This window comes from Diceros bicornis, unplaced genomic scaffold (genome assembly GCF_020826845.1).
Source record: "Diceros bicornis minor isolate mBicDic1 unplaced genomic scaffold, mDicBic1.mat.cur scaffold_376_ctg1, whole genome shotgun sequence".
Lineage (NCBI taxonomy): Eukaryota > Metazoa > Chordata > Mammalia > Perissodactyla > Rhinocerotidae > Diceros > Diceros bicornis.
In genome coordinates this window covers 76,145-147,597 of record NW_026691246.1, presented here as the reverse complement: position 1 = coordinate 147,597, position 71,453 = coordinate 76,145, and the positions used below count along the sequence as shown (strand labels likewise).

The following is a 71,453-nucleotide window of genomic DNA, read 5'->3' as shown; positions in this document are numbered from 1 at the left end:
TCACACACCTTCTTTCTCTGCTTCCCAAGAGACCGAACCAAGGCCACATAGGGGCAGGAGGGGGGCTTGGCCTCGTGTCCCCCGATGATCTCCCCTGATGGACAAGTCTGATCTGCTTGTGTGCACTCAATAAGTCCACCAGGCATGTGTCGGCTGGATGGCTCAGGACCGCTGGGCGTCTGGGAGCCCAGGATGGTCTGGAGTTGGGAGGAGCTGGGGAGGAGACTCAACTCCCTCCTCTGGAAAAGGGAAGCAGAGCAGGCTTGGTCTGTGAATCTGTCCTCCACAGATGATTGGAAGGAGCCTATCTGTCTTAGAGACAGCGAAGTCCTAGAGGCTCCTGAGAATTCCTCCCCTAACTTTACTTTTTTTCCTGTGCATTTCTAAGTCCCCATCTAAGGATAGTGCTGCTTTCCGGTGGCCAGGACTTCAGTTAGGGATCTAGATGTTGTCATAGCCTGTTTTCTAGGGCCTGACATGTAGTGAGTGCCCAAGAAGTGTCTGTTGGCTGCATGAAGGAATGGCCCCCGATGGGCCTCTGGATGAGGGTTGGTAGGGCCAGTGTGGGTGGGATTCTGGAAAGCAGAGAAGTAGCTGTCTGCCAAACAGTGGCTCTATCCTTGAAAGAGGGGAGCTGCTAAAGGCCTGGGAAGAAAAGCAGAGTTGGAGAAGGGACAGGGGGACCTTGGGACTGAGCACGGCACCAGCAGTCCTCTGGGGACTGTGATCCCACCAGCTCTCGGGTCTGCTGAGCTCTGGGCTTCTCTCTGGAGCGGACCCTGAGGGGAGCATCTGTCTCATCCCAGACAGGGAAGCCAGACTCATTCAGCCTTCTGCAGGGGAATTTATTTATTTTCTCTTTTCCAGTTTTCCTCCTTCTGCCATTCACTTATAGTTAAATTTCACTTTCCAGATGGCAGACGTAGGGCCTGGGGAGAGAACAGCATCCACTGGCTCTTTTTGAGAACAGCCTTCTGCCCTGCCATTCCTGCTGGTAGCTTATCCAGCATCATACTCGGGGGTCTGAAGTGGGAACAGAGCTGGATCAGAACGTTGCTGCTGGATAGATAGGTCAGGGATGTGCAGAACGGGTGGGAGATCAGTGCACTCTGTGGGAATGGATGGGGCTTCTGAGCATGCAGATGATCACTCACCTGCCTCTGCCCTGGGGGGCGTTAAAAAGGCCAGCAGGAGCAGGAGAGGCTGCATCTTTCCAGGAAGGCTGCCCAGAGCTTCCTCCTCTGGAGGAGGAGGAGCTCCCAGAGGAGCTCCTCTGGAGCTGCTGGTGCTTCCTCCTTGCTCTCTTATAGCCCCCAGGAGAGGAAGGAGGTGCAGGTGGGCTCAGCGACCTCAAGTCCCCCTGGGGTTGTGTGGTGCTTCATCATAGATTGCTTTCTAGGAAAGCTTCCCCTCCCCCACTCCCTCTGCCATGTGACGTCCTCTGGGTGGTTGTGTGAGAACCGTGTGGTGACCACATCAGTGCCCACAGAGGATGACTCAGTGCAGACCACTTATTCTCGCCCAGAGCAGGAATCCAAGGGTAGAAGGTGGAGACTGTGGGCTGTGATATCGACCAGTAGAGGTGTTGGAGCCCCTGAAACCTGAGTCCCCAGTGATAGAAGCACCTATGCCTCATTTCCATATTGCTGAGTCCCTCAGGATAATTTCTTTAGCAGACGTGTGTTTGGGCCCTTCTCTGTGCTATGACCGATCATATTGGATGTTTGTCTCCTTCCTGTAGAGAGCTGACTGTCTGGTGGAGGAGACAGAAACATCAGTGACCAGAGCGCAGTATAGGAAGCTGTAGTAGAGGGAGGCACAAGATGGGAACAGAGCATGGCCAACATCTACCCAATCCATATAGCAACCCATTCATCATCAAGCTTCCTTCCTAGGGGATTTTTAACATCTTATTTTAAATTACAAACCCTCAGAGTGATGGAGTCCATCTCTCTTGTCAATATTTTTAACAAAAGTCTTGCACCTGACATTTATTGGCCTAAATTAATAAATCACTATGACCCTAGGAATTGAATCTGCTGATTGACTTAAGCCTAGGTCATTCCTACTTTGGGTGGGCTGGAGTTGGTCCCACCCAAACCCTGGGAACTAAGACTGGGACAGGGCTAGTTTCCCAAAGGAAGTTTAGATGACTCAATTCACAGGGTAACAAGTGAAGTGGGAAATGATGCTGGGCAACCAATGACCAGTAATTGTCCTTTCAGTGTTCTCTGTCCTCTGTCCAGAGATCTACATTTCTGATAGAGCTGGCCTGACACATAATAGACTCACATTTGCTAAACAAGCTCTGCTGATGATCTCACTACAATGGAAGTGAAGTCCCTTTGTTTCTAAAGAGCCCAAGCCCAATCCTGTTCAAAGAACAACTAAATATCTCTGAGTGGTTAGAGTCTGCTGACTTAAGTTTCCATCTTACATTTTCTGTACTTTACAATTTTTCTATGAGGAATATTCTGTATCAAAATACATAATTCCAGTGTAAATATCCTCCTTATCCAACCAAGTACATTTATCAAATCTCTACTTTTTTTTTTTTTTGTGAGGAAGATTGGCCCTGTGCTAACATCCATTGCCAAGCTTCCTCTTTTTGCTTGAGGAAGATGGTCCTCGGCCTAACATCTGTTCCCATCTTCCTCCACTTTGTATATGGGATGCCACCACAGCATGGCTTGATGAGCAGTGCGTAAGTCCGCCCCCAGGATTTGAACCTGTGAACCCGGGGCCACTGAAGTGGAGCGCATGAACTTAACCACTCTGCCACTGGGCTGGCCCCAAACCTCTGCTTTTTGAAACTTAGATTGCCCTGTAGTAGACATTTAAAAAATAAAATTACTTCTCTGATTACAGTGGTAATATATGTTCACTAAGAAAATTTGGAGAATAGAAAGGAACAACGCCACCCATTTGCCTCTATCCCTCAGACAGCCTGTTACTGTTACCGCACAAAGGGCATGATCTGCTGGCCATGAGACAAAAGCCAATCGTCAAGAGGAAATATGTTGGAAAAGAAAGGGCAATTTATCACAGCTTGCTAGCAAGGGGGAAGATGGCCGAGTAACGTCTCAAAGAGCCATCTTACAGAACAAAAACTATGGGCCAGTTACATAGAGGGCTGGTCTCTGAGTGGGGGAGGCATCTGGTCTCAGGGCGTGGGCATCCATCTGGTCTTAGTTCCTGGCAGTCTTTTGTTTTACTTGATATGCATCGGAAACTGGAGCAATGTCATCTGATCTTTCACTTGTCATTGATGATGGCTATCAGCATAGACTCTCTGCCTGGGCTTCATCACATTCCTAAGGAACTCAGAAGAACAAAATTATCAACTTATAGCATCAGGGAGGGGCCATAAAGTCCAGAGTTAGTCAGAGGTCATTGCAAGTCACAATATGGTTTCCCCTCTACAATATGGCTTCCCTTATGTTAACCTTGTGTTGAGCCGGTATCCTTACCATGAGCAGTGCTTTTTAAATACTCTGGATCATAGTACATATACAATGCAGTTTTCTTTTATCCTCACTTAACTCTACAACTTAAGCGTTTTCCTCACACTCTTAAAAATCTGTTAGTCAATATCACTATAGTCTCTCTTTCCTAGTTACTAAAAAATTCAACATGGAACTATTTGCTAACATTTTTGGAAAATTTTAAAAATAATATAAGCAAAGAAGAAACAACCAAAATTACCTGATTTCCCATCACTCATTGATAATCATCTTTAATGTCTTGAAGAATGATCTAACGTGTTTTTCTCTCATGTATATCTGCATTTTTAAAAATGAAAAGGGGATTATGCTAAACATGTCTATGACCCTTTATTAAAAATTGAGGTGAAATTCACATAACATGCAATTAACTATTTTAAGGTATAATTCAGTGACATTTAGTGCACTCAAAATGTTGTGCTGCTACCACTGCTCTCTAGTTTCGAACCTTTTGCATCACCCAGAAGAACATCTGTCAATACCCATTAAGCTGTGGGTCCACAACGTAGTGAGTACTGAATCACTTCCCATTCTCCCTCTCCCACCCCCGGCCCTGCCCCCTGGCAACCTATAATCTTCTTTCTATCCCTATGGGTTTGCATATTCTGGATACTTCATATAAAAGGATTCATACAGTATTTGACCTGTTGTGTCTGGATTCTTTCATTTAGCATAATGATTTTGAGGCGCATCCAGGCTGTGGCCGTGTATCAATAGTCATTCTTTTTTATAGCTAAATAACATTCCATTATATGTATATACTACAATTTATCCATTCATCTGTTGGTAGACATTTGGGTTTTTCCCACCTTTTTGCTATTATGACTAATGCTGCTATAAATATTTGTGTATAAATTTCTGTGTGGATGATATGTTTTCATTTCTCTTGGACACATACTTAGGAGTGGAATTGGTAGGTCATATGGTAATCCTATGTTTAAGTTTCTGAGGAACCACCAAACTGTTTAGCACAGTGTTTGCACCATTTTACATTCCCACCAGCATTGTACAAGGTTCCCTATTTCTCCATATCTTTGCCAACACTTGTTATTTTTCTTTTTTTTTTTTTTTTGATTATAGCCATCCCAGTTGTTATGAAGTGGTATGTGATTGTAGTTTTGATTTACATTTCCCTAATGAGTAATGATGTCTAGCATCTTTTCCTCTGTTTGCTGATCATTTGTATATCTTTGGAGAAAGGTCAATTCAAGTCCTTTGCCCATTTCTTAATTGTTTGTTTGATGTTGAGTTGTAAGAGTTCTTTATATGTAATCCAGATACTCAACCTTTATCAGATATATGATTTACAAATATTTTCTCCCATTCTGTAGATTGTCTTTTCACTTTCTTGACACCATTTTTAGTACACAAAACTTTTTAACTTTTATAAAATCCAATGTATCTATTTTATCTTTTGTTGCTTGTGCTCTTGGTCTCAAATCTAAGAATCCAGTGTCAAATCAGAGGTCATGAAGATGTACCCTATGTTTTCTTCTAAGAGTTTTATGGTTTAAGCTGTTATATTCAGGCTTTTGACCCACTTTAAATTAATTTTTGTATGCAGAGTAAGGTAGGGGTCCAACTACATTCTTTTCGTGTGGTTATCTGGTTGTATCAGCACCATTTATTGAAGATATTATTCTTCCCCACTGAGTGTTCTTGACACCCTTGCAAGAAATCAATTGGCCGTAGATGTTTGGGTTTATTTCTGGGTTCTCAATTCTATTCCATTGGTCTATATGCCTATCCTTATGCAGTACCTCACTGTTTTTGATTGTTGTAGCTTTCTAGTAAATTTTGAAACCAAGAAGTATGACTCCTCCAACTTTGTTTCTCTTTTTAAATGTTCTTTTGGCTACTTGGGGCCCCTTGAAATTCCAAATGAAGTTTAGAATTAGATTTTCCGTTTCAGCAAAAATGGCCTTTGGCTTTTTGATAGAGATTGCATTGACTCTGTAGATGGCTTTGAGGAGTATTGCCATCTTAACAATATATGTCTTGCAATCCATGAACATGGGATGCCTTTCCATTTAATTAGGTCTTCTTTAGTTTTTTTCAGCAATGTTTTATAGTTTTCAATGTATAATTTGTTCACCTCCTTGCTTAAATTTAGTCTTAGGTACCTTATTCATTTGGATGCTATTGTAAATGGAATTGTTTTCTTGATTTCCTTTTTGGATTGTTCATTGCTGGTGTATAGAAATACAACTGATCTCCTACCCTGCAATGTGTTGAATTCGTTTATTAACTCCTGTTTAGCTGCACCCCCCCATCTATGTTGTTATTGTCACATATTACACATTTATACATGTGTGCCCATTAACATAGTTTTACAATGATTGTTTTACGCATTTGTGTTTTAAATCATATGGAAACAAAAAGAAGAGTTATAAATCTAGAATACAATAATACTAGATTTTATATTTATCTGTAGTTATTTTTACCAGAGATCTTTAATTCTTCTTTTGGATTCAAGTTGCTGTCGAATGTCCTTGTATTTCAGCCTGAAGGACCTCCTTTAGCATTTTTGGTAGGGCAGGTCTTCTAATGATGAATTCGCTTAACTTTTGTTTATCTGGGGATATCTTTATGCCTCCATTTTTGAGGGTCAATTTGGCCAGATACAGAATTCTTGGTTGATATGGTTTTTATTTTTTTTACTTTTCCAGTGCTTTAAATATATCACCCTACTGCCTTCTTGCCTCTATGGTTTCTGATGAGAAATTAACTATTAATCTTATTGAGAATCAGATGTCCATGATAAGTCATTTCTTCTTGCTGCGTTCTAGATTTTTTCTTTGTCTTTTGATAGTTTGATTACAGTGTGTCACAGTGTGGATCTTTTTGAGTTTATTCTGCTTAGAATTCATTGCGCTTGTTGGATATGTATATTCCTATGTTTCATCAAATTTAGGAATTTATTGGCCATTATTTCTTCTACTATTTTTTTCTGATCCTGTCTGTCTTCTCCTTCTGAGACTCCTATAATGCATATATTAGTACTTTTTATAGTGTCCCATAGGACCCTTAGGCTCTGTTCATTTTTCTTCATTCTTTTTTCTTTCTACTCCTCAGACTGGGTTATTTCATTTGCCCTGCAAGCTCATTGATTCTATTCTGACTGGTCAATCTACTGTTGAACCCCTTTAGTCAATTTTTCATTTCAGCTATTGTACTTTTTGGCTCCAGAATTATAATTTCTACATTTTTATGGATATTCTCTACTTTTTCATACATTGTTCGTAACTTCCTTTAGTTTCTTTCATGGATTCCTTCAGCTCTTTGAGTATTTTTAAGACAGTCAATTTAAAATATTCTCAAATAAACAATGTCTGGGCTTTCTCAAAATATTTTCTGCAAATTTATTTTTTTCCCTTGTAAATGGATAATATGTTTTTGTTTCCTTTATTTGCAATTTTTCAAGGAAAACTGGAAATTTTGCGTATTGTAATGTGGTAGCTCTGGAAATCAGACTGTCCCCCTCCCCCAGGGACTGGTCATATTGCTTGTGGAATGATGCAGGCATCCATTTGCTTAGGGACTTTTCCAAACTATCTTTTCAAGGACTATATTTCTTGTTCGTATGGTCACTGGAGTCTCTGTTACCTTATCTCTATCTAGTTGTGCCTGGGAAGACTGATTCAACCTCTGTAAAGACAGGAACCAGGGAAATATTTCAGAATATAGTTCATGGCTTCATGTGGTGTCTGAAGTCTCAAGGAACAAGTCAGTTCTTTGATAAGACAAGGAATGACAGGGTCAACAGAGCACAGCACTATGGAACCTTTATTTTCTCTGTACCTGGGGGGTTGGTGGTCGTTCTGCTGACTTTAAGCTAGAGAGCTTCAGGGCTTTATGTTCACCCGAGCCCAGGCTGACTCTCCTCTGAACTGCTACAGCTCCCACAGTTTCACTACTCACTCCCTTGCTTTAGTATATTTCGAAACCACTAACTCCTCACAAAGGAAGGGGAGGTTAGAGGAGGACATGAAACCCTTGAGTCTCAGGCACTGCCCTTTCCACCTCATTCCTGTCCCACTCCCTATTTGGGTTGGTTCTTCCAGAGTTGGGCTGGGGCCCGGAACATAGCCACCTTGACATGATAGGCTGATTAGGCTGAGAATGGGGGGCGTGGGGATTTCGGGGAGAATTTTCTTTTAACCTCAATGGCTAGTCAAATGGCCAGGGCCTTATAGGAACGTCCTCCCAAATCCAGAAGTAGTAATACAAATTTAAGGGAGTAAAAAGCTTACTGAAGTGGCAGACACGTGGAGAAGAGTATAATACAGGTACCTTCCTAAGAAAGAAGCCTACCTTTTAGAAGCCTCAGTGGAGGGACTAAATTTCTTCCTAGATATGACCAAATAGAGACAAACTGAAAGATGGTGAAAAGCATTTGTGACTTGTAATTTTAAGAAGCTGTATCTAAGTGAAAATTTATAATAAAAATATACCTGGAAAAGATATATGATTCATCAGTTTGTTGAACAAATGAGAAAATAATGACCAACATCATAATGTAGGCTAATATTTATGGATCACTGACTGCAGATCCTCACCTCACTGTCTGAGTTACTACTGATATTTTTTCCATTTCACAAACGAGAAAGCTGAGACACTGAGAACATAAGGGAGTTGTTCTACATAACTCAGCTCATAAGAGTGGTGGGAAACCAGTGATTAGAATGCAGGGATCTTATTCCAAAGTCTGTGATTTTATCCACAGCTGTACAAACTTCATCACATCCTACTTTGTTCAAGGAATCTGGGAAAAAATTAAGGGGGTGCTGAAGAATAAAAGGTTCTGTCTATATCTCTAATATATGACTCTGGTTCTCTTAGAAGAACCTCACCCTTCCTCCTGGAGTCCTTTCTCTACTCAGCACTCCAGACATTGACCCACCCCAGAATTTTACTGAATTATCCCCAACCCAACATCCAGACCTTGGTCTTCTTTGGTGGCTGGGCAATGATTAAAGTAGGCAACAAGGGGATAATTAAAGGACATTCTAGGGGATACCGAAACCCTGGAAATCTCATAAATGTATATTTGTCCTATAGACATTTTTCTCTCCCTGTCCTGCCCTCTCTCTCCTATGCTTGCTACTACAGAAGCAAAAGGGAAGTACAGTCTTCCCCACTCCCACACATAATCTAGGTTCTCTTTCACTGACAGGTCTCTCCCTCAAAACTGTTTTTAATGCAATGTAAACACCCTGGAAATTCCGAATATCATCCCAGCTTCCTAATAGGAATGCAGAGACAACCCCTACCTGAGGCAGGAATCTCTTCTCAACAACATGGTTGAGTCTCATGGTCAAATGAAGTCAGCTAGGGCCAAGTTCTGGCTCTTTACACCTGTAGGTTCTGATTTTAGGCATAATTTAGCAGAATGATGAGACTCAGGGAAATTTGGTTTATAGCAGCAGACTCAAATGCCAAGTATGAGTGTGGGAATGTCATGTCATTGCGCCATTGTCATTGCTGCAAGGAATGACCCTACCTACTTCCAATAGGTACTAGATGTGACTCAGTGAGAGGCTAAGGCCCAGGGGGATTGCCCCTCACGGGCCAGGCATGACATTCTCCTACTTGTTGGCAATGAACATCAGGAGAAGGAAGAATAAAGCAAAGGGAGTGTGTGATGCCAATGACCTTTTCCGTCACAATATGATAGAATTTCCATTACAATATGGTAGCTACTGAGGAATTTTTCTGTTACCCACACCAATGACTATTATTCTCTCTGTACTCTTCTCTGGCTTCATTTGATAGAAAGGCTGGTATGTGATTGCAAAACTCTAAACATTTTTATTGTTCTCTTGTCTCAGGTTCCTAAGCCTGGAAAACTGCGGATGGATCTGTTACTAGAGCATGCTTAATTCACCAAGGCCTTGGCCTCCACCCTTGAGGCTTTTAGGAGTTAGCTTTCTGGCCCTCCTTTGCATCGTATGCTAAGACTTCGGCTGTGCAGCTATGAGCATCTTAATTACCTGCACACAAATACCTACTCACAAGTGGTAATGGATAACTCTTGAGGAGATAATGGGAACCAGAATCAGTGGAATGAACATTGGCTTGTGTCCTTTGGCTTGGCCCCTCTCTCCCAGAAATTGCATCTTTGCTGCAGTCTCACAGGGACAGGGTGGTTAGGCTTTTTTCTTGACCCCACAGAGGATATAACAGATAAGAGGAAAGAAGCCGTGTTGCAAGAGGGTGCCCACCCTGGGTTCTGCTGAGTGTCCCACAAGAGAGGGCCCCCACTAAATTAACTTCCAGCTGATTTGTATAGGAAAAAGATGGGCTGGAGAATGGGTGTGCATCATAGCTATCTTCAAATAGGCTGTCATGTGGTAGCTGCTTGTTAACACAAATACAGTGTGGGTGAAATCATGGGAGAGGGAAGGCATAGGGCGTTACTATTAATCCACGCCTTACTATTTTCCAACGTATACATAATTCATATGTGTGACCTCATTCAATTCTTCATCTTCTGTATGAGCATTATCAGTAATCACACTGTAAAATGAAACAGACCCAGAGAAATGAAGTGATGTGCCCAAGGTCATATGGTTACAGAATGTGTGTACTCACACATGAACACACACACACACAGGACAAATGCCTGCCAAGATGCAAACTTTCTTTTGTATCACTCTAAGACGTGGTGGAAGCCGTAGGGGGCAGATTTTAGCTCAGCAAAAGAGAGTGTTCTGACAACTAGAGTTCTCTTAGAATGGCTGCTCAGGTGGCCCAGGAGCTTTCTCTCCAGGGAACTGTTGCAGCAGAGGCTGGAAAACATCTTACTCAGGGGCACTGGGAGGTTATCTTGGGCGTGGGCATAAGGTCACTTTTCAGACCCCACAGCTCTGAGCCTTTGTTTCTCGGTTGGAAGAGACCTGACCTGGAGTTTAGGAGCCCTGGGCTCCTGCTTAAGTTTGTAGCTCAATTGTCAATATCTGGGTCTCATTATCCTCCTCCAACTAAAGAGTGTTGGGCCACAGCAGGGGTTTTGTAAACATTGTTAACCATAGAAACCTTTCCTCAAATGGATTATTTATGGGCCAAGGTAGCTTTTTGAAATCGTATATCCATACCTATACTTGTATCTATACATATGTATATAGACACGTCTGCGTATGTTATATACGATACACCCACAAATATATGTCTGTACTTGTGCATATATATTTGTGTGTGCTTGTGTGTATAGTTGTGTGTTTTTGTTTGTTTTGATCCTTTGGTTTTCTCTTTCTGAGTATAATCTTGGAACATCTTTGTGTTAGGATGATTTTCAGCACCCAAAAGAAGTTGAGTGAAGTCAACTGTTCTCCCCTTATTATGAAAGTGGCCATGATCATTAAGATATTTTGCTACGTATGAGGAAGATTGGCCCAGATGCTAGCTCAGGGCTAATCTTCCTCAAGCAAAAAGAAAAAAAAAGATACTGTGATACAGAGGTCTTTGTGGGCAACAAAATGTGAGAAGGCACACCTTCTAGTGTGATGGGAACCCAGAGAGAGATATTTTGCGCCCGTGTAAATGAGTCTGGTGTTGGTGTCTGTGTGTTTCGGTCAAGGCTATTCATCCACAACTCTGACTGGACTGAACTCCAAAGCTGCACCCTAGATGGGCATCAAGACTTGGGAGGAGACAGCTGCCAGGCATGCCTGGCTAGACTGACCAGGCCCAGGGGACCCAGTGTCAACAAAGAGCCTCCTGTCACACGTGTGGTTCTGACCTAAGAGCTGGTCGACTTTGAGGGTCACAGTGGGCTTGGATGCTAAACATGTAGCAGTAACCATGGTGACCTGTGGGTTGGAGGCTGTTATTCATTTTTCTAACCTCATGTGAGCCTCGCTGATCTGGTGTGATTTCAAGAAGATAAGGAACTGTGGTATTTCTTGCACATCAGAGTTTATACTGAACTTTATACCCATAGGGTACCTTAGATGTAAACCGTAAAGAAATGACTGCCTTAGTTGTGTTTTTCCTCCTGTACCTCTCCTTCATCCAGAGGTGGGGCTCCACTGACTACAGAACTGGAAACTTCATTTCCAATCCCATCCATTTGTCTTCTAGAGTCAAATGTGATGACGCACGTGAGAACTGGAAGTAGTCAGACAAATGAATGTTATTATCCTCAGACAAGACGATTTTCATTTGTGTGGATTTCCCACACAGATTCAGGCCAATCTGACCAACCTGGATGAGGAAGAGCCTTGGGAAAATTCTGATGAATGTCCTTGGGGCTGTAAGCTTCATAAGGGTGTGGCCAGTCTCTGCCATGTTCACTTCTGAGCCTCCAGTGCCTGGCACATAGTGGGTGCTCAATAGCTGTTTGTTGATTGATGGCCAAAGTAGTGTCATCCAGTCCTGCTGCAAAGATTCCCTCCATTACTCAACTGGCAGCTCTAGCCCAGGTGGGCAGCAAGGGTCCTAGACCAGAAGCCAGTTACCATGGGTGACCAAGAGACAGGCTAAAAGGGGCCTAGGGAGTGAGTGAATGCCCTATGAGTAATATCAGAGCCCATAGTGGCTGTGGGGCTGGATGTGAGGAGCTCAGCCACAAGGAGGTGTGGAAAAGCATGAAGCTGGGTGATACAGCAAGGGTTTGTGAGGAGGTGGTGGGAGGTGGGAGAGAGGAGGAAGCAGAAAAGAGGGGAGAAAAATGAGCAGAGGGAACAGAGGTGGGCCTGCCCAAAGCTGGTACCCAGTGACTGTTGTTCAATAAATAAAGGAGAAATCAGTGGTTCCATCTAGAAATGGATATTTATTAAGGTCATGGAAGCATCTGCACAGAGAGGTCTGGACTTTCCTCAAACAAAATGGTCAGTTTAGAAGATCTCATTGATCTTTCTCCAGGGCACGAAGCACGGGATCTTTGTGATGACCAGGACGTGTTCCATTCTTCATCCAAAGGAGACAATGTCCTGGGCGGTGTTGTTACACATGAGGGGCCCCCAGAGCCTCCTGTAGGCAGAGGGAGGGAGGACTGAGCTGACCTACCCATGGTCCTGCCCTCCCCGCCTACCTGGGGTGGGCAGTACCTGTTTGGGGGCTGTGTGGGAGATGAGGGGCGGTCCTGGGGCCCAGCCCTGGCCTTGAGTGTTCCCCCAGCTTGACCCTGGCCTAGGCCCTGCCCCTAGAGTGTCTGTGTGGTGGGAACCCCGGAGGGGCTGCCTGGGCTTGTGGAGGCCGCTCTCTCACACAGGTGTGAGCCTGAACTGAGCTAATCCCTGGCTTGGGGCTGCAGAGCCTTGGAGGAATGGCCACTGTTTCCTCACACAAAGGTGCAGTTTGATAACCCGTAGCCCACGTGAGTGACAGTCCTGAGAGGGTGCCTGTCTCCACCACTCCTCTCAGAGGAGGCGGCTTTTTCTGAGGCAGCTGCCCCAGGACAGGATTTTCAAATGCAAACTTCCAGATAAGGTGCTGTATTAGTCTCCTATGGCCACTGCGACAAACTGTCACTGACTTCACAGCTTAAAACCACAGAAATGTATTCTCTCACAATTCAGGAACAGTATGGGATCCTGAAGTCAGAAAAGAGTTTACACACCAGACTGGATTAGCTTTTTATAGGAACCCTCCCCTGAAGAAAACCAACCTGTGATGAATTTGAAGATTGCTCACTGAGATTAAACCATCTTTTCACATGTCACCGGGGCAGGAACTCCCTAAACTGAAGTCACTGAACTGTTTTCTGTGATTTTGTGAGGTAAAGAATAACCACCCAAATGACAGGGCATTGACTAGGGAAAATAGTTCTAATTATGTCCCTCCCAAGAGAAAATGAATCAAGGTTGGTTGAATAAATAGAGAAGTAATACCCTGACTTCTATCTTTAGTTATAGCAGGCCAGGTTATTTGGACCAACCCTCTGAATGAAAAAAATTTTAGAGAAAAAAAAACCTTTTTAAAGCATTGATGAACTGACAAGACAGTGAAGGATTGTCAAGGAAAATTTTGGATTTCGTTCTGAAACCCAGAACAGTACGCAGAAGTCAAGACAAACCAACCTGTTTTTGCCCTGAAGCTTTTTGCAATCTAAACAATTTGGCCTTCAGTTTTGGTTATTTTAGGGCCAAAAGGATAAGAGTCGAGGTCCTGGGTCCAACCAATATGGAGAGTCAAGTAATAAACTCTCCTCACGTTAATCTGGGGCCCTGCAGGCTGTCCCTTAGCATAACGGTGAAACTGAACTAAATCTACCCCCGACAGAGAAGGTAGCCTTGGTACCGAACAAAGCAAGAAAAGTAGAGAAAGGGAAGAACAACGAGATTCTGAGAAGCTGTGACCAAGGACAGCCTTCGTGAAGATTTACAGCCTAGGCTCTCATTGGGTCTCCAGCAGTGGTCTTGATTTTCAGGTGGTTTAGAAGGGAAATGCCCCCAGGTGCCAGGCCGAAGCCATTGCAGATCCTCTCTGAAGAAGATACCTTTAGTCCAGGCTTGGGAAGACTGCCATACCCTCCTCCACCTACCACACACACCAAATCTTTTTAAAAGTATCAAGCTGCACATAATCAAAATACCAAAGAACACAAGAAAATGTGACGCTGCGATTGAGAGTCAGCAGACATACTCTTAGTAGGGACAGATGAACAAGTACAGACTTGAGATTTTGGAATTATCTGGCCACTATTATAATACAAACTTAAAAATAACTGGAGGGAACAGGAAAATAGGAAGTGTTGTTACTGATTGGATAAAGAACTAGACAGAGCTTCCAAAAATAAAAAATGAAATACCAAAATTAAAAATTAAGTGGGTAGATTTGCTTGCAGATTAAAGACAACGGAAAAGAGACTTATTAAGTAGAAGAAATATCAGAAGGAATTATTGCAGTACAATACAGAAAAAGGAAAACTAGTCTAGTAACTAGAAACTGTTAAAGAAAAATGAGCATTGCTTATACAATATGATAATCACAATTGCTAATGGCAGTTAAAAAAACAGGGTAGAGGGCTGGCCCGGTGGCGCAAGTGGTTAAGTGTGCGTGCTTCAGAGGCCCAGGGTTTGCAGATTCGAATCTCAGGTGCGCACTGACACACCGCTTGTCAAGCCATGCTAAAAATGTAAATCTTTGGAATCTTTTGTGGCCACAACAAAAGTAAACTAGAAATGAATAAAATGATAAATAGAAAAATCCTCATAATATTAGAAAATAAGAACTACACTTTTAAATAACCCACATGTTAACATAAAATTTAGAAAGAAATAGAAAATGTTGTGAATTGAATAATAACAATAACAGTACTTATTAAATACTATGGAATGCAGCTAAAACAGGTAGATAAAAATTTATAGTCTAAAAACTCAAATATTACAAAAAACTGAAATTATTGAACTGATCATATATCCAAAGAAGTTAGAAATTAAAAAGTGAATAAATTCAATGAAGTGAGAGGAAGAAATAAAAGAAGTAGCAGAAGTTAATGAACTAGTAGGCAAACAGACAACAGAGAGGTTTAATAAAGCAAATATTAATTATTTGAAAAGGCCGATAAAATTGGCAAACTTCTGGAGAAACTAATCATGAAAAGAAGAAGTGCAAAAATTTAAGATCAGGAACTAAAAAGGGGAGATTTTTACAAAGCAGCAGAGCATTAAAAGAAAGCCAAGAATATTATTAAAAGCTTTATACTAACAAATTTAATATTTTAGACAAAATAGAAATATCACTGCCTAACACCTGCTCAAGAAGAAATTGCAAACTTAGGTAATACTGAGCTATCACAGAAATGGCATCAGCAATCAAAAATTTTCCACATAGAGAACTGACCTAGATGGCTTCATTGTTAATTTCTACCAAAATTCAAGGAAGGAAAACTTTTAATCTACAAACGCCTCCAGAAAAGAGAAAAAAAAAGAACACTACCGTCTCATTTTGTAAGGCTGGCATAACCTTGACACAAACAGCATGTGATAAAGCTTTGTTTGATTTTCTCTTGCTATTCGGTCTTATGTCAATTTAATTTGTAGTCCGGCCAGAGGAACCCAGAGTGAGTAGAGGGTAGTCTTCCTCCTCTTCAGTGATTCATAGACACAGAAACCCTGCACAAAGTATTAACTCTCAAAACTAGTCCAACAATACAGAAAAAGGTTAACACATCACAGGCAAGTTAGGTTTACACTAAGATTGCAGATCTCATTTAACCTTAGAAAGATCAATTAATGCAATTTACCACATGAACAGATCTAAGAGAAAAATCATATCGTTCTCTCAATAGACAGACAGGCATTTCATAAAACTCAATATCCAATCATGAGAACAAAGATAAGCTTTTATCAGACCAAAACGGAGAGAAATTTCCTTAATCTAATACACAGTATCTGTAAAACCTACAGAAACCATTTAATCAACCCCCCCTCTAGTAAAATAACCCAGGTTTCCATCCTTCTCGCAAGAATGCGAGAAAGCCCTTCCCTCCAGGCTGCTTTGCACGCAGTGTGTGATCCTGGTGTTCTCCTCCCAGCTCTTTCCCTTGGGCAGGCTGGAGTCTGGAAATGATCCCAAGGGGGATCCTTTCAGGGAGTCTACGGAGATTAAAGGGGGAGAATGTGAGGAGTAGATCAAGGGAGGAAGCAGGGCTGGACAGAGAAGGGGAAGATTTGCAGCCCTGCTGGCTCTTTTCCTCTCTGTAATCCCGAGTCTCTGGGCCTGATGCTCTGATTCTGATGTCCTTCCTGTATTTCGGGAGAACGCTGCACTATGGCATGCTCAAAAACAGCTTGAGGACAGTGCACATGTTGAGCTTTATTTAATGTTGTCAAGGAATGATGGGGAGGATAAGACCTGATGCAAAATAGAGAAGATGTGTACTGTAAGGCACGGGATGGACGTGGAGTAATCAGGAGAAGGTAGTGAGAAATATACTGACAGTGTATAAATACTTAGTAGATACTCAGAAGACTGTTGAAGAAGCAGTGATAGAAAAGGGAAAGACTTTTCAGGACCTTCTTGGGATCCCAGAGAATCAGGCTTGGAGGAATCCCTTAGAACTGACTGGTTGTCAAAAATTAGTACATTTTTGCATTTTTCTCAACCCATGCAAGAAAAACTCTCTCTCTGGGGCCGGCCAGGTGGCGTAGTGGTTGGCCCGTATTTTGCAGGTTCGGATCCCGGGCACAGACCTGCGCGCTGCTTATCAGGCGATGCTGTGGCAGGCGTCCCACAGATAAAGTAGAGGAAGGTGGGCAAGGATGTTGGCCCAGGGCCCATCCTCCTCAGCAACAAGAGGAGGATTGGCAACAGATGTTAGCTCCGGGGTAATCTTCCACACCACCACCAACAACAACAATGACAAAAAAATTCCATCTCTGACTTTTTCTGTCTCTGTATAGGGTATTTCATTTCTGGCAATTGATATCATCTTCTTTGCTGTTTTTAGATTACTTTTAGATCGTGTGATGTTAAGCCCCCTTCTTGGATATCACCACCTTCCTCCACTAAGTTTCATTTCTAGGGACATAACTTTCTAGAAGTGAAGACCAACTGTGTCACCACAGTGTTGACTTTTTATATGAAGAATGAACTTTTGTCTTTAGGAATTCCACTGAACTCCCTCCTTCCTATGCGATTTCCATTTTCGTTTTTCTCTCATTATATAAAATGACTGTACACCCCGTACCTGATGCTCCACATCAATGTTCTCATCTGAATTCTCACTTCCAATTCAAACTCTAGCCTGACCAAGGGGACGAGGGTATATGATAGAGGAAAACCTGTGACAGGCAGACAATGGCAGCACTGTGAATGGGGTCCATATGTGATAACCCTGTGCCACGGCACCCAGATGGAAGGCAGCCTACGTGGCCTAATCAGTCACGATGTAACCTTGACACTCCTTTCATTACCCTAAATTTAATAAAATAAAATAATCCCTTGAAAATGTGTCGTAGAAAAAATGCAAACTACTTGGCGGTGAGTAAAGGCTAAGAGCTCATTTTGATTAGCTGATAACCGCAAACTTGCAGCTGACTGCTATCACCACAAATCATCCTTCAAGGGTTCACTGTGTTGAAAGAGCCATTGACTTTTCACAGTTGTTGTAGCCACTGTGGGAACCTCATAAAGAGAAGACCACTGTGGGCCTTAAGTCAGTGACAGAGATACAAATTACTGCAAATTGTCAGCTTTTCCATTGTTTGAACTGATAAAGAGAAGCCAGCTCATAAGACCACTGGAGAAACAGTCCCTAAAGGAAGGGTTTTATACAATACAGATGGAGATGTAATGTCCAAGCCTGGGCAGTTCTTTCATTCAAAAACATGTGTTAGGTACTGTCTCCAAGTATGGTGCTCTACGAAGCACTGGGAGTCATATGGTGGCCCTGACAGATTAGTTTCTAGTCTCGAGGAGTGGGGAGTACATTAGCCAAGTACACACACATGTATAGGATTATGAATGGTGGCAAGTGCTCTGAAGGAAAAACAATGACAAGAAAGATGACAGGGTAACCTGCCCTTTATTAGAGTAGGAAAGACCTTCCTGAGGAGGTCATATCTACCAGTCACCCCAAGGTAAAGTTGAAGATGGAAAGTGTTCTCTGATATGTTCAAGGAATTGTCTTGAGGTGACTACACACCCAGAGGTTCTGGAGTGCCTGAGAATTATTAGAAATAATGAGAAATTTTGCCAAAATTAATTTCTTCTATTTTCCACGAAATATGTGGAATTCAAAGGCAGTAGATAGAAATGAATAAATTGGAGTCTTTGATAATTTAACTCTTCTGTTTAACCAAGGTAACATCATAGTGCAAAAAACAACGAAAAATTGGCACCTAGAATTTATAAAGAAGTCTTTAAAATACTTAAGGAAAACAATCAAATGTAAATGTGAAAGAGATACCACAACAATTCGCAGAAAAGCAAACTGAAATGGCTAATAAATATTTGAAAATATGAAGGGAAGTGGTAATAAAAACCACTATGATTTGCCATTTCACACCTAGTAGACTGACAGAAATGATGAAGCCTTACAATACTCGGTATTGTTGGGAGCATTAACTGGAACAATAACTTTGTGAAGCAACCAAGCAATTTCCAAGACAAGTGAAGGTACACACACTCTCTAACACAGCCATTCCACTGTAAGGATATACCCTAACATCCCTACAGAGATTCATGTCAAAGATAGCTCACTGCAACCTTTATCTATGAGCAAAAATTGGAAACAACCTAAATTTCCTAAGAATAGATAAATAAATTGTGTTATTTGCATACATTGGAATTTTATGCATCCATTAAAATGAATGAACTCTACCCTCATGTATCGACATGGAGAAATCTCAAAAATATATCAATGATTTGTTTCTTCCAGGGAGGGAAACAGGACAAGTAGGAGTCAGAGGTGAGAGGAGTATTTTTACTTCTTTATGCTTTTGGAACCTAAATTTTGCACCAAGTAAATCTATTTCTTTTTAAAAAAATACAATTAAATTTTTAAATGGTGAATAATAAAATGGTTGCAGAGAGCTGGTATAGGATAAACCATTTTTTAAAGTTTGAAAACAGACAAAACGAAGAACGACCAGCTCACTTCTGCTCCCGTCACTGTTCTGACAACAACGACTTCTCACAGTTTATCTCAGACAGAGTCCGGACTTCCCCGTGGTTTCTACACCTGAGCCACTACACTGGCTGGGAACCACAGCTCTTGATTTTCTTCCTTTATTTGCTTCTGACAATAAAGACAAGAGGGGAAGAAAAATACATCGAGGACAGGGAGACAGCAGAAGCTACACAAGCAGGGAGAGGCTGGGCCCCTGAGCCCTCACTTTCCTTCCACCTCTGAGGGCAAACGTCTGTTGTGCCGAGCAGCCCCTGCCATTGGCAGCCTTCCTGGAAAGCCCCGCTCCTCTTGCTGATCTTGACAGCTGATCTCCTTCCTTCCTCAAGATCGTTTACTTCCTTCTATCAGAAAATTATCACAAGGTGTTGGCTGAGTTAGAACAAGGCACTGAGCTGAAATCTGTTGTAAACATTGTTATAACAAATAGATAAATCAGCTGATGTCTGCAATATGACCCGCTCAGATCTCTAACTCCTAGTGTGTCTGAGAACCGACTGTCCCTTGGGCCCCTCCAGCTGGAGGATGAGGACTAAGCTTGACTGCTCAGTTGGCAGTCTCAGATCACTAGGCCCAGTCTCTTTTCTCATTATTAAATTACTCTTCTTTGCCTCCCACTTGCTTGGACTTTTCCTTCCCATTGGAGGCTGAGCCAGTCTTCAACTTCCTTAGAGACGCCCAAGGAGAAGAAAATACTCCTTTGCTTAATCCATTGAATGTGTATTGGACGCCCTGACTTTCTCCTGATATCTCATGATCTCTAAGGCCTGGGGCTGCTATGTCATGACCTCCCAGGTCAGAACCAGGTGAGCGTTGTATTATGTCCCTCTGGGCCTGCTCACAGTTATGTCTGCTCAGGAGCCTTCTCTTGCTTCATTAAGGCCTATGTGCCTTCTTGTTGGGTTGGTGTTTATCTTTCCTGAGCATTTGAGCCCTTGAGGTGACTTTGAACTTGATACAGAGAAGGTCTAATGTCCTAGGAGGGAAATATCCCAAATGCAACTCTTCAGGTGACCCTGAACTGTCCTTGCCCCATTTTTCTCCCTCATTTCATTTAAAAGCTTTGTCATTGTCACTGTTGAAGTTCATGGCATTTGTCATAGGCAGAATCCTAAAATGATTCTACATTTTAGCATGTAGAATCCCTGTGGCCCCCACCCGTCTGTAATCTCTTCCCCTCTGAGAGTGATTGGAGTCTGTGAATGTAACAAGATATCACTTCCAGGATTATGTTAGGTTATACAGCAAAAGGGAAATGATGCAGGTAGTCTTACCCTAATCATGTGAGCCCTTCAAAAGTAGAGAGTTTTCTGCCAGTGGTTACAGAAGATAAAATCATGGAAATCCCAGGCATGAGCAGGACTTGATGTGCCATTTTTGGGTTATATATTGAGGTGGCCATGTGGCAGGAGTGAGGGCTGCCTCCGAAAGCTGAGAACTGCCCCCTGATGATAGCCAGCAAGGAGATGGGGCCCTCAGTCCTACACCTGCCAGGAACTGAGTCCTGTCAACCTTGTGAATAAGCTTGGCAGATGATTCTAATCCAGAGCCTCCAGATGGGAGCCCAGCCCGGCTGACACCTTGATTTTAGCCACCAGACACCCTGAGCAGAGAACGCAGTTGAACCTGCCCAGGCTTCTGACGTCTGGAAGTGTGAGATAACAAATGGCTTGTAATCCAAGTTGCTAAATTTGTGGTAATTTATTACATAGCATTAGTAAATAATTACAGCATTAATCAGGGATATCCACCTCACAGAAAATTGACATCTTTTTAGGGTAGAGCCAGATGGAGAAAAGGAGAGGAGACAAAAGAAGACAACCATCACCTCACTTGGAATGTGATCCTGAATAAATGAAAATGACATCCTCTCTTTTTGTTTTTCTCCTGTGTTAACAGTCTTTGTTTCATCTGAATCTTCTCTTTTTCTTTTCCTTTTCTGCATTTTCTCTCACACCTCGATTGAGATTGTGTATGTGAGATTGTGCATGGATTGTGCATGAGTGCGTGAAGAAGACACGTGGCTTGATTGATTGGGAGGATTACCTTCTGAAGCAAACAAGCTCTCCCTCCTGCTCTATGGTCCAGTCCAAGTTTCTCTTCTGAGAGAAGCCCTGGGAGAATCAGCACCGCAGTGAGGTGGGAGCTGTGCGCTACTGAGGGCCCCGTGCAGTAGGAATGGGATAACAATGAGCAGATGACGTTTATAGAGCTCCTATTCTGCATCAGGTACTGTTTCGAGTGCTTTATATGAATTCATTCAATCCTATAACAACCCATGAGATTGTAGAATTATTATCACTAATTTACAGTTGAGAACACTGAGGCACACCAGGTGAAGGAACTTTTCCAAGGTTGTGCCTTAGGTGGGAGTGGAACCAGGATTCACACTTCAGCTGTCTGATGTAGAGTGTGCACACTTAAGCACTACCTGGAAGATCTTTATCCAAGTCAAAATTCCTTGTGGGAAAGCTAAGTATATGCAATGTATCTTTGTGAATGACAAGCCCACCTGACCCTTCTCTGCTCTACCCGCATGGTGACTGTCTTCTGGTCCTCTAGAGCTGCCTTGATCTCAGGACAAGGACGGATCTCTTGCACCTCCTGGGGGTGGTGGTGAGAGAGAGTCTTGAGTGATTTTCTTGTATCAGGAGTATCCTTGAGCAGCCTTCTGAGTTAAATTGCGAGAGAAAATTCTCAGAAGGAGGGTTTTGTAGCTCACTGGCCTCCACGGGTGGCCGGGCCAAGAAGGAGAAACATCAGGTCAGGGAATGAAGGAGAAGGTGCTGAGGTGGTGGGTCTGAGGGTCATGGAAACTTGCCACTGCTTGGACCTGCTTCCTGAGATTCTGAGGGAGGATGCTCCTGCTGCAGTCCAAGTGCGGACAGCCGACTCTGCCCGGGCAGGTAATCCAAAGAGATCTCTGCCCCACACCCCTAACCCAATAAGAAAACCCTCCTGTTGGTCCCAGAACATGGTCCTCATCATTGGCTGGGGCGACATCATGAGACTATAGATGTTTAGGACACTGTGGTGAAGAAGTAAAATGATAGCTGTCACCACCCGAGGACTTGGTGGGGTGGAGTGGGTGGATTTCTTCTTGTCACAACCTCAGGTCTAGTTGCATGAGTCTCCTCCCTGGTGACAAAACAACCACATCAAAACATCTCTTACAGCTCCAAGCTCTAGCTGTGACCCATTACATACAGGTTGGAAGTCTGAGGTCTGCAATTTCACTCCAGAGTCCATACTCGTCTGCCTTAGGAGATGAGTTTTATCACCATCCCTTCAAGGAGCCCCAAAGATTTCCTGGCTCACGATTGTGGAGAAGGCTGTGAGACTTCGTGTCCTCACTGTTAAAAAGGAGGATATTTTTTGTGTCTGACATTGCTATTTGCCTGCCTCATATCCATCTCTCATTCTTCCTCGCTGAGGAACCCCAATTTTGTTCAGAGTGGTAGTGTACCCAGCCACTAACATATTTACCCTCCCAGACTCCTTTGCACATAGGGGTTTACATGTGACACAGTTGTAGGCCATTAAAGTTACTGAACAGGGTTCTTAGCAGAGATTTTTCAGACGGCGTCTTCTCTGTCTCCTTTTGTGCCTTCCTTTCATGCCTGGAGAAGGAGTCCTACTTATGATGTATGACTGTGTAATAATAAGGTTGCAGACTTCTCACTCCCTCTCTCTCCCTTTTACTAGTCTGCTGTCTCCATCACAATGTCTTATTTTCAATGTGCATTTTCTGCCCGTGGAATAGCTGCTGATGCTCCGATGAAGCCCTCTGTTGGACTTACCCTCACATTACGCCTTCCAGAGGAAGTCACCTAATGGGCATGAATCTGCAGAGAGTCCCAGGCTAGGAGGAGACTGCACAGAGAGAGTGATGTTTCAGTGCTAAACCAACTGTACTGACGAACCGTGACCAGAGAGAGGGCTCCCAAGCCACCAGGCCTTGGCCATGTTTCAACCTGGAACTATGACATGACCCTAGTGTGAAGTTAGTCCCAAGAATGGCTAATAAGGTTAAATTCCCTGCCAGATCAAGTGTATAGCAGGCACAAGTCACAATTACATGAATTTATAGAGAGTAAGAGAGGTGACATGGTAAGAGAGCCTCTTCCTCTTCCACGGTCTGACGCCGATGGACACGGGGAACATGCATCCATCTTTAGGGGACTGAGGCTGATCCCTTAATCATGGGCTGACTCTGTAATTATTGTCTAAACTGGGACACTTGAGAGTAAGATGGGGCACTGCTTGCCAAGAAACTCATTTTGGATCATGTGTGAGCAAGATATAGACTTCTATTCTGTTAGTCACTGAAATGCTAAAGTTTATCGGTTAGAACAGTTAGGGTTATCTTAACGAAGACATGGACCAACTTAAGCCTACTTTTTTCTGACACAGAATATTTTTTAAAATAAAATTATTTTAATAATTATAGAATATAGAATATTGAATAAATTAAAAAACAGAAAGAAGAAAAATGTCAGCCTTAATTCTACCAGCAAACTGATCTTTGATAACCAATGGATTTCCAACTCTGATTTTTGTGTATAATTTTATATAGGTGTGATCACAATATATTTAATTTTGAATCCTATAGTTTAAATTATTCAACATAAACTTTTCCCTCATTTTATTAAAAATCTCTTATTGAATATCATTTTATTATCTAATTTAATCATTAGGCATTTAAATTATATAAATAATACATAAAAGTAGAAAAATTAGGAAAATGGATATGTAGGAAGAAACAAAAGCCTAAAAGAAAACTATGCGTACAAGCAAAAATTTGATTGTAGTATATACCTCCTTGTTTCCTGCTTTTGACTTAAAGATACCTGGCGAACGTTCTTCCATGTGGCAAAATGTAAATCTATCTCATAACTTTAAGGTTTCCATAGTGTTCAGTCATGTATAACTTTTTAAAAGCTCGTCCCCAAATTAGTGCTGAACATTGGCATTGTTTCTATGATTTGACTTGTGTAACAAACCTATAAGAAATAACCTAGTCCACTTTTCTCCGTGTGGTTGATGACTAGGTCACAGACTCCTTTCCTCCTTTTTTTAGGACCTTTGTGTACCAGATGTGAAAATGCCATTTTCTCCATGTCCATACTGAATCTCAGTATTATCATTTTTGTAAATCCTCCCCAATCAGGTAAGCAAACAATTATTAACATTTTAATTTGCATTGATTAGTTAGTAAGTTTTACTTTTTTCCAAATGTTTATTAGTTTTTAAAAATAACTTGCCCATTCATATACTTAGCCTAGTTTTCTAGAGCCATGGATAATGTAGATGTTAAGGGCTGCAGAATACATAATGTGCATGGGTTGTATTTTACACTTTTCCTATTTTGGACGTCAATACTGATTCCAATTTGGGGTCTATTGTTAAATAATGATGTGATGAACATCTTTATGAATAACACACATGCACACTCACCCACACACACTTTAGCCCTCATGTAGGAATAAGTCCTAGAAGTAGAAATCACTAGATCAAGAGAGAGAATTAGATGTACATTGACTTAGAAAGCATTCTAAGGAAACAGGTACCATCAGTAGCAGCCAGGTCTCCTGATGCTACAGGCATTATAAGGTAATAGTATTTCTTCCTAATGTGCGTCATCCTATGTCAAGTGCTCCTATCAGGTGTGAGGGGAACTGACCCACCAGGCACTGTACCTCGAGGCCACACACCGGGGCCCCTGGTGGCTGATGTCCTTGTCCACTCTCTCGCTGGCTCTGGTTTACACCCTGGGGCTCCGTGGAGCTCCTCATGGCTGACTCTCTGGGGTCTCTATTTCTTTAGTGTGACGGCTTCTCCTGAGAGTGTCCTTTTTTCTGCTGTGTCCCGAAACTGTCCCCTGGCTCCTGCACCTTCTGTCATTCTCTTGCTCATCTCTGCACGTGCATTCAGCTCTTCTCTCACCTGTGCTTCTGCCGGTGCTGTGAGCCCCAGTGAAGACTTGGCAGACACACAGTAGTGTGTGAAAAACAAGCTTTTGGTTGCCTTTCATGTTATTTCTCCCTGTGCTGGATTTTGCTTTTCATAGCCGTGTGATCTATTTGATATTCTTTTCAATGAAGTTGCTTCTCTTTTCCACGTTTCTCCCAGTTGTCAGTGTTTGTCCAGACCTCATGACTTGTTGTGTTCTGTCACAGACGACTCACTGGTGGGGCTGTTTGAGGGATACAAGATCCTAAAAGAAGGTCGTCTGGGTCACAATGAAGGGTCTTTCACTTGAAATGTGGCATTTTGTGGGTTTGTGGACTGAGATTCATGCCTCCTCCATGTAAACAAATAAAGATGGGGCTGCCCCAGTTCCCTCCTCCCTCCTGCTCTCCCCTCCAGACAAGGGCTCCACTGAGTATTGATTGGAAACCTCAGGACCTGTGGGTCTTGAAGTCCCTTCCAATTTCACACTGCTCTTCTGGAATCAGGAAGATCACTCACGTGAAACTGCAAGGTGCAATACAGATAAAATGCAGAGAATTTAATTGATTTCAAGACCAGATTTCCTGTGGATTCCAAATACAGATCCCTCCGCGCCAAACTGACCTGCCTGGTAGAAGAAGAGGAACCAGGAGAATTTAGAGGAAATATCCCCTCACTGTAAGTTTCCCAATGTCAAGGACAGAGCCTGTTTGTGCCCGGCACAAAGAGAGACATCAATAATTGATCTATCAATGGATGGCAAAGTGGTACTTGCCAGCCCAGCAGCCCTGGAGCCCTCAGGCTCACGAAGCTGCCATAACCCAGGTTGACAGCAGGGGGAGTCAGGTCAGGCTGAAAGAGGCTGAGGCTGCTGAGTGACTCCCCAGGCCATGGTGGCTGAGCCCCTGGGGGATGCTGAGCTGGATGGAAGGCCTGACTGCCTCTGCTCAGGTGAGAAGTGGGTACTGGCTCCTCTGATAGGTATCAGGTGGGCTGACAGCTCAGGTATGATGGGGAAGCAATAGAGGATAATTCACAGGGGACTTGGGGAACTATGTTAGGGAGATGTGAGAGGCTGGCTTGAAACACGGTGGGCCGGAAGGACCTGGGGGCCATGACAGTCAGAAAACAGGGGCTGGTGTGGGATGGTCTGCCAGGGAGGAAGACTGACTGAACTAAGTGCTGGGCCTAGAGCAGGGCAGGGATGGGACCCAAGTGGGGCTGAGGGCCATCGTAGGAGCATCTGAGCCTCCTAAGCTGCAGATGGTCGTGGTTGTGGGAGAAGTTGTCCCTACTGGAGTGAGAGGCCCTGGAAACAGGAACCTCAGTGACCATGGCATGGCCCCCTGACATCCTGGGTTCCTGGAATTACTCCCGTTCCACTGACCTGCTCCTTTCTCTGCCAAATTGTTGGAGGCTTGGTGATGGGGGTTGGCTTAGAGAAGGTAAGAACTTTCTAAGCCCCAGAGATGATAATTTTTAGGGAGAAGAGTTTGTCTTTTTATGCTCAGCCTTTAGACTCAGCCCTTCTATGTGGACTGGAGCCTTCATTTAGCTTTATGCTGATTTTTCGTGGGGATACTGCTGGGGAGATTCAAGGCCACAGGGATGGGGGGAGCTCACTGTGTGGAGCAGCTGAGGCCCTGTGAATGCAAAGGGACATGGGGCCAAAAATGGGCAGCTCAGGCCTGTGGCAGAGCCAAGACAACAGGGGAGCCCTGGGTGCCGTCATCCAGCCCCTTCTGAGATCAACTGCACCCGGGGCTCCTCTTCTGGGCAGGAGTGAGGGGGTGGTGGGCACCGAGAAATGTAAGTGGTTCTTAAGCTGGGCCAGGGGACAACTCCCACTACTGTAGCTGGTTTGTCTGAGCTGCTCTTTCCTGGGTTGGAGTGAGGGGTTTTATTTACCTGTCTTTGGTGGCTTCACATCCTCTGCTAAATGCCTTTCTATGAAAAACCCACTTTCCAGGTAATAAGTGACAGGCTCACACCTACTAAACCTTTTAGTGAACACCCTTCCTCCCTTCCATCCTTGTTGAGTGTCTATGCAGCTTTGAACTTGTTAGTCTCGGTTTGGGATGGGAGGTGGAGTCTACAAAGTTCTTGGGCTCAAATTGAGGAAACTCTCTGAATCTGTAGGGCAGAAGGGTCAGGAGTACAGAGGGTTTTGTGAGATGAGCTGAAGCCTCTGGAGTGGAGATGGTCACTCACCTGTCTCAGCCTCGGGGGGCAGAAGAAAGGCCAAGAGCAGGAGTGGCTGCATCTTCCCTGAAGGTCTGCCCAGGTCAGAGCTGCTGGTGTTTCTTCCTTTCAGACACACGGCCCCCGAGGGGAAGGCAGTAGGGGTGGCTCAGGACCTCAGAGACCTGCTAGACCTGTGCTCCTCTGGGTTTCCTGTGCCATCATGCAAGGTGGTTTGTCAAAGTTCTCTGGCTCGGGGCAAATGACAGTAGCACTGTCACCACACTTGCACTCCCAGTGCTGAGTCACACGGTGAAAGCAAGAGGAGAGAACAAGAAATTGAAACCTGTACTGGAACCCAGAAGAACCAAGAATCAAGAATATCTCCACTTCTCAGTTCTTGACTCTGTTTCCATCCTGATGAAGTCATGAATAATTATTTAGTGCGTTAGGTCCCGGCAGATGAGCAACATGGCTCTTGCCCCTGAGAAGCTGGCAGTTGGCTGGAGTAGACTGAGAATCTGTGGTTAGAGAACCATGCAAGTTTCCACAATTTTCATAGCTGTTTATATTTGGCTTGTACATTTGGCTGTGCTATCACATTTTTCTCATAGACAATTATCTTCTGAGCTATTGGGACACAGCTTGGGTTACAACATCCACCCGACTAATGGCTCAGGCCCCCATTCTTGCAGCGTTCCCCGTGGATCCAGGTGATAGTGGCAGGCAGTTGCCTCCTTCTGCTCTCCTTCTCCCCACCTTTAGCCCCTGCCTCTCCTGACCCACACCTAGCTGATCATGACCCTGCTGCTCTGACCAAGGGCAGAAGGCACCTGTCCCTGTGGTTAGCCAATCTGCCTGGAGAGAAGCTTGGTTGTTCCTCCAAGATTATTGTTAAAAAATTTGTAATTGCTTTAGGACTTTTCAGTGAACAGAAAGAAAAAAGAAAGAAGGAAAATAAACAGAATGTCAGAGATGTGTGAGACACTACATGCAATATACTTGTAATGGGAGTCCCAGAAGGAGAGGAGAGAGAGAAAGGAGCAGAAAAAACTTTTTGAAGAAATAATGGCTGAAAATTTCTCAACTTTGGTGGAAAAAACCACAAAAGAAACCAAAACCATTAGTGAACACACCCAAGAAGCTCAGTGAACTCCAAGTAGGAGAAAGTGTCATGGAAGAATGGGCAAGATTTCCCCTATACTTCTCTCCCTTCTATCCTACATCTCATTGTCTCATTTCCAGCCCAGCCCTCTCTTCAGACAGCACCTCTGGCTCATTCTCACCCACAGCTGCTGTTTCTGTGTCATGTTAGGAGGGGAGAAATGCTGGGATGGAGCTACTTCTGGGTCTGTGACATCAACCAGACATGAGGCCTCTTCTGCTTGACCTAGAAATCTGAGTGCTCAAAAAGAAAAGTAGCTCCAACAATGCCATAACGTGCAGAGGAGTTCACTGCCACTTTCTCCAAATAGCATCTGCTACCGTTAGAGCTTTATTCCTTCTGTAACATAAGAGATTCCTTTTTACTATTATTTTTTAAATTGTGCTCAAATATATATAACATAATATTTAGCTATTAATGATTTTTAAGTGTACAGTGAAGTGGCATTATGTACATTCAATTGTTGTGCAACCATCGCCACTCTCCATCTCCAGAATTTTTTCATCTTCAGAGTGTCACTTGACACTCTGAACCCATTAAATAGTAACTTCCTATTGGTCTCTCCCCCTAGTCCTGGGAATCATCATTCTACTTTGTGTCTCAGTAAATTTGGGGGATTCTTACTTAAATGCAGAAGTCTTGAGCATGGTCTCATCCTAACTACCTTAACCCTTATTTATCAATGGGTACTTATTAGGTAGTAGGCAAACTCTATGCAAGCAGAGATTGGAAGAAAAGTGGAAGGGACAGAGGAAGAGCTGGGTAAGGGGCCAGCAATGGCACACAAGCCTGCCTGAATTCATCTTTTTGCCCCCGACCACCGATGAAGCCAAGTTTCCTCCTAACTTCTCCTGAATGTGTTCAGGTGGGATAGAGAGGCCTAGTTCCCCATCCTTTTGGATATTTTGGGAGATAAAGAAGGAGAGGAGAAGCAAATTTCTTCATCTGAATGGGGTATTGATATCATCAGGGACAACTGAGGATGGCTGAAGCCTGGTGAGGGCTTCTGTTCTTGTTTCCCAGGAAAGAACAGCCCCAGTGAAAAGTGACTGCCTCCACCTGAGCACTGTTCCTCTGCACTTTCCACAAAACTCACTGTCCTGAGAGTGGGAATAGAAGCGGCATTGCTTCCAAAAACCACATTTGTAGTCCTGATCCTCAATGGAGCTGCTCACTACGGTGGAGGATGGGATCTCCCTCCACTTGTCTGGTCTTCTTCACTCTCCAACAGGTTAGCTTGGCATGAGGTGTGAGAAAGTTCAACTTGAGGCTGGGTTTACGAGGTCCCAGCCTTGGGCTCTGAGGAGAATTCTAGAAACCAGAGGACAGGTCTCGTGGCCAGAAGATAGGACGTTTACAGCCTGGGATAATCTGTTGATTGGACATGGCAGGGAAGAGAGCCCTTGTTGGGACCACTACACACTGAGATGGGGCTCCTGGCTTCTGTGGGCAGCGTGATATCATTGTAGCATGGCTGGCTCCTTCTTTGGTTCTCAGTTTCTTCCTGTGTGGTGAGGAGCTCACCTGTGGTCTGTATCAAACATGCTTCAGACACACGTTAAGGAGAAAAGTTGTGTCTTTAGGGTAGACTGTCCAGAAGACCTGGAAAAACTTTCTCTTGCCTATGCTGGTAGTTTCTTTGTTCCTGAGCATCTCAGAACCCTGTGTCCTGCTCCCTCCCAGGATGAGTCTGGTCTCTAAGACTTGAATATTTTGAGCTGATCGGGAAGAATGATCTGGTATCCTTCTATTTCGTCCTGAGTCAGACACTTACAAAATACTCATAAATGTTTGTATGATGCAGGAGTAAATAACACAAAATTTGCTTTGGCTTGAGCATGTGTGGGAGATGTCCACATGGATTTCTGAACTCCTGCATGGATCTATCTTCCTAAGGCATTGAGCTTTCAGAATAATGAGGGCAGATACAAAGGATGGGAAATCAGAGCTAGATGGGGAAATGGGCAGGAGGGGGCTGGGTGGGACCCAGCCTCTGTTAGGGCCATGGGACCAGTGGTGAGGTTACAACACTGATGGCTCAATTAGGTTCTGGGTATCTGCCCTGGTAGAGCTGAGTGGCTCAGCAGAATGGGGACAAGGTGAAGGTTGTCCTAGGAGACTGTTAGTTAGCTCTTATATTCTTGAGCCAGACGATAGCTCTTGGTATAGATAACCACTCTCAGCTCTGGAGAATGGAAAGTTATATCCCCCATTTTCAGCTTTCCCTCCACCAGAATCATGCCCCATCCTAATACTAAATCACTTTTCTGGTTACAAGTCAGAGGGTCATGAAAGGGAGATGCCCACCACTGCCCTTTGGGAGAAGTTCATTTCTGTCCTTTCAGTGAATTGTTTGCAATCATAGAGCTGGTGTTCAGCAAATTCCGAGGTAAGACTGAGGCAAGGATGGGTCACAGAGATAGCCTGGCTCTGGTTCTCTGTAAGCAGGAAAGGTGTTGTAAGAACCACATTCTTCAGCAGTTACTGAGTCAGCCTGAGCACAGTCACCAGGAGGAAATACCAGGCTCTCAGAAGGGACGAATAGGGCTTTTGGGGACTCTGGCCTGAGTCAGAAGTGATGTTTCCTACTATGGTTGAATTTGGGTTGTCAAAGAGCCTGAGTAGCACCCCTCATTGCCTTGTATTTGTGGTTAGCACCTGCCTACTTCCTACAATATCAACACTAGACTCAATCCTTTCCCTTTTAGTCTTTCACTGTTGGACAGCATAAGCCCTTTTTTCATATTCATGCAAAGGGCCAAGCTCTGGTCTCACCTGAAACAGTCTAGCCAAGAGCCAAGACATCCATCAACTTCTTGGTAGTTTCAGACATGGCAGAATCCTGGGGGTGCGGGTGCAGCATGGAGATTGTGGATTAGGTGGAGATGGGATGTTAAAGAGAGTAGTAGGAAGGTAAGGAGAGGCCAGAGGGGAGCCCTCAGAGGAGGATTGACGACATATATGCTTGAGTTCAGTGTGTGTCACTGGGTCGCCCTGATAAAGCCAACGTTGCTCTCAATATCAGGATGTTTTCAAGGGGTTGCAGTTTCCAGTTGCAAGGTATTTAGAACATGCAAGTAGAGCTATGAAGAGAAGACATCCGACTTTCCCATGATTCTCCCTGTCCTGATCTCTCCTGTCCCAGTGGGCCGGGGTCACGGGGCCCCATTGAAGACTGTCGTCTATGGAAAGTTTCTATACCTCATCACTCTCTATCCCTGGTTGAGAGTCTCTGCTTTTATTCCGTGGAAAGAAGAAACTATCCAAGTTATGGGAGACTGCCCCCACCTGGGTGTTGTTTTCTGACCTTTTCCCAACACTCAATGTCCTGAGAGGAATGGTGCGTGCAGTAGAAATACTGGTTTCTTTCCCTTCTAAAAACACATTCATAGACCTGAGCCTCAGTGGAGCAGCTCACTAGGATACAAGATGGGGTCTTCTCCAGATTGACCAGTTTCCCTCATTACCTGAGAGGTTATCTCAGCACAGTGGAGAGAAACCAAGAGAACTGGCTATTGGAGGTTCCTGGCTTTGGCCTCTGAGGAGAATTTCCACAAGAGAGGATCCTGGGAGTTGAATGGGCTTCCAACTTCCTTAGGAGAATGGATAAGAAACTGGAGGTGATTAGCTTGGTAGAGAGTATAGTTGGGCTGAAAGGATAGTGTGCATGGTAGCTGTCCTAAATTAAGGACTGTCAGGTGGGTGTGCATGAGATTCTCTCCTTGAGATTGCAGAACTGGGTGATTGAGTGATTTCGTGAGTCACACTAAAGGAAGGATTGCAGAAGATACTCAGCTAACGTGATTCTACCACTTAATTGTTAAATACAGATGTCTGGAATCCCCAGCTGGGCTGAGTATAGTTTACAGGCAGGAGTTGAGATGGATCACATGGTCCCACGTGGGGCATCCTCTCCAGTAGGTGTCAGAGCAGCCTGGATGGCCACGTGGGCAGATGTTTTGGAGAGAAGAGAGCGTCAAGAGGAAAACCTCCCAAATGGAGGAGCCCTGGTCTGGTAGTGGAGACACCAGGCACCTTGTTCCTGTGGAGTACTCACCGAATGGCTGTGCTGGTCACCTCTTTCTCAGCCTTTTTTTCTCAAAGGAGCCAGACAATCTACATCACTGTGTGTCCATATTTTTCTTTTTTAATATTGTGATATTTTTCTCACAGGAAATAATTTCACCAATGCCAAATATTTCAAACACATGGACAACTCTGATTTAACGTGATGAGGTGGGGGCCTTGAGCCCTTCCCTCTTGTCTTCCTTTAGGGTGCTCAAGGATTTAAACCATGGGACATGATGATGTACAAGATGCCTGTAGCTACAATCATCTATATTTGTAAGATCATGCGAAATGATACAAGCAGAGTTCAGTTTCATAAACAATGGCAGTTGTGGTGTTTATTGGAATTGGATACTCTTCCATTCTTATCGAGTTTTCTCTGGATCTGGGGCACTGAGGACTCTGAGAACATAGCATAGAGATCCATGGAATGCAGACTGAGGTCACTCTGACACTGGGTCATTAAGCATTTGTCATTCTCACCATTGTATTTCTAGGGCCTTGCACCAGGCCCGACAGTTGATTGACCCTCACTAACCATGTGTGTATTGATCGATGGCAGGAGCAGAGCCAATCTGCCAGCTGTGACCAGAAGGGATGGGCTGAAATGTCCTGTTGCTGCTGAGAGACTGGGCAGTGCGTGGACCCTGAGGCTGGGGCTGATGCTGCCACCTTGACCTCCAGGGCTCAGCACAGAGCCCAGCCAGGTGTCCAGTCAGCCAGAAGTTTTGTCACCACAAGGAGGAGCCCTATTGTCACCCACTGTGTATACAACAGGCGGCTGTGGGAAAGTGGGCCAGGGTTGTGTGGTGATTCCCTAAGGAAGGTATTCCTGGTGGGACAACTGGTCTCCTAGGCCCCCAGGTGTCCCTTAGCCCAGCTCACTGCCACTATTCCTGTGCGCTTCCTCATGCCAATCACCTGGGCCTTTCAGGGGCATTCCCTTCAGAGAGAGATTCCCTTTGGAGCCCAGACTCACCCACGTCAGAGGGTCAGGGCCCTGGTGTGTGTGTGATTGAGATAGGGAATGCCTATCCACATCCTGGGCATCCCTCTCAGTCCTGACTGCTGTCTCCAGCTCTACCCCAGTGCTCCAATGTCCTCCTGGAGCATCAGGAACAAGGTCCATAGACTGGATGGGGGACCCTGTGGACCCTGGTAATCCAGTTCTGTAGACTGCGGGTATATTCTTCCCCAGATGCCCCTAGGACTTTTTGCCTCTGGGTCACTGCTGGGCATACATTTGTCACCTTAGCCTTGAACAGCCTTCTCCTTTAGACCTCACACACAGTTGATCAGAGCTGCTGTAGTAATACTAGTCTGTGCCTCAGTTGTACCTCCATTTCCATTTCCTGGACTGTGTCTGAGAGTTGCCATCATCCAGGTATCCCCAGCCTGCCTCTCTGCACATCTTCCCCTGTGTCACCCAGTCCTAGCTCTCATGGAAGACAAAGAACCTCAAAGCAGAAGTCATTTGGTCTTGTGTTCCAGAAGGCTGGAAGAGGCAAAAGATGATAAATTCTCTCTTGCTCCTCTTGGGAACCCGAGCCAGAGAAGATCTGTTTTCTGAACACTTTCTGCAGAAGCTGTAGCACCCACCTGGGTGGCCCAGGACCCAGCAGATGATTCAGGTGGAGGAGAGGGGGAGGGTCAGGCCCAATCATCTGCAGAACCAGAAAGGCAGACATGAGGCTTTTGTGGGTGTATTTGGTCCCTGTCTTTTGTCTCCATCAGGATGTAGGTGGCTCTGCACACAGGGATTTACTGCTGGGTGGTTTCCTCCCCTGTGATGTTGTGGGCACCGTGGGTGACATCTGTTTGTGGTAGAAAAGGTGAAGAGGGTTTAATTCATCTTGGCTTTTGTTAGTCATTCTGGTCTCTCCTTGCCCTGGGAATTGGGGTCTCAGTGACCGTGGTCATGCCAGCAAAGACCTTCACTCTCCAGTGGGAACACCAGGAGGTGGGGCTCATCCAGGCCATATTAGAGGCTGGTTACCACTGAAACCCATTCTGATTGTCAAAGTTGTAATAGTACGTTCAAAATCAACACTGTAAATTCCTGGATTGCTGAAATGGTTTAGTAATTTGCTGTACATCATGCAGTGGATCATAATGTAGTCTTGGAAAATTGTACTTCTGAAAATTCAGTGGAAACTTGAAAATGAAATTGTGATAGGATATCAGTCTAACGGAGTTCTTAGTTGATCTGTGGATCATGCCACCTAAAATCTTGATCATTTGTAATTTATTTAGCAGATTTCATGTACTTCTGATAGTGTTTTCACATTTCTGTAATAGAGACATTTCCTATGAGGCATTGGGACTGGCCTGTGCTGCCTGCTGTGCTTCCCCTCAAAGTTCAGTGTGGTTTCTCTTGGGGCACCCACCTTTTCCCAGACAAACTCAGACACAATTATCAAGATCACCACCCCTCACCTTTGTGATTCTGCTATAATTATGATGAATGGTCAGTGTCTAGTTTCTCCTGACTCTAATCAGTCCGTGGAGCAGAAGACCCAGGCCTCTGCAGACCACAAGTCTGCCTTAGTTCCCAGTGAGGTTAGTAAGAATACCCTTGTCATGGTTTTACAACTTCCCAGTCAAGTGAGTGGGGCCTTTAATGCACAGAGTCTGCACCTGGAGAAAGAGAGGGGGAGGAATTGTGTCCTTTTGCACTAGAATTCAGTGTGCAAAACACTTTCTTGCTAAAGCTTTGCTGCTGAGGTTTCCTTAATCATGAAGAGAGCAGAGCTGTGGGAGGTGGTGGGGCTGGACTCTGGGATGGTCATGAGAGAATTGTCTCCTGAGGTGACCGCCGTGAGATCTGTGGAAATCTTTTCAGCAGGGCAGCTGGAGGCAGAGAGCTGCCTTGGAAGCACTGACATGGAGGTGAGACATGTCTGTCCTGGGTGTTTCCTGGGGACTGAGTCCTGAGATGAGGCAGTGCTCTGGGGCTCTTAGTGAATGTCCCAGAGAGGAAGGGCTGAATGGGGGACTCTTCCACTGCTCTCCTCCCCCTCTCCACCATCAAGTGTTCTTTCCATTTGCCAATGCAAACATTGAATAATGAGACTGTTATCTTCCCAAGCATGCAAGTAGTAGATAATTCCTTTGGGTAGATGGTAGCAAATATAGAGAGTGACTGAGCATTGTCAAAGATGTATTGTTGATTAAAATTTTGTTGATAAATGGCTTACACTGAATATTAGGCTAATGACTTTCTGATAAGAAATACCCTTAAAATAATGGTCAAATTTACCAGAGGATTTCTGTATGTAGCCAGTAAGATTTAATAAAATATCAGCTCAGTGATTATTCCATCTAAGGTCATGGAAACTGTAAAACATCAGATGGTAAATGTCACAGTGCAAAGAGTAATTAACATTTTGGTGGAGGTAGAAAACTTCCCAGCTCATTCTGTACAGTTATCTTAAGAAGGTAATTAGAGCATGATTTTTAATTCAATGACTTCAGTAATCTTTTAATGTAATATAATATTGCTGTAGACAGTCATGGGCTAATCTTTAGGGTAAAGGTCATGTTCCTTTAGTCAACATCTGATGTGGAGTTTTGTATAACTTCAGAGTATCAAAACAAGCAGCAGACCCTCCTCACGTTGAAAATGAGAACATTGGTCTATAGGAGAGTGGGGGTTGGTGTGGTGAAGGGTTTAGGAGAAGGATTCTGGCTGTGATGGACACGTGGTTTGCTGCCATCTCTTGGCCATTGTGAATAGTGCTGTTGTGAACATGGGGGGTTTTTTAGCTATTTTTAAGCAAGCAAGTCTTTGTTTTTTTCTTCTAGTACCTGTATTGTTTAATTTCTTACATTTATATCTCTGATCCCTTTAAGGGTTATTTTAGATTATGGTGTTGAGGAGTGGATCCAATTTTCTCTTTTTCCCCAAATAAGTACCTAGTCGTTCTAACACTATCTATCAAAACTTTATAGTTTCCCAGTCATTTGAGACGCCACTTTCACCATGTATTAAAAGGGCCTCGTATGGAATTTCAATTCTGTCCTTTGGTCTGCCTCTCCTACACACACCAATGGCACATGGTTTTAGAGTGTACAGTTGCCCCTCAGGATCTGAGAGTGATTGGTTCAAGGACCCCATGGATATCCAAATCCCCAGATGTTGAAGTCCCTTGTATAAAATGACAAAGTATTTGCATATAACCTACACATATCATCCCGTACACTTTATTATCTCTAGAATGCTTATAATACCTAATACAATGTAAATGCTGTAGTTGTTCATACTGTAGTTATACTGTATTGTTTAGGGAATAATGACAAGAAAAAAAAGTCTGTTCACGTTCAGTACAACGCAACCATCATAGGCTTCTTGATCTGCATTAGTTGAATCTGCGGGGATACGGAAGGCAGATGGTACTTTAATATCTAGTGGGGGTCTTTGGTAGGGGGAGAGTAGAGAGTCTTACCCTGAGGAGAGACACATCGATTCATCACTCCCCAAGGCTCTAGCAGGACAGGAGAGGGGGCAATGGATGGCTTGGAAGAGGGAACAAGCTCATCCTGATCTCCAGGACAGTGTGGGCGATTCATTGTCCTGAGGAAGAGACCCCATTTTCCTGGATTTGCTTAGCTTTAGTTCTGGCATACATGTGTTGTGTACTGAATGAAGCTGAATGAACAAATGAGAAATTGGATATTTCCACTCTAGACGTGGACATTTATTCAGGCTCTGAGAACCCCCCTGGAGCTTGTCTCTGCCCCAGAGAAGAAGAGTGAGTCACAGTGGGGTCTCAGTCTAACCCTGCTGTTTGAAGTGTCTCATTGTTCTCCTTATCCAGGGCAGGAAGCTGGAAACCCTGGTGAAGACTGCTGGAGGGGTTTCAACCCATTTCCATAGGAGATGATGCCCTGGGCCTCATTGTGACAAACCAGGGGGCCTCCAGTGTCCCCTGTGGGTGAAGAGAGGAAGGACACGAAGTCAGGCCTCCTCACTCCTGCTGCCCTAAGACCCGGCCCTCAGAGAAGGCAGGGACAGGTGGGCTCCTTCAGTGGTGGGGTGTGTGAGAAGGGAGGGTGGTGGGGATGCAGAAGTCAAGCTTCTGGATCTTTCCATCACTGGGCTTCAGTCCTGACTGTAGTTATTGTCTCTAGCTCATTCAAGTCAGGGTACCTTCTCCTTCCCCAGGACAAGACGGCATGTGTGTACATTGTGTGTCCGGTGCTCCTTCTCTGCCCCAGAGACCAGACTGATGGGAGACAGCCCCCACCTCACTCAGGTCTGGGCCCCAGACGGAGGCCATGGAGTGTAGTCTGTTCCCCCAGCTCAGTTCTGCCCAAGCGCCTCTGTTTGGGCATCATTGGTAGATGCCCGTAGCCTTACCATGAAGGGGGACATCCCCTCCGTTGGGTCCTCACACAAATCTGCGTTCGGCGGGTGTAGAAATGGAAGTGATTGCTGCACTCCTGATCCCTCTGCACTCTCAGCCGCACGTCCTAGAGTGTGTCTGTCCTCCCATCCAGGCCCACCAGATCCCAGCCCGCCACGGTGCATGTGTCCCCAGGCTTCAGCCTGGTCTGGGTCTGAGGCAGAGCCACTGGCCTCATGACTCAGTTCCGTGTGGCTCTCTTATTCAGCTGGCAGGAAGAGTCCAGGCGCTCAAGGAGTCCTGTGCAGAGCCCACCCCTTGCCCTCACCACTACCTGGCACTCTGCCCCTGCTTCTGCCTCCACAGTCCCACTACATGGTGAAGCCCCAGCACTGGGAGAAAGTCAGCTGGGCTGGAGAATCAGGGGGTCAGGTAGGAGGTACTCGCAGTAACATGATCTCATTCAGGTGGTTCTGCTGATTATATTCAGGGTGGGGGAAGGCTCTGAGCACAGATATGTGCTGCTGAGTGCTTTCCAGTCTCCCGATGTTGTGGGCCCACAGGAGGACACAAATAGGGCAGAAAAGGAGAGGAGGCATGGAGGTAGGTGTGAGCCACAGCAACTATGTTCCACCAGCTCTGCAGGGCAGGGGGACAGCCCAGGGTGGTGAGACTGCAGCTGAGGGAATTGAGGGGATGGGGGCTCTGGGGCTCTGTCTGTGCCCTCTGCTTCTCCAAAGCCCCGAGCTGGGGATGGTGGGGGACGCAGTGACCTGAGTTTTACTTCCCCTAGAATAAATTGAGAGAGAGCTTGAATTCACATTTTGAGCCCCAATGCGTGTCTTCTGTTTCCTCCTCTTGCTCTTTTTGATCATGCCCTTCTTTTCTCCTCATTTACACTGGCCTGTTCCCAGCCCCCAGACCTCCCTGGGCTCTTTCTCACCCCTTCGTTGCTAGAGCCCAGCTTTCAGATGGCCCCTCTTATGACCCTTCTGGGCCTGTGTTACTGGTCGCCCAGGAAGCTCCTTAGTTCCTCACCTTCTCCAGCAGTGGGCTGCTGTCAGCACAAAGTCTTTTCACACCAGGAACCCCCACCCATGCCCACACCCACTGGAGTCTGGGTCTGAAGATATGCCGTGTAGGGGTGGGAATGGGGCCTGGTCTCTTAGTCTCCAATGATTGGCCCTGGAATGAAGCATTCGGTACTTATCTCTGTGCTCGTGGACCCCGTGTGTTATGTACAAGGTTGGTGGCTCCAGAAAGGCTAGAAGATGGGGAGACAGGAGACATGATGCAGAGGAAAGAGGAGTTGGTGGTGAGAGTTGGGGTCTGCACCACACATTGAAGGGGGCACTCCAGGGTTCTTCAGGAAACTCTGCTGACTCCCCATCCCAGACCTCAGCCGCCTCCTATCTCCCCCAAATGGGGATAAGATCCTTGCTCTAGGCATGGTTGGCTTCAGCCTCCCATATTGAGGAGAGATGGTCTGCTGTTGGATGGGGGCCTGCTGGAGCGGCCTCTCCTTGAAGTCCCTGGTACTTTCTTCCTCAGGGAGCTTCCCAGAGCCCTCTGAATCCAGCTCTGACCAACTGGTGACCAGCATGGGATTGTTTTAAGATTCTAGATGTGAACTGATGGCACTGTTATTGCTGTTTCCTTATATCCTAGACTCTGACACATGCACAGGAGAAAGAACTTAGAGAGCACATTTATATAGCATGTGCTAGGTGCCAGGGCCAATTCCAAGAGTTTTATGGACACTAACTAATTTAACTCTCATAGCAACTCTGTGAGGCAGACATTGAAATTATTCCTATTTTATGGTTGAGGAATGTGAGGAATTGTGAATTCAAATAACTTGCCCAGTGATCCTGAGTTCAGAAGTGCCAGGCAGTCTGGCTCCAGGGTCTATGAGAGGGGTCGCGCCTCTGAGGTTGGGGACGGTCACTCACCTCCTCCAGCCCTGGGGGGTGGGAGAAAGGCCACCAGGAGCAGGAGCGGCTGCATCTTCCTAGGAAGGCTGCCCAGTGAGTTGCTGCTGGTGCTTCCTCCTGCCAGACTTTTAGCCCCTGAGAGAGGAAGGAAGGGTGGGGTGGGGGTCAGAAGTCACAGTCCCATTCTCCTGCTGGTGGGCTAGGGTTTGTCACCCAAGCTGTCCGGGAGGCTTGCCCACCAACTGTCAGTGATCTGGGGAAGAGAGAGACACCCCAGCCACACTGCGATTCCCTCACAACTGCAGAGTCAGTGCTGGCAGCAGAAATGGGGACCCAGGGCCACAGGAGGGGACGTGGGGCCTGTGTCCCAGAACTCTAAACCCACAAATTCAATAATTTCCCAACAATGCATGAAAGCTGGTGGCTGCCTATGTCCTCTTTCTCTTGTGTCTCCAAGATTAGAGCTTCAGTCCTTTGGAATTTCACTTTCTCTGAGTGATTATGTGTCCTGGTTTCCTTATTCATTTGTACATGTTAAGAGATGGACAAGGGTGAATGAAACACAGGTGTGGTGTGAGGTGGGATGTGGTGGGGACACCAGGAGAAAGCTGAAGTAGACAAAAGAGGAAAGGAGAAGCCTGCCTGTCTTCACCCTCTGACCCCTGGCCACCCTGCTGAGACCCTGGCTCCTCCCACCTTATTTATTTATTTATATTTTATTGAAGTCACATTGGTTTATAACATTATGTAAGTTTCAGGTGTACGTCATTATATTCCAGCTTCTGTATAGTCTGCATTGTGTTCACCACCAAAAGTCTAGTTTCCATCTGTCACCATACACATGTGCCTCTTTGCCCCTTTCACCTTCTGCCCACTTCGTTCCCTTCTGGTAACCACCCATCTGTTCTCTGTGTCTGTGTTTGTTTGTTTACCTTCCACATATGAGTGAAATCACATGGTATTTGTTTTTCTCTGTCTAACTTATTTTGCTTTGGAAAATACCCTCAAGGTTCATCCATGTTGTTGCAACTGTCAACATTTCATCTTTTTTATGGCTGGGTAGTATTCCATTGTATATGTGTACCACGTTTTCTTTATCCATTCATCCATTGATGGGCACTTGGGTTGCTTCCAAGTCCTGGATATTATGAATAATGCTGCAATGAACATAGGGGTGCATATCTCTTTTCGAATTAGTGTTTTCATGTTCTTTGGATAAATACCAGAAGTAGAATAGCTGGATCATATGATATTTCTATTTTCAATCTTTTAAGGAATCTCCAGACTGTATCTCACTGTGGTTGCACCAGTTTGCACTCTCACCAGCAGGGTATGAGGGTTCTCTTTAGTCACATCCTCTCCAACACTTGTTATTTCTTGTCTTTTTAATAATAACCATTCTGACAGATGTGAGATGATATGTTATTGTAGTTTTGATTGCCATCTCCCTAATAGTTAGTGATGCTGAAGATCTTTTTGTGTGCCTGTTGGCCATCTGTATGTCTTCTTGGAAAAATGCCTGTTCATATATTCTGCCCATTTTTTGATTGAGGTGTTCATTTTTTTGTTGTTGAGTTGTACAAGTTCTTTGTATATTTTGGAAATTAACCCCCATGGGATATATGATGTGAAAATATTTTCTCCCAGTCGGTGCGTTGTCTTTTTGTTTTGTTGATGCTTTTCTTTGCCATGCAGAATCTTCTTTGCTTGATGTAATCCCATTAAATGTTTACTTGTTCTTTTTGTTTCCCTTGCCTGAGGAGACATGATATTCAAAAAGATACTGCTGAGACCCGCGTCAAAGAACATACTGCCTACGTTTTCTTCTAGGAGTTTTTTGGTTTCACGTCTTCCACTCAAGTCTTTAATCCATTTGCAGTTAATTTTTGTCTATAGTATAAGATAATGGTCTACTTTCATTCTTTTGCATGTGGCTGTACAGTTTTCCCAACAGCATTTATTGAAGAGACTTTCCTTTCTCCGTCGTATGTTCTTGGCTCCTTTGTCGAAAATTAGCTGTCCTTCCACTTCTTTCTAGAAGTTGTCCATGGAGAAGGAATGTATGAGAGTAGTCAGGGACACATAGGTTTTTTAATGTTTCCATTTTCTATTCTAATGAAAAATTGTAATATTGGGACAAATATGACTGAGAAACATTTCACAACATCCACAGCTGGTTACATTTGCTTTGGACTCTTTTATTACATTTCCATCGGTTACAACTGTTTTCTCCTCTGGGATGTTGGGACATTAATGTCGGGTGCTTCCCACATCCTCCTTGGGCCCCATGGGCCACCAACAATGCCAATCTTCTGGGCAGGCTGATGCTGGGTCACTTACTCTCCCTCCCTTTGATGCTGCTGTAGTCGGAAACCAATCTCGCTGCTCTTGGCTTTGTAGGAGACCAGTGTACTATGGAGGCATTCCAGACATCCTCAGGGCTGTCTTAATGTCACTCTTAGAAGGAGGTTTTGGAATCTCCTTGGGAAGTTTCTCCTGATGAGGTTGTGATGTTTTATGGAGTGTCAGTGCTGGGAGAAGGCTGTGCCCGTGCCCTTGTCTTCCCATCACCATGTGTCTGCTGAGAGTGAGACACTGTCTTGTCAAGAAGTGGCCTGTGCTGTTGTCCTTGTAGGAAAAGTCAGGTGACATAGGAAATTCAATGGGATCTGCATACAATCTTTCCCTCCGAATAGTTGGTGGGGAAGAAGGACCCAGACCCTGGGTGTGGCAGAGAAGGATTTGAAAAATGTTGCCAAAGCCTCAGTGTTTCCTGGCAGAAGAGCTTACTTCTGAGACTGAGCAGCTGACCTTGGGTCCCTGGGTAAATATAGAATGAGGTGGAGGTGGACATTTTCCCTAAGACCCACTTCAAAAAATGCTCAGACAATCGAAATATTCAAGATGAGAGTGGTAATATACATTATGACCTATTCATGGGATGAAACACCACCAAGCTATTAAAAAGCATCATATTTTAGAAGACTGCTTAGTGGCATGGAGCAGTTTGTGCCATCTAATATTAAGCATAAAAGGTCAAATGTAGAATGGTGTGTATGATTTGATACTAACTCTGTTAAAAAAACGACAAGAATCAGAACAACCATTTTGTGTGACTCTTATTTTCACCTTTATGTTATCCAACTTTTTGTACAATGGAAATGTATTGGTTTCATAGGCAGGACAATGTTTAGGGCCCCTGATCCTTATAATAGCAAACACTGTTAGGCATCGTGGTAGAGATGAGCTAGCAGTTTAGCAAATCAATGTCCTTTTCTTCCTTTTCTTCTGACCCGCACTGTGCAGCCTCACTGAGGGTTCGGTGTGGCTGTGTGACTGTTGCAGCAAATGGGAGGTGAGTGGAGATGATGTGGGCGCCTTCCAGACCTGGCCCCAAACACACTGCTGTGCCTGACCATGGAGGCTCCTCCCCTCCATGGTCTGATGCAGATGGACACGTGGAACACGGATTCATCTTTAGGGACAGATCCTGGTCCCTTAATCATGGGCTGACCCTGTAATATTGTCCAAACTGGGACACTTGAGAGTAAGAAGGGGCACTGCGCACCAGGAAACTCATTTTGGACCGTGTGTGAGCAAGAAATCGACTTCTACTGTGTTAGTCACTGAAATGCTAAAGTTTATCAGTTAGAACAGTCAGGGTTATCTTAACTAACACATGGACCAACGTACTGAAGCCTACCTTTCACTGAATTGCAATATTTTTTATATAAAATTATTTTAATAATTATAACATTTAAAATATTGAATAGAGGTTGGCCCGGTGGCGTAGCGGTTGGGTGCACGTGCTCCTCTGCGGCGGCCCGGGGTTCGGATCCCAGTCGCACACCGATGCACTGCTTGTCTGGCCATGCTGTGGCTGCGTCCCATGTAGAGTGGAGGAGGATGGGCATGGATGTTAGCCCAGGGCCAGTCTTCCTCAGCAAAAAGAGGAGGATTGGCAGATGTTAGCTCAGGGCTGATATTCCTCACAAAAAAAATAAAATAAAATAAAAAATAATTGAATAAATTAGAAAATGGAGGGAAGAAAAATGTCAGCCTTAATCTCAACACCCAACTGATTACTTTGAAAGGATGTTTTTCCATCTAGCTTTTTTCCTATATATATTTTCATATAGGTGTGATCACAGTATATTTAGTTTTTAATCCTGTAATTTACATTATTCACCATAAACATTTCCCTCATTTTATCAAAAATCTATTAGTGAGTATCGTTTTAGAATCTGATTCAAATTTAATAAATAGGCTTCTAAGTTATTTAAATAATATGTAAAAGTTATTGAAAAATTAGGAAAATGGATATATAGGAGGAAAAAAGCCTGAAAGGAAAATATGTGCATAAGCAAAAATTTGGTTGTAGTATATACTGCTCTCTAACTGCTGTTGACTGAAACATACCTGATGAACATTCTTCCGTGTGGCAAAATGTAATTCTATCTCATAACTTTGAGGTTTGCATAGTGTTCAATGATATGAAACTTTTAAAAAGCTACTTCCCAAATTAGTGCTGAACATTGGCATTGTTTCTAAGGTTTGACTTTTGTAACAAATCTACAAGGAATAACCTTCTCCACTTTTCTGACCTTGGTTGATGGCTATGTCACAGAGTCCTTTTTTCCTTTTTTTTTTAAGGACCTTTGTGTACCAGATATGAAAATTCCATTTTCTCAATGTCCATGCTGAATCTAAGCATCATTATTTTTGTAAATTCTTCCCAATTAGATAAGCAAAATTATTATTTTAGTTTGCATTGATTAATTAATGAGCTTTTACTTTTTTCCAAATGTTTATCAGTTTTTTTATAACTTGCTCAGGATCTTGCTGTTCTTTGCCTAGTTTTCTAGAGTGGTGGATAATGTAGGTGTTAAGGGCTGCAGATTACATAATGTGCATGTGCCATATTTTACCATTTTTCTATTTTGGACATTAATATTGATTCCAATTTGGGGTCTATTATTAAATAATGGTGTGATGAACATCTTTATGAATAACACACACACACATATACACTTTAGACTTTATTTAGGAATAAGTCCTAGAAAAAAAAATTGCTAGATCAGGAGAGAGAAATAGGTGTAAAGTGAGTTAGAAATCATTTTAGGGAAACAGGTCCCATCAAGAGCAGCCCAGTCTTCCTGACACTACAGGCATTATAAGGTAACAGTTTTTCTTCCTAATGTGCGTCATACTATGTCAAGTGGTCCCATCAGGTGAGAGGGGAACTGACCCATCAGCACTGTCCCTCGAGGCCACACACCGGTGCCCCTGGTGGTGGATGTCCTTGTCCACTCTCTTGCTGGCTCTGGCTTACACCCTGGGGCTCCGTGGAGCTCCTCATGGCTGACTTTCTGGGGTCTCTATTTCTTTAGTGTGACGGCTTCTCCTGAGAGTGTCCATTTTTCTGGTGTGTCCTGAAACTGTCCCCTGGCTCCTGCACCTTCTGTCGTTCTTTTGCCCATCTTTGCACGTGCATTCAGCCTTCTCTCACCTGTGCTTCTGTCGGTGCTGTGAGCCCCAGGGAAGACTTGGCAGATGGACGTGGGGACAGTAGTGTGTGAAAAATAAGCTTTTGTTTGCTTTTCGTCTTATTTTTCAGTGTGCTGGATTTTGCTTTTCATATCTGTGTGATTTATCTGTTATTCTTTTCAATGAAGTTGCTTCTCTTTTCTGTTTGTCCCAATTGATTCAGTGTTTGTCCAACTCTCATGAATTTGTTGTGTTTTGTCACATCCAATTCATTGACGGTGCTCTTTGAACAACACAGGGTCCTAAAATAAGGTTGTCTGGGTCACAATTGTTGATGCAAATAGTCAATAACTGATCAATAGATAAGAAAGATACAGTGATATTTACGGAGCCAATGCTGAAGACCAGCCCGGAAGTGCTGTCTCCACAAGGGAAAAAAGCACTGCTGAGAAAGAGGTTTATAGTATGGATATATACCATTTCAAACAAGGAACACACATCACACATGATGGGAATACAATTTTTTCCCCTAAGTCACAAGGATATGTTTTGCTGCAGTTTAGCACACACAGAGCAGGTCAACTCAACATTGGTTCTCTGGGAAGAAAAGCTTATCTTCAAATAAGTACTGGTATTGACATCAGAGAGAGGGAAATGTTCGTCCCTATCTTTAAAGAGAGCTTCTTTGCTTTGGGAAAATGTTTGAAGTCAGGCTGCTCTGGCAAAAACAAGTTTTAGTCTGAATCAGGTAATCATTAGGTTAAACCAGAATGGCTTCCCCCATTACTTCATAGGTGAAAATTTCTTACTATTTTTATAATTTTCGAAACAATGAAGGATCTTGCACTTGAAATGTGGCATTTTGTGGGTTTGTGGACTGAAGTTCACGCCTTCTACATGTAAATAAATATAAGGCTGCCCGGTTCGTGCTCCCTCTCTCCCTCACCTCCAGACATGGACCCCACTGAGCAGAGATTGGAAACCTTATGACCTGTGTGGTTCTCCAAATCTCTTGCAATTTCACACTGCCCTTCTGGAATCAAGAAGACACCCATGTGAAACTGTAATGTGCAATACAGATAAAACGCAGAGAATTTAATTATTTTCAAGACAAAATTTCCTGTGGATTCCAAATACAGATCCATCTACCAAACTGACCTGCCTGGTGGATGGAGAGGAACTAGGGGAATTTAGAGGAAATTTCCCCTCACTGTGAGTTTCCCAATGTCAAGGACAGAGCCTGATATCTGCCTGGCCCAAAGAGAGAGATTAATAATTGATCTATTGATGGATGGCAAAGTGGTACTTTCCAGCCTTGGAGCCTTTAGGCTCACAAAGTTGTCATAATCCAGGTTGCCAGCAGGGGGAGTCAGGTCAGGCTGAAAGGGGCTGAGACTGCTGAGTGACTCCACAGGCCATGGTGGCTGAGGCCCTGGGGATGCTGGAGTGGAAGGCCTGAACTGTCTCTGCCCAGGTAGGAAGTAGATACTGGCTCCTCTGATAGGCATCAGGTGGGCTGACAGCTCAGGTATGATGGGAACAAACAATAGAGGAAAATTCACACCGGGCTCTGGGAACTCTGTTGGGGAGATGAGAGAAAGGATGGCTTGAAACAGGGTGGGCTGGAAGGGAAAGGAACTGATGGTCAGGGCAGTCAGATTGAAAACGGGCTGGTGTGGGACGGTCAGCCAGGGAGGAAGGTTGACTGACCTCAGTGCTGGGCCCAGAGCACGGCAGGGAATGGGACCCCAGTGAGGCTGAGGGCCACTGAAGGAGCATCTGAGCCTCCTAAGCTGCCTACGGTCTTGGCTGTGGGAGAAGCTGCCCCCACTGGAGAGAGAGGCCCCAGAAACAGGAGACTCAGTGCCCTCAGCACGGCTCCCTGGCCTCCTGGATCCCTGGAGTTACTCCCCTTCAGCTGACCTGCTCCTCTCTCCGCCAAATTGTTGGGTTGATGAGGGTAGTTGGGTTAGAGAAGAAAGAAGTTTCTAAGGCTTGGGGAGGACGTATTTTGAGGAAGAAGATTGTCTTTCTATAATGGGAAGCCTTTAGCCTCAGCCCTTGCAGAGGGCTAAGCACCACAGAAGTGTGACTGAGAAACTAGACAGCATGGGGTTTGGGAGGAAGGAGGGCTAAAAGAGAAAGGAGGAAATACAGCCCAGAATGGACAGCAGAGGGCAGCATGGAGCAGTGTTGCTGCATATTGAAAGTGGTTCAGTGAATCAGTAGACTTCAGTCATATTTGCACTGGAGATCCGTTTATTATGGCCCTGCCATCCCACTGCCCACCCCCATGGGATTCCTGCCTCTGCCCCAAAAGAGATGGTCAGGCACAGAGGAAGGGCAGCCTCCGGCCTGTTGCTAGAAGCGCTCCATTGTTCTCTTTATCCAGGGCAGGAATGTGAGACCTTCATGAAGACTCCTGGATGGTTCCCGTTGTCTCGTCCATAGGAGAAAATACCCTGGACCAAATTTTTACTGATGGGGGGGCCACTAGTGTCCCCTTGTGGGCAGAGAGAAGAAGGACTGAGCTGGCCTCCTCATGGTCTTGCCCTCCCTTCTATCCTGGGGGTCAGTGGTCTGTGTTAGGAGGCTGCATGAGGCAGGCCTTGTCACCTCCCTCACACTGGACTCTACTCTGGCTCTGACTGTTCTTCGCAGCTCCACCCAGGCCAAGGCTTTCTCTCCAAACCTCAGGCAAATTTTGGTGACAACTTTCCTGCGGGCTGACTGATCCTTCCTCACCCTGCACCCCTGATCCGCTCAGGGGAAAAACTAAAGACTGGATTCATGGACCCAGGCTGCCCAAGCTCTCAGGCTGAGGTATGAAGATACGGCCACTCGCGTACCCCAGAGCTCTCCAAGGTCCTCTCTCCCGGGATCTGTCTAGGTAGATGGTGGAGACCTTACCTTGAAAATGGTCTTCATCTTTTGTGGATCTCCTACACAGATCTGGGAGGCCCCGCTGTAGGATCAGGGGAAGTGAGACTCACACTCGCGATCCTGCCGCGTAGTCCGCTGACCTCCTGCAGTGTGGTTACTAAAGTGCTCATTGAGACTCTCCCCCAGCCGGCCACACTACACACCTGTCCGGGCCTCACCTGGGCCTTGGCCCTGGGCAGGCTGAGGGGCCTCACAGCTGCAGTCGTCTTGGCCTTTCTCGCCAGCGGATGGGAAGAGGCAAGAAAGACCAGCTGAGCCAATGGCCTCCTGGGCCTGGACACCGAGATGGGGCTGCACTGTCTTCTCTCTCCTGTGAGCTACTTGGGACTAGTCAGGCGGCCAGGGTGGGAAGGAGGGAAGGGACAGGTCACAATGGGAGGGGAAACAATCTGGACCCAGGAGACAAGAGCAGTAGAGAGATTTCCTTACCTTTAGTAACATGATGTTGTTGGAGATGTTCTTATAGTCTGGGTGGGGGATGTCTCTTCTCACAGGGATGACCTGCTGGGTCCTCTCCTGCTCCTGGATGTTGTGGCCCCCAGGATCACATTGACTGAGCTGCACAGAAAGCAGAGTGGGGTTGAGGGGGGCGTGGAGTCACAGGAGATCCAGCCCAAGAGCCATGAAGGGCAGGTGACAGCTGGGACAGGACAGGGCTCAGCTAGGGGTAATCGAAGCAACAGGAGGACTGGGGGCTGAGTGACTCTGTGCCCTGTGCTTCTCAATGACACTGAGGGTAGGGCTTTAGGAAGGTTCTCTGGCCCTCAGGTGATATCCTGAGGGCCAGAGAATTTTGACCCTCATGCAGGCTTTCATCCTCCACAGCTGCTTTATTTCTCCAGTGCAGTATCTCTTCTCAACTGGGCCACTACCTCTCACGTCTGACCTCTGATCTCAAAACTTATGGGTCCTATTTCTCACTTTCCATCACCCAGTCATGCTTTCAGATGGCTCCTCTGATGAGCTCTCGTGGTCTTGAGTTACCAGGAGCCAGGGGAGATCCCCTGTGCTGTACCCCTTGGTCAGAGGACAAGGGTCCTATTGGGGGTCTCAGGCAGTGTCAGTTGTCTGTGGCCCCTCACCTTCCCGAGTAATGAGCAGCTGTCACGACAAAGTCCTCTCACAGGAAGACACCGCCGCACATCTTGTGGATCTTTTCATCCCAATACTGAACAAACGCCATGTAGGGGCGAGAGTGGGGCTGGGCCTCATGTCCCCCGATGATGTCCTCTGAAAGAAAGACTGAAAGATGGGCTTTCTGGGAGCATCTGTGCTCAGTAGGAAAGGTTTCAGAAGGTGACAATTGAGGGTGGGGTCTACAGTGCCCTGCAGACTCCAAGGGAGCAACCAACTAGCTTCTTTCAGCAGAAGAACATTTTCTGAACGTGAAGCCTCAGAACCCCTGTGAGAAAGCGGGGACAGTGCTTGTTCTTCACGTCCTACTTCAGACAATGTATGGAGGAGATAAGACCTATCTTCACAATGATGGAGCCCCAGGGGAGCGTGGACAGGGCTCCCCTGAAGCCTTCTGTCTCACTGAGACTCCTGACTCCTATGAGCATCCGCTAACATCCTGATTGGTGCCTTTATCTAATAATCCACGCAGGAGCTTATGGAGTTGGATTTTCCAAAATTGTCGTGTCCTAGGGTCTAATCCATCCTAGGATCTCAGTAATCATTTTTGACTACATGAAAGAATGGCCTTCACTCAGCTTTAGGCTGAGGTTTGGTGGGGATAGTGCTGGTGGGATTGGAGTCCACAGGGATGCGGGGAGGGCACGGTGTGGAGCAGCCGAGGGCCTGGGAAGGCAGGGGGAGGTGGGACTGAAAATGGGCTGCTCAGGCCTGCGGCAGAGCCAAGGCCACAGGCGAGCCCTGGGTGCAGTCATCCAGCCCCTTCTGAGATCGACTGCACCCTGGGCTCCTCTCCTGGGTAGGGTTGAGGGGGTGGAGGGCACCGGGAAATGTAACTGGTTCTTAAGCAGGGTTGGGGACAACTCCCACTACTGTGGCCAGTTCTTCTGAGCTGCCCTTTCCTGGGTTGGAGTGAGGGATTTAATTACTTATCTTTCGTAGCTTCACAACCTGTGCTGAATGCCTTTCTATGAACCACCCACTTTCCAGATGATAAGAGAGGCTCACACCTGTTTTAACCAGGGAAAAGGGGTCGGATTGGTCAAGAATAGCATCTTTCCTGCCCAAAGGACCATTCAGAGCAAATATCTAATAAGTAAGCAATGGTTGTTTATTAATAGAGATGTACAAAATTAGGCCGAAACAGCTACAGCAAAAGAAAATCAGTAAAATATGAGAATACATGAATGGGAAAATGAAAGTAACATCAAACTGGGTACTCACAAGATCCACGCCTTTAGCCGGGGGAGTCCCCAACAGCACGGCCAGGCAGGGAGGGCCGGTTGAGAGAAAGGATCCTGGGCAAGGCGTCCCCTCCGCAGTGAGACTCTCGCCCAGGCAATGCTAAGCAAGTGTTTTTATTAGGATTTCATCAAGGGCCTACATGGAAACATTGGTGTGTCTTTTCTTTAGATGTAGGTGTTATCTAGTGTGTACGTGCACCGTGACTCCTGGTCATCGTCCGGAGCCAACACAGATGGCCAGTCTGTGCCTGCTCCCGATGCTCCCAGAGTCTTGAGACGTAAACAATTGCAGTTTGTGTTGTGGGAGAAGGGCCAGTTCCCATCACAAGCAACTGCTTTGTATTTTTTCAGTGAAGATGGTTTCTGAGGGTCATGGAGTGGCCATCATGGCTTCACTCATGACAATTCAACACCTACTAAACCTTTTAATGAACACCCTTCCTTCTGGCCATCCTTGTTGATTGTCTATGCAGCTTCAGCCTTAGTCTAGGTTAGGGATGGGAGCTGGAGTCTAGAAAGTTCCTGGGCTGAAATTGAAGAAAGTATCTGACTCTGCTGGCCAGAAGGGTTGGGAGTACAGAGGGTTTTGGGAGATGGGCTGAAGCCTCTGGAGTGGGGATGGTCACTCACCTGTCCCAGCCTCGGGGGGCAGAAGAAATGCCAACAAGAGCAGGAGTGGCTGCATCTTCCCTGAAGGTCTCCCCAGGTCACTGTTGCTGGTGTTTCTTCCTTCGAGACACGCGGCCCCCAGGGGAAGGCAGGAGGGTGGCTCAGGACCTCAGAGACCTCCTAGACCTGTGCTCCTCTGGGTTTCGTGTGCCATCATGCAAAGTGGTTTGTTGAAGTTCTCTGGCTTGGGGTAGGTGACAATAGCACTTTCACCACACTTGCACTCCCAGTGCTGAGTCACAAGGCGAAAGCAAGAAGAAAGAATAAGAAAGCGAAGCCTGTGCTGCAGCCAGCAGAGAAGCTGGAACCCAGAAGAATCAAGAATCAAGAATGTCTCCATTTCTCAGCTCTTGGCTCTTTTTCCACCCTGATGAAGTCATGAATAATGGTGGAGCAAGCTAGGTCCAGGGAGATAAGCAACATGGCTGCTGCTGATGAGAAGCTGGTGGTTGGCTGGCGTAGACTGAGAAGCTGTGGTTAGAGTAAGGATCATAAGGGCTGTGGCGGGGGTTCTGCTTGGTGGTGGGAGAAAGAGTCTGGACCTGCCCTAGGGGCATGTAGAGCTGGACTCACCTGAACACCTGAAATGGTAACCCCACTTCCTATCTGACCACCAGTCCAGCCTCGTATTTTGGAATATTTAGAATCCCCTCTTTAAATGTAAATAATCTGTGACAAAGAGAGCTTCTCTCATCCCAGAACTTTGAACAAAGTTCTGGACTTGATAATCGTTGGACCAAAACAAATCATCATTGGGTCCATCAGAATTGAGTGGCCTGATTGGTTTATGCTTTGCTTATTTAGCATCCCTGCACCTGAGGTGGGAACTGTTGCACCCAATCTAGTGCCTATTTTCTAGGGAGAGGGTTCCCCTCGAGAAATGCTGGTTACTGTTGCCAAGTAATGGGGAAATGCACGCTGATCATCCCAATAATTAGCCTCCACTAAATATTCTCTGTCCATGGTCCAGTGAACCATAGCTCTGATGTCCCTGGGCTTAACAATCATAAACATTTGCAAACTGATTGTCCCAACACTCTTACCAGTATGATGACAGATGAAGGAGTAATGGAAAGGAAGGCCTTATGAGTTCTAAATAGCCCAATCCCAATTCTGTTAAAGCCACAGCATCTTATGAGTACTTAGAAAAAGAGGGGAGGACAACATGCTTAAGCATTAATGATGATGATCTCTGTGCGGTGGAATTCTTGGGTATTTTAATGTTCTTACTGATATTTTCTGCCCTTAACTTTCTTTCTATGATGAATATATAATTACTTTTCTACCCAACATACATTTTCCCAGAGTCTAAGCACACTCATCAATGACCAGCATTCAGCAAATCACTTCTTTCCAGTCTAGCCTTCTCTAAGGTGGAGGTTTTAAAAATGAAGTTACTTTTCTGAATCCATTCTTATATACAAGATTCAGAGACTGCTGAAAAAAAGAAGAAGAATTTACTCAAGAAATTACAAGGTATAAGACACTTTGGTGAATAAAGGAAAAATTAAAGATTTTTGCCCCAGAGGAGATGGACAGTTCTATCCTGGCAGTGCCTCAGTCTGGTCCTTGTGCCTGAAGTATTGTGCTTTTAATCCAGGACAGAAAGCTCAAGATCCTGGTGAAGACATGTGGATGTTTCCCGTTGTTTTTTCCAAAGGAGACAATGCCCTGGGCCACGTTGTTACACACGAAGGGGCCCCCGGAGTCCTCCTGTGGACAGAGGGACTGAGCTGGGCCTTCTCCTGGTTCTCTTCTCCCTGCCACCCTGGGGTTGAGTGGTCTCTATTAGGGGGCTGTGGGTGAGATCTGTGCCATGACAGGCTTTGTGGTCTTCCTCGGTCCTTGGGCTTCAGCCTGGCCCTGACAGTTCCCTTCCTCTCCTCCCCCAGGAAGACTCTGCCAGTAAGTGGCTGTGGGACAGTCTCCCATTCCTCTCGGGAGACAAGAACAGAGACTTGGTTGGTGACAAGACTGAATACATGGGGATATAGCTAGTCCCCACTGCCCCGGATCTCCTCAAAGCTTGGCTGTACCCAGGGCTTGGCATGGACAGTGTTGGGGATCTCACCTTAAAAGACGTCCTGCTCTTTTTTGGGTCCCTCACACATTTCTGGGTGTTGGTGTTGTAACGGTCTTGGTAGAGAGAGACGCATTGCTCATCCCTGTGGGCTTCAAGCTCAGCCTCCTGCAGTTTCACGGCTGAGGCAGTGTTCCCACCGAGGCGCCCCCAGCGGCCACCTTGAACAGCATCCTGGGCAGCCTGAGGGGCTCACAGAGGCAGTGAGGTTGGCCTTCCTCTTCAAGCTGAAGGCAGAGGAAAGGAATTCACCAAGTCTCCAGGGACAGTCGTGGGGTTGCCTTCTCCACAGCCCTGAGACAGGTGAAGGGGTCATACTGGGAAGGAGGGACAGGAATGAGGTTGTGGGGGATGCAAAAACCTCGGATTAAAGTGTGCAAGAACAAGGGGAGCAAAGTGCCCTACCTTTAAACACACAATGTGGTTGGAGGAATTCTTAGGATTGTAGTCTGGGTCAGGAGTGGCTTTTCTCACAGGGGTGACCTGCTGGGTCCTCCCCTGACCCTGGACGTTGTGGGCCCCCAGGGTGAAGTGGATTGAGCTGCACAGAGAGCAGAGAGGGAGGTGGAGTCACAGGAGCTCCAGCCCAGGAGCCGTGAAGGAAAGAGGACAGCTTGGGACAGGGCAGGACTGGAGTGGAGAGGAGTCACAGGGATGTGGCCCTCTGGCTGAGCATCTCCGAGTCCTCTGCTTCTTGGCAGCCCCGTCTGGGTGGCAGTTTCTGGAGCAGACTCGGGGTGCTCGGTCATGCTCAGAGCTTGACTGTCTCTGGGCAGGACTGTGAATTTGTCACCTGTGCACTCTGGGCTTTGGAGCACGGCCTCAGCCTCCTTCCGATGCCACCTCTGATCAGCTCCTCTCTTCAACAGGCCACTGGCACTGACCTGTCCCCCTCTCCCCAAAGCTTCTCTGTCCTCTGAAGAGCTCTTCTGTGTCCCTAGGTTGCCCTGGTCTGCAGCCCCGAGAGGAGGGTTCTCTGTGAGGTGTCGACAGAGGGTGGGGCCACGCGCTGCTCCTCTCCTTCCCCAGCAGTGAGCTGCTGTCAGAAAAATGTCCTCACACACAAGGGAACCCCCACAGCTTTTTTTTGTCTCTGGAGTCTGGATCTGAAGAAATGTCAGACAGGGGCAAGAATGAGGCTTGGCCTCATGGCCCCGAGGATTTTCCCTGAAAGAAGAGCCTACCTGCCGGCTGTGTGCATGGAACCAAAGGCTGGGGCGAGGGACGGGACAGAGAAGAGCAGGGCGGGAAGGAGGTGGGGCGGCGGATATTGGGAGCCAGCAGCCACCAAGAAGGAGTCCTGCAGGCTCCTGGGTGGCAATCCCGGCTCGCGTGGTGACCCCCAGACTCAGATTCTCCCTCCGACGTGAGAAGAGCAGGACTTGTTCTCAGTTCCTGCTGCGGACGCATGTGCTGGCAGACAGGATTTGTGTGTGGAACAAGCAGTGACGAGTTGAAACCACTGATCTCTCTAAGCCTGGTGGTAGCCTTTGATCAGTTGGAGTCTGCTCTGTCCACACCACGTGTCCTGAGAATGGAAGAGGATTAGTTCTCCCCAAAGTTATTCTCCTTAGTGAATTACTGATACCACGTGAAGTGGGAACGGATGCCAGGGAGCCAAAGCAGTGTTCTCACAGCACTGCCCAGAGAACTACATTTCTGATGTCCTGGTACCGTTTCCTACCAAGTTATCCTGATCACCTCCCCATCATGGAAAAAGAGGAGAGACTCATGGAATTGAAAGTATTGTTGGCTCTAAACATCTTCATCCCCATTCTCTTAAAAAGCAATAGAATCTTAAAGAGACAAAGCACAGTGACAGTGGTGACTCTGGCAGGGGAGCCACAGTGAGTCAGAGTGAGGTGTCCCAGCCATGCCTGCGTGGGGTGAGGAAGGTGCCCAGGCCAGGCCTCCCTCTCGTGTGGACACTCTCCTCACCCCACATTGGCTCAAGACTCGGCACTGCGCAGCTCAGCTTGGGGTGTCTGAATACATGTGAGGTGAGGATGGCAGCCCAGTGCAGGGAGCAGACGCCCAAGTGGGGTGAAGAGAGTGTTCACACAAGGGCCTGGCCTAGTAGGTGGTATCAGAGCTCAAGTGGGAGGACAGGAGCCTCCACGTGGGGACAATCTGGTGCAATTTGTCAGAGGAGTCTGATTAGGGTGAGGTGGGCATTGGCATGAAGGGTGTGCCGGTGTGGAATCCCAGAGCCTGTATGGGGGAAGGAGGGGACCTACTTAGGGGAAGATGGGGATGTGGGAGATTTGTTATATAAATCTCTGTGGGGATTAATCAAATAAATAAACATATTAAGGCTAATGATTAGATGTCTAAAGATTAGATGATATTGATGGTATCAATGTTAATTTCCAGAGTTTAGTGGTTGGGTTGTGGTTATATAAGAGTATCCTTGTTTGTAGGAATTACACACTAAAGTATTTGGAAGTGATGGAGCACCAAGTCAGTAACTTGACTCTCAAATGGCTCAAGAAAACAAAAGTATTCTTTGTACTGTATTTGCAACTTTTCTGTAAGCATGAGGTTGTTTTAAAATTAGAAAGAAGTCCACAGCCTTCACATAAACAACCAACCATCAGTTTGAAGTTGTAATTGAAAAGAAAGTCTGTTATAGTAGCAACAAAAAACACAAGATGCTAGGAAAATCTTAACCAGAGTTGTGAAAACCATATTTGAGGAAGACTTTTAAATACTCTTAAAAACACACAAAAAAAGACCTGATAGTTCACAGTAAAATATATTTAAAAAATAATGGAAAGAGTTCACTCATATTAAGAGAAATGGAAATAAAATATGGAAAAGTGGTAATGAAAACTCTACTGAGACACTCTGTCTGATTTCACAGGTGGCCAAAAATTCTACAGTTACACAGCACACTCCATGGGCAAGGCTATTTTCTTTTGATTGGTGTTGCAGGATATATCTTCTTTTTTCTGCCATTTTACATTCATCCTATCCATGTCTTTATATTTAAGAGTGTCTCTTGTAAACAGCACAAAATTGAGTCTTGCATTTTTTATCCAGACTGACAATCTCTGCTCTTAGCTGGAGTGTTTAATCTGCTTATGTTTAATGCAACTGCTGATAGGGTTAGGTTGGAGAACATCATATTGCTATTTGATTGGCTTTCAGTCATATCTCTATATATTATTGTAGTGGTTACTCTAGGATCACAATATGCCTCCTTCACATATCACAGTCTAATTTGAATTAATGTTATACCACTTCACGTAAGAACTTTGTAATGATGTATTTCCATTTGTCTTCCCTCACAGCCTTTGAGTTATTTTTGTCATGCATTTTACTAAAATATGCCATAAATCCTAAAGCATATTTTGTCTTATATAGTCATTAATCTTTGAAAGAAATTCATATAAAGTCTTTTAAATTTAGTCACAATTTACATTTTTCTTTTTCTTTTCTCCTTCCTGCTTACAATGAGGATCATCTTTCAGCCTGCAGAACCTTTTTTAGTATTTCTTGCCGTACAGGTCTGATGGCAACACATTTTCTTACTTTTGTTTTTCTGAAAATGTCTTTATTTTGCCTTCATTTTTGAACAGTATTTCCACTGGACATAGAACTCCAGAAATAGGTTGCTTATTTCTTTTTTACTTTTGGCCATTTAATAATGTCATGTCACTGTCTTCAGACTTCCATTACTTCTGATGGGAGCTCATTGTTATTCTTATTGTTGTTTCTCCCAAAATAGTATTTTCCTCTCTGTCTACTTTCAGCTTTTTCTTTTGTATGTGAGGAATATTAGCCTTGAGCTAACATCAGAGGGCGACCCTCCTATTTTGCTGAGGAAGATTAGCCCTGGGCTAACATCTGTGCCCATCTTACTGTATTTCAGATGGGACACCGCCACAGCATGGCTTGACAAGCTGTGCATCAGTGCACCTGGTATCCGAACCCGCGAACCCCAGTCTGCCAAAGCGGTGCATGAGCACTTTGGCACGCTATGCCACTGCAACGCCACCACGCCGGCCCCTCAGCTTTGCTCTTTCTCTTTGGATTTTACCATTTTGACTATTATGTGCTTAGACGTGGCCTTCTTTGTGCTCCCTGAGGTTCACTGAGCTTCCTGAATCTGTGGATGAGGAATGCAGTCTAGCAATAGGCCTATGATGAAAAGGAACCTGTTGCTGCACTTGTTTTATGGTGAAATATGTTTGTTGGTCAAAAGCTGTGTTGTGTGGGATACCCAGACAGGAAATAAACCCTGTGATTTCTAGTCCACAAAGAGGGGGCCCGGCAGAAGTACGGTGGTGGGCAGGGAAGGCAGAGCCATCCCAAGACACGTTCCCAAAACAGACTGACAAGATCTTGCATTCCTCTGGGCCTCTCTCCCCCAGGAGCTGGCTTGGCAGTTCTCTTCCCATGATCCTGAGACCTGACTCTTCATGTGGGGCTCGAAGGAAGGAGGGGTGGTGGGAATGGGTTTGGTGAGTAGAGGCATTTCCTTGAGGTCATTACAGAGATATTTTATTCATTTTTACATTTAAATTTTCATTACAGAGATTTTTAAGCAATAGAGGGATTGCTTCCTCAAAGGCAGGGTTGAGGAGGGGAATACTTCCACAGACAAAGGAGATTGGAAGGCATCAGCCTGTTTAGGGTCCTTACCCACCTCCTTCTGAAGGTGCACATGAGCAGACTTTCAGCTCACCGAGAAAGGTGTTTTGAGTAGTTGTCACAGAGTGGCTGCACAGGAGCCCGAGGTTCTCTCTCCATGGAGATGTCTGAGAGAAGCTCACCTCTTGCTCAGGGCCGCCAAGAGGACATCACAGGGTGGGTGTTAGACAACATGTCAGGCCTCTCACTGACCTGGCCTTCAGGGCCTGGGCTCAGTCCAGGCTGTGTCCTAACTCTGTGGTACCTTCAGTCAGTCACTTCCCACTCCTGGGACTTTGCTCCCTGTCATCTCTCAAAGGAGGATGAAGACCTACAACAGGGGTTCTCAGACTTGCTTTAACCACAGACCCATTTCCTCAAAGTTAATGTTATAACTAAACTAAATATGCATGTGGCCAGGCAACTTTTTAAAATATTATTTTTGTTTTGCTCTCTGCATTTTCCTTTTTGTCTTTTTCCATCAAGGAGCAAGGTTCTTAGTACGTCATAAATGCAGAGATGTTTTTTTGGCTCCAAGTCATGAGCTGCGTGACATCACTGCTCTTCCCTTGTGAAAGTACCCATGGTCATTAAGAGACTGGGTTGCTGAATGCTTTGTGCATGACAAGATGGGAAAGGCTGTGCCTTCGAGGGTTACACGATCTCACTACAGGAGGGTAGTGTTGTGTGTATTTGGGGCAGGAGAGCATTAGCCCAGAGCTGAGACTTCTGCTCAGCCCCCGGGCAGTGCCCCATATTAGTGGCAAGACCTTGGAGAGGTGGCTGTTGGGAGTGTTTGGTGAGGTGAGCCCAATACAGGGAGATCCTCATTCAGCAAAGGATCACGTACTCTATGTGAGCCCTCCAAAAACCTCCTACTGTGGAAAAGTCTGGGTGGTCTTGGAAACGATGGACACAGAGTAACCATGAAGGCCTACAGACTAGAGGCCTTTCTCCATTTTTCCAGACCATGTGAGCCTCCCGGGTTCTAGTTTGATTCTGTCCAGGCAGGAGGTACAGTAACTACAGGGATCATATTTCTGGCCTGTCCAGTTGGATGGGAGTTTGGAGTCAAACTTTAATTGCCTTTAAGCAAATGCATCATATAGTTTTTCCCATCTTTTGAATCTGGACAATGATGTTCATACCTGCTGCTTTCAAAGCAAATGAACGTAAGGCTGCCCTTCCTGTCTTCTTCCTCCCCACCAGCTGCCCTCTCCTCTTGGTGAAGAGGATGCTCCAGTGAACCCCATTTTGTAACTTCACTTCTAGAAATTAAATAACTATTGTCATTACCTGCTGTTCTAGGGTCACATGTGATAACATGCACACAGACTGTAATCAGCAATAAAAATAAAATACTTTTTCTGTGGATTTCCCACAGAGATCTAGGCCACGTGGACTCACGTGTAGGAGGGAGATAGAGTTAGATGATTCGGGTGAAAGTCTCATTGTCAGTGTCACTCGGGTCCAGATGACAGAGTCTGTGTTATGTTCACTGTGTATCCCAGGGCTGATCACTTAGGTGCTCGATCAGCCCATGTTTGTTGATTGTTGGACAACCTGTGCTTTCTAGTCCTACTGCAGAGGGGAACCCCTGCCAACTCCAAAGGCTGATACAGCCCTAGGTGGCCAGTGGGGAGTCTTTGTCTAGAGGCCAGCAGTGACTAAGAAGGACAGGCTGAAAGGGACTCAGGCTACTGAGTGACCAGGTGGCCAGGGGACCCTGGAGCACAAAGGGGGACATTGGGCTGGATGTGAGGGGCTGAGGTGGCTCTGCCAGGTGAGAGGTGGGGTCAGGGGTTCTGGATAGACACCCGCCTGCCCTGTCCTCCGTGGGCCCTGCCTGGTGCCAGCACGGGCCTGGTCCCTCTGTAGCCCTCTCTGCCGGGGCACGAGCTGGGCTGGTATCTCAGTGGGGAGGCCCTGCTGGAACCACACGGAGCTCTGGGGTCCTGGGTGGGAGGGCTGTGAGGAAGGGGCCAGCTCAGAGCACTGTTGTCTTTAGACGACAGGAGTTGGTGGACTCTGAGGACTCTCAGTGGTAAGCAGGGATGGAGAAGAAGGGGCAGCCAGGAGACTGGAGGCTGAACTGGGCCCCGAGCTCAGAGGAGGGCAGGGAGGAAACTCAGCCCAGGTGAGAACAGGAGCTTCTCAAGAGACCCACCCCACTCCGTGCCAGCTCACCGGGCTGTGGGAGAGAAATGTCCTGCTCAGACAGCCCTTCCCCTCCCCTGTGCTGGGGGCTGTGCCCTTGAGCTGCAGCCCCAGGCTGTGCCGGCTTGGTGTCTGGGACCCACGGTGTTATCCCCCTTCCTCTCTGCCATATAACACCGGGAAGGAGGTAAGAAGTTCACCCTGAGCCCCGGGACCAGAGAGGGTCATGTTTTCTCCTGATGGTGCTCAGCTTCAGCCCTGGCAGAAGGGCAGGCCCTGGAGAGACACATATGGGCAAGACGGAGCTGGGTGACAGCTTTGCGTGGGGCTTGGAGGAGCTGGTGGGACGGGGATGAGGAGGAAGCAGAAAAGAGCAGATTTGTGTCATTGGCCTTCTAAGCAGAGTTGGTGCCTGTGAATGAGGGTCAGTGAATAAACCAGAAACCAGCCGATCCCGCTCAGCTAAGAGACATTTATTTAGTTGCTGGTGTGATTCTGGATGAGCTCCAGAGAAGATGGTCTGGTTCCTGCAGTTAGAGGCTTTTCATGGTTTTCTTTATCCAGGGCAGGAAACTCGAGACTTTGGTGTAGGCCGCTGGAGGTGTCCTGTCAGTTCGTCCGTAGGAGACAATGCCCTGGATCACGTTCTTACATATGAGAGGACTCCCGGAGTCCCCCTGTGGACAGAGAGGGGGAAGGACTGATCTAGTTCTCCTCCTGGTCCTGCCCTCCCTGCCGTCCCAAAGCCCCTCTCAGAGAAGGCCGCCTGCATGGCCTCCATGTGGGAGATCTGAGAGCAGGGCAGGCCCCTGTGGGCCCCTCAGCTGCCCAGTCCTGACCCTGGACATTGTCACTGTTTCACTTCACTCAGGTTGTGGCTCACTTTCCTCCCGCAGGTCCCGGATCCTCTCCCCATAAAGGTGCTGTGGGACTGTGCTTCAGTCTACTGTTTAAGGACACTGAAGCAGGCAGGTGGGGCCGACACTCAGCATGGGGGGTGAGCCCATCTTCCAAAATGTGTGCCAGCTCTGAGGAGCCACCTGGTTTTAACTTCTGCACAGCGGGGAGCACAGTTTTCTAACACGTGTGCCCTGCATGGGGCAGAGTGTTGCACATTCATCTCCCGGGAGAACACCATGTGTGGATCCATCACAGGCCCCAGGGGGGCTTGCAGAAGCCTTGTGACTCCCCACTGTGGCTGCTGCCCCCTTCTCTTCCCAGGAGAAAGATCGGAGTCTAGGGGGTGAAGAAGATACCACTGCTTGGTCTCCAGGTCCCTGATCTTCCCCAAACACCTCTCTCCTCAGAGTTGAACTAGGCAGATGCTCAGTCTCACCTTAAAGGAAGATTTCTGTTCCTTCGGGTCTCCTACACAAATCTGGGTGGCCCCGCTGTAAACGCCGGGGTAGCGGGACTCGCATTCCCAGTCCTCCTGCACGGTCAGCTCCACCTCCTGCAGAGTGTCTGAGGTTGGGCCTATTGGGGTGACACTCCCCCAGCCGGCCACACTGCACACCTGTCCGGGCCTCACCTGGGCCTTGCTCCAGGGCAGGCTAAGGGGCCTCACAGCTACAGTCTGCTTGGCCTTTCTTGCCAGCTGATGAGAAGAGGCAAGAAAGTCCAGCTCAGCCAATGGCGTCCTGGGCCGGGACACCATGATGGGCTGTACTGTCTTCCCTCTCCCCTGAGCCACTTGGGACTAGTCAGGCGGCCAGGACAGGAAGGAGGGATGGAACAGGTCGCAGTGGGGGGTGGGAAACAACCTGAACTCAGGAGAGCAAGAGAAGCCGAGAGGTTACTTACCTCTAGTAACATGATGTCGTTGGACATGTTGTTATGATTAAAGTCTGGGTGGGGGATGGCTCTTCTCACGGGGATGACCTGCTGGGTCCTCTCCCGCTTTTGGATATTGTGGGCCCCCAGGGTGACACTGATTGAGCTGCAGAGAAAGCAGAGTGGGAGTGTGGGGGGTGTGGAGTCACAGGAGATCCAGCCCAGGAGCCATGAAGGACAGGTGACAGCTGGGTCAGGCCAGGGCTGCAACTAGGGGAAATCGAGGCAACGTGAGGGCCGGGCATGGAGTGACTCTGTGCCCTGTGCTTCTCAGTGGCATGGAGTGTTGGGCTTCTGGAAACTTTCTCTTGCCCTCAGGAAATATTGTGAAATACTCTGTGTTCCATTTTGACCCTCATGCAGGCTTTCATCCTCCACAGCTGCTTTATTTGGTCAGTGTGGTCTTCTCATCTGGCCACTAGCTCTCACCTCTGACCTCTGACCCCAAAGCTTACCTGTCCTATTTCTCACTTTCCGTCACCCACTCATGCTCTCAGATGGCTCCTCTCATGAGCTCACGTGACTTTGAGTTACCAGGAACCGGGGAAGCTCCCCTGGGCTGTAGCCCCTGGGCAGGGAACAGTGTCCCTTGGGAGTCTCAGGAAGTGTCAGTTGTCTGCAGTCCCTCACCTTCCCCAGCAGTGAGCAGCTGTCAGAACAAAGTCCTCTCGCACGAGGGCACCACCACACATCTTCATTGTCTCCTTCACCAGTATCTGAACAAACACCATGTAGGGGCGGGAGTGGGGCTTGGCCTCATGTCCCCCGATGATCTTCCCTGAAGGAAAAGTTTGATCTGCTTGTGTGCACTCAGTCAGCCTGCCACGCACGTGTCGGCTTGATGGCTCAGGACCGCTGGGCGTCTGGGAGCCCAGGATAGTCTGGAGTTGGGAAGGGCTGGGAAGGAGCCTCAACTTCCTCCTCCGGAAAAGGGAAGAGGAGCAGCCTTGGTCTGTGAATCTGTCCTCCACAGATAACTGGAAGGAGCATCTCTGTCTTAGAGACAGTGAAGTCCTAGTGGCTCCTGAAAATTCCTCTCCTGACTTTGCTTTGTTTCCCGTGCGTTTCTAAGGCCCGCATCTAAGGATAGTGCTGCTTTCTAGTGGCCGGGACTTCAGTTAGGGACCTAGATGTTCTCATAGCCTGTTTCCAAAGGCTGACAGGTAGTGGATGCCCAAGAAGTGTCTGTTGGCTGCATGAAGGAATGGCCTCCAATGGGCCTCTAGATGAGGGTTGGTAGGGCCCGGGCTGGTGGGCTTCTAGAAAGCAGAGAAGGTGGGGTCTGCCAAACAGTGGCCCCATCTTTGAAAGAGGGGAGCTGCTCAAGGCCTGGGAATAAAAGCAGAGTTGGAGAGGGACAGAGGGGCGTTGGGACTGAGCACTGCACGAGCAGTCCTCTGGGGACTGTGGTCCCACCAGCTCCAGTCTGCTGAGCTCTGGGCTTGTCTCCTGAGTGGACACTGAGGGGAGCATCTGTCTCATCCCAGACAGGGAAGCCAGGCCCCACTCTGTCCTCTGCTGGGGGATTTATTATTTTCTCTTTTCCAGATTCCCTCCCTCTGCCATGCACTTCTAGTTAAGTTTCACTTTCCAGATTGCACGTGTAGGGCCTGGGGAGGGAACAACACCCACTGGCTCTTCTTGAGAGGCCTTTTGCCCTGCCATTCCTGCTGGTAGCTTATCCAGCATCATACCCGGGGGTCTGAGGTGGGAACGGAGCTGGATTCAGAATGTTGCTGCTGGATAGATTGGTCAGGGATGTGCAGAAGGGGCAGGAGATCAGTGCACCCTGTGTGATGGGTTGGGGTCTCTGAGTGTGGGGGTGGTCACTCACCTGCCTCTGCCCTGGGGGGCAGTAAAAAGGCCAGCAGGAGCACAAGAGGCTGCATCTTTCCAGGAAGGCTGCCCAGGCCGATGCTGCTGGTGCTTCCTCCTTGCTCTCTTATAGCCCCCAGGAGAGGAAGGAGGTGCAGGTGGGCTCAGTGACCTCAAGTCCCCCTCGGGTTGAGTGTTGCTTCATCATAGATGGCTTTCTACAAAAGCTTCCCCGCCCCAATCCCTCTGCCTGATGACGTCCTCTGGTGGTTGTGTGAGAATCATGGGGTGACCACATCAGTGCCCACAGCAGATGACTCAGAGTGGACCACTTGTTCCAGCCCAGAGCAGGAACCCAAGGGTAGAAGGTGGATACAGTGGGCTGTGGTATCAACCAGTAGAGGTGTTCAAGCCCCCGAAACCTATCCCAGTGCTAGAACAACCAGTGCCTCGTTTCCCTGTTGCTAAGTCCATCAGGATAAATTCTTTAGCAGATGTGTGTCTGGGCCCTTCTCTGTTCTATGACCAAGTATACTGGAGGTGTGTCTCCTTCCGTTAGAGACCTGACTGTCTGGTGGAGGAGACAGACAAAGCTTAGTGAGGTGGCAGACATGTGGAAAAGAGTATAATACAGGCATCTTCCTAAGAAAGAAGTCTACCTGGAAAAAGCCTCAGTGGAGAGACTACATTTCTTCCTAGATATGACCAGATAGAGACAAACTAAAAGATGGTGAAAAGCATTTGTAACTTGTGATTTTAAGAAGCTACATCTAAGTGAAGATTTATAATAAAAATATATCTGGAAAAGAAGATATGATTCATCAGATTGTTGAACAAATGAGAAAAAAATGACCAACATCATAAGGTTCGCTAATATTTATTGATCACCCACCACAGATCCTCACCTCACCGTTTGAGTTACTACTGATATTTCTTCCATTTTACAAATGAGAAAGCTAAGACATTGAGAAGGTAAGGGACTTGTTCCACATCACCCAGCTCATAAGAGTGGAAGGGGAGCACGCATTAGAATGCAGGGATCTGATTCCTAAGTCTGTGATCTTACCCACCACTGCCCAAACTTCGCCGTATCCTATATTGTTTAAGAAATCTGGGAAAAAATTAAGGGGGTGCTGAAAAATAAAAGCTTCTGTCCTTATCTCTAATATATGACTCTGGTTCTCCTAGAAGAACCTCCCCCTTCCTCCTGGAGTCCTCTCTCTACTCAGCATTCCAGAAATTGACCCACACCAGAGTTTCACTGAATTATCCCCAACCCAACATCCAGACTTTGCTCTTTCTTGGTGGCGGGGCAATGATTAGAATAGGCAACAAGGGGGAAATTAAAGGGTGTCCTAGTGGATACCAAATCTCTGGAAATCTCATAAATGTATATCTGTCCTATAGACATTTTTCTTTCCCCATCCCTGCCCTCTCTCCCCATCCTTGCTACTACAGAAGCAAAATGGAAGTACAATCTTCCCCAGTACCACACATAACCTAGGTTCTCCTTCACTGACAGGTCTCTCCCTCAAAACTGTTTTTGATGCCATGTAAACACCCCAGAAATTCTGAGTATCATCCCAGCTTCCTAATAGGAATGCAGAGACAACTCCTACCTGAGGCAGTAATCTCTTCTCAATGACGTGGCTGAGTCTCATGGTCAAATGAAGTCAGCTAGGGCCAAGTTCTGGCCCTTTATGCCTGTAGGTTCTGATTTTAGGCATAACTTAAGAGAAGGATAAGGCTCAGGGGAATTTAGTTTATAGCAGCAGACTCAAATGCCGTGTGTGGGTACGGGAATGTCATGTCATTGTGCCATTGTCATTGCCGCAAGGAATGGCCTTACCCACTTCCAGTAGGTACTAGATGTGATTCCATGAAAAGCTAAGGCCCAAGGGGAGTGCTCTTCATGGGCCAGGCATGACATTCGCCTACATGTTGGCAAAGAACATCAGGAAAAGGAAGAATAAAAGCAAAGAGAGTGTGTGATCCCAGTGACCTTTTCCATCACAATATGATGGAATTCCCATTACAATATGGTAGCCACTGAGGAACCTTTATCTTACCAATAGCAATGACTATTATTTTCTCTGTCCTCTCTCCGCCTTAATTTGCCAGAACCTCTGTATGTGATTGTGAAACTCTAAACATTTTTAATGTTCTCTTGTCTCAGGTTTTTAAGCCAGGAAGCAGAGGATGGATCTGTTATTGGAGCGTGCTTAATTCACCAAGGCATTGGACTCCACCCATGAGGCTTTTAGGAGTCAGCTTTCTGGCCCCCCTTGGCATCATATGCTAAGACTTTGGCTGTGCAGCTATGAGCATCTTAAATACCTACACATAAATACCTACTCACAAGTGGTACTTGATAACTCCCGAGGAGATGATGGGGACCAGTGGGATGAGCACTGGCTTGTGTCCTTCAGCTTGGCCCCTCTCTCCCAGAAATCTCATCTTTGCTGCAGTCTCACAGGGACAGGGTGGTTAGGACTTTTTTCTTGACACCATAGAGGATATAACAGATAACAGGAATGAAGCCTTGTTCCAAGAGGGTGCCCACCCTGGGCTCTGCTGAGTGTCCCAGAAGAGAGGGTCCGCACTGGTAAATTAACTTCCAGATGACTTGTGCAGGAAAATGATGGGCTGGAGGATGGGTGTGCATCAGAGCTGTCCTGAAATAGGCTGCCATTTGGGAGCTGCTTTTTAACGCAAATACAGTGTGGGAGAAACCAGGGGAGAGGGAAGGCAAAGGGCATTACTATTAATCCACTCCTTACGATGTTCCAACCTGTGTATAATTCATATATGTGACCTCATTCAATTCTTCATCTTCTGCATGGGTGTTATCAGTAATCACACTGTAAAATGAAACAGACCCAGAGAAAATAAATGATGGGCCCAAGGTCACCTGGTTACAGAAATTGTGTACACATAGACACACACACACACAGGACGCGTGTCTGCCAAACGGCAAGCTTTCTTTGATATCATTCTAAGTGGTGGAGGAGGCCACAGCAGGTAGATTTTAGCTCAGCAAAAGAGTTTTCTGACAACTAGAGTTCTCTTAGAATGGAAGCTTAGGTGGCCCAGGAGCTCTCTCTCCAGAGAATTGTTGCAGCAGAGGCTGGAAAACATCTTACGCAGGGGCACTGGGAGGTTATCTTGGGCGTGGGCATAAGATCACTTTTAAGACCCCATGGATCTGAGCCTTAGTCTCTCAGTTGGAGGAGACCTGACCTGGAGGTTAGGAGCCCTGGGGTCCTGCTCTGGATTGCAGCTCTGTTGCCAATTTCTGGGTCTCACTATCCTCCTCTAACGAAAAAGCATTGGGCCAAGGCAGAGGCTTTGTAAACATTGGTAACCACAGAAACCTCTCCTCAAATGGGTTATATATGTGCCAAGGTAGCTTTTTGAAATCGTATATCCATACCTATACCTATATCTATACATATGTATATAGACACATGTCTGTATATTTTATATATGATACAACCACAAACATATGTCTCTACATGTGCATATATATTTGTGTGTGCTTGTGTGTATAGTTGTGTGTTTTTGTTTGTTTTGATCCCTTGGTTTTCTCTCTCTGAGCATGATTTTGGAAGATCTTTGTGTCAGCAGGATTTTCAGCACTCAAACAGAAGCTGTGTGAAGTCAACTGTTCTCCCCTTATTACGAAAGTGGCCACGATCAGTAAGATATGCTGCTACAGATGAGGAATATTGGCACATTGCCAGCTCAGGGCTAATCTTCCTCAAGCAAAAAGAAAAAAAAAGATCTTCTGCACAGAGGTCTTTGTGGGCAACAAGATGTGAGAAGGCACGCTATCTCGCATGACGGGAACCCAGAGGGAAATATTTCCCCCGTGTGAAAATGAGTCTGGTGTTGGTGTGTGAGTGTTTTGGTCAGAGCTATTCATCCACAATTGTGACTGGACTGACCTCCAAAGCTGCACCCTAGATCGGCATCAAGACATGGGAGAGGACGGCTGCCAAGCATGCCTGGCTAGACTGACCAGGCCCAGGGGACCCAGTGTCAACAAAGAGCCTCCTATCACATGTGTGGCCTCTGAGCTAAGAGCTGGCCAACTTTGAGGGCCACGGCAGGCTTGGATGCTAAGCATGTACCAGTGACCATAGTGAGCTGGGGGTTGCAGGCTGTTCTCTATTTTTCTGGCAGCATGTGAGCATCCCTGATCTGGTGTGATTTCAGTAAGATAAGGAACCATGGTATCTCTTCCACGTCAGAGTTTATACTAAACTTTATACACATAGTGTACCTTAGATGTAAACCATAAAGAAATGGCTGCCCTGGTTGTGTTTTTCCTCCCTGTACCTCTCCTTCATCCAGAGGTGCAGCTCCACTTACTACAGAACTTGAAACTTCGTTTCCAGTCCCATCCACTGCTGTTCTAGAGTCAAACGTGACAATGCACTTGAAAACTGGAAGTCGTCAGACAAATGAATGTTGTTATTCTTAGACAAGATGATGTTCATTTGTGTGGATTTCCCACATAGATTCAGGCCAATCTGACCAACCTGGATGAGGAAGAGCCTTGGGGAAATTCTGATGAAAGTTCTTTGGGCTGTAGGTTTCATGAGGGTATGTCCGGTGTCTGCCACATCCACTTCTGAGCCTCCAGTTCCTGGCACATAGTGGGTGCTTGATATCTGTTTGTTAGCTGATTGATGGCAAAAGTAGTGCCATCCAGTCCCGCTGCAAAGACTCTCTCCGTTACTCAACTGGCAGCTCTAGCCCAGGTGGGCAGCAGGGGTCCTAGACCAGGAGCCAGTTACCATGAGTGACCAAGAGACAGGCTGAAAGGGGCCGAGGGAGTGAGTGAATGCCCTATGAGTAATATCAGAGCCCCTTGTGGTCGTGGGGTTGGATGTGAGGGGCTCAACCACAAGGAGGTGTGGAGAAGCATCAATGGGTTGTAATATGGCAAGGGTTTGTGAGGAGGTGTCGGGCAGTGGGAGAAAGGTTGAAGCAGAAAAGAGGGGAGCAACGTGAGCAGAGGGAACAGAGGCGAGCCTGCCCACAGCTGGTACCCAGTGACTGTGGTTCAATAAATAAAGGAAGAATCAGTCATTTCCATCTAGAAATGGACTTTTATTAAGGTCATGGCAGCCTCCACATAGGGAGGTCTGGACTCTTCCCTAGAGAAAACGGTCGGTCACAGAAGATCTCATTGATCTTTCTCCAGGGCAGGAAGCTTGGCATCTTGGTGAAGACCAGGAGGTGTTCCATTCTTCATCCAAAGGAGACAATGCTCTGGGCGGTGTTGTTACACATGAGGGGCCCCCGGAGGCTCCTGTAGGCAGAGGGAGGGAGGACTGAGCTGGCCTTCCTGTGGTCCTGGCCTCCTCGCCTCCCTGGGGTGGGCGGTCTCTGTTTGGGGCTGCATGGGAGATGAGGGGCGGTCCTGGGGCCCAGCCCTGGCCTTGAGTGGCCCCCCTTCTTGACCCTGGTCTAGGGCCTCTCCCCAGAGCATCTATGTGGCAGGATCTCCAGAGGGGCTGCCTGAGCTTGTGCAGGCCACGCTCTCACACAGGTGTGAGCCTGAACTAGGCTAATCCATGGCTTGGGGCTGCAGAGCCTTGGAGGAATGGGCACTGTTTTTCTTCACACAAAGGTGTAGTTTGATAACCAGTAGCACACGTGAGTGACAGTCCTGAGAGGGTGCCTGTCTCCACCAACTCCTCTCAGAGGAGGCAGCTTTTTCTGAGGCAGCTGCCCCAGGACAGGATTTTCAAATGCAAACTTCCAGATGAGGCGCTGTATTAGTCTCCTATGGCCACTGCGACAAACTGTCACCAACTTGATGACTTAAAACCACAGAAATGTATTCTCTCACAGTTCTGGATGCCAGAAGTCCACCATCAGTGTCCCAGGGTGGAAATCAAGGTGTCAGCAGGGCCACACTCCCCCTGGAGGTTCTAAGGGGGAATCTGTTTGTTTCCTCTTCCAGCATCAGGAACTACATTTCTTGGTTCATGGTCCCTTCCTTCATCTTCAAAATATACAAAAACATAATTAAAGGGAATACATGGAAGCCAAGACAACAGGAAAAAATTAGCCTTACCTGATGTTTACCACCTAGTTACAACGACCAACAATTTGGTGTATATTTTCATAGGCTTTTTACTATGCAAATTTGTATACTTAGCAAAATAAAAATGGGGTAATGCTACAGATAAGATTGTTCCCTTGTTTTATTGAGATATAAGTGTCATATAGCACTGTATAAGTTTGAACTATGCAGCATAATGACTTGCATATATTATGATTACTACGATAAGTTTAGTTAACATCCATCATCCTTCTAAGGTGGTTTGTCTTGGTCTCTGTGGTGCAGGGGGGTGCTTTGCCTCAACCCTGTGTTCTAGGATTTTCCCAGTGGTGTCTTGTCAGTGAGCAGTTGTTAGTTGTTCTTCTCGTGAGGAGGAGCAAAGTTGGGAATGACCTATGTTGCCGTCTTGGTGATGTCACTCTCCCACACATAAGATTTTGCAACCTGCTTCTGTTACTTGGTCATATATGACTAGCAGGAAATAGTAGTCATCATTTTATTGGCTGCTTCTATTTTGTCGTTTCCATGTGATATATGAACTTAACGACAATTTACTTAATGATTCTCCTTTTGCTTTATTTCAAAGTTGCTCCCATTTTTTAATTTTTTGCTAGTATATACAACACTGTAACAAACCACCTTTGTGTACTTGTCCCATTTTCCAAGAATAATACATCAAATGGGTTTGCTAGTTCAAAGCATAATTGCACTTTTTTTTTTAACTTATTGAAAACATGAGCAATTGCTGTCTAGGAGGATTGTACCGGGGCCGGCCCCGTGGCATAGAGGTTAAGTTCTGTGTGCTACACTTCGGTGGTCTGGGCTTCTCGAGTTTGGGTCCCGGGCACACACCTACACCACTTGTCAGCCATGCTGTGTCTGTGACTCACATACGAAATAGAGGAAGATTGGCACAGATGTTAGCTCAGGGCTAATGTTCCTCAAGCAAAAACAGAGGAAGATTGGCAACAGATGTTAGCTCAGGGTGATTCTTCCTCATCCTAAAAATAAATAAATAAATAGCAATAAAAGGATTGTACTAGTTTATATACTCGATATCAGGAAATTTCTATGGCGGTTTCTCCATACTGATGCCCATAGTGAGTATTGTCCTCCTTCTAAATTGTTGCCAGTCCCATAGGCTAAAGTGTCGTCTTGATGTTTTAATGTTTTTCTGTTTGGGGAGTGAGAGGATGCAAAAAGCCAGTCAATATTTTTAGCCTGGTTTTCTGTAAGGTTCCTAAAAATCATGTTTATGTTTATATCATACTCCATTATGTGGATATACCATACTTAATGCTCTCCACTTTGTTACTTAGGCTGTTTCTAATTTTTAACAAATTTAAATAATATTGAGATGAGCATCTTTATGCTCAAAGTTTGTTGTGTACTGTAGACCTGTGTGTATGTGTGTGTGCATGCGTGTTCGTGTGTGTGTGTGTTTCGGGTTCTGTTTTCAGGATATATTTTCAGTAGGAGAATTATTATGTCATGTATCATAAACATTTTCACAAATAATATTGAATTATTTAACTGTTTCTCCTTGCTGCTGAGAAACTTGCTGAGGAAAGAAGAAGACATCCAGGATCCCAGCCCGTCAAACACACTCTGGTTCTTGCCCTGTCGCAGTCGTTACCCCAGTGCAATACCGT

General features: G+C 46.1%; 1 protein-coding gene and 3 pseudogenes across 1 annotated transcript; all 4 read right to left on the bottom strand.

Moving 5' to 3' along the window:
- LOC131402945 (granzyme H-like) overlaps positions 1-1,209 on the bottom strand; it is a 3,194-nt pseudogene extending 1,985 nt beyond the window's left edge.
- A 36,011-nt stretch (positions 1,210-37,220) lies between these two features.
- On the bottom strand, positions 37,221-39,798 carry LOC131402950 (cathepsin G-like; annotated as a pseudogene).
- Positions 39,799-48,127: 8,329 nt separating this feature from the next.
- On the bottom strand, positions 48,128-51,264 carry LOC131402947 (granzyme H-like; annotated as a pseudogene).
- Positions 51,265-60,551: 9,287 nt separating this feature from the next.
- On the bottom strand, positions 60,552-63,832 carry LOC131402948 (granzyme B-like). Its single transcript, XM_058537395.1, has 5 exons — positions 63,742-63,832; positions 62,538-62,685; positions 61,878-62,013; positions 61,411-61,671; positions 60,552-60,751 (listed from the first exon to the last, which is right to left on the bottom strand). Exons 1-5 carry the CDS (start codon positions 63,794-63,796, stop codon positions 60,608-60,610), a joined length of 744 nt encoding a protein of 247 aa, XP_058393378.1. The 5' UTR covers positions 63,797-63,832; the 3' UTR covers positions 60,552-60,607.
- Positions 63,833-71,453: the final 7,621 nt, after the last annotated feature.

Coding starts and splice junctions, on each gene's coding strand:
- LOC131402948 (XM_058537395.1), bottom strand. CDS start 63,796: ATGCAGCCTCTTGTGCTCCTGCTGGCCTTTTTACTGCCCCCCAGGGCA. Junction 62,686..63,741: donor GCCCCCCAGGGCAGAGGCAG/GTGAGTGACCAC, acceptor CTTTTCCTTCAG/GGAAGATCATCGGGGGACAT. Junction 61,672..61,877: donor ACGACATCATGTTACTAGAG/GTAAGTAACCTC, acceptor TCTTCTCATCAG/CTGGCAAGAAAGGCCAAGCA.